We start from the raw sequence: 72089 nt of genomic DNA, 5'->3' as shown, positions 1-72089 counted from the left end.
TGATTTTTTACATGAGTATTTTTCCCAACGAGTCTAAAAAATGAACGATTTAGATCACTAAAATCAATCCCAAAATATGCCTACCAAGTTCAAATGTTCTCTCAAGCTAAGATGACAACTTCAAAGAAGCCAAACTCAAAAAGATAACCACTCTGTTTGGTTTCCATTTCCAGAATTCACTTTTCAAAAAATTCTATTTTTTCGTTTTTCATATTTTTTTGTTTTCACTAAATTTTTTTAGTATTTTAAATATATATATATATATATATTAATTTTTAGGCATACCAAACATAAATACACTTAAAAATTATAATATTTGTGAAAAAATCTTTTAAAAATTCACTAAATATCAAAATACAAAAAAAAAAATTTAAAATTCAATACATTTTTCATATTTTTGTGTTTTTATTATTTTTTAAAAATATTTTTTCACAAATATTTTACTAGTTAGATACATCTAAGTAATGTGCATGTTAAAAAAGTAAAAAAATTACTTAAAATTTTAAAAATATTTACTAAAAACAAAAAAAAATACGAAAAACAAAAAACTCAATTTTCAAAAAATTAAAACAAAACACATTGAATTGTATTCATAATTTTGTCACTATATAAATGATAATTTTATCACAAAATTTGTAACTTTCATTACAAAAATCGTAACTTTTTTTTTTTTTTTTTTTTTTTGTTGTTGTTGATGTGGAAGTGCACATTGTAGCATCTTCCTTTACCTAGGACTGCAAACGAGTATAGTCGAGTCGAACATTTGAGTGTACAGCTTGTTTATTAAGAATTAGTTGAGAGCTCAATCTCAAGTTGAGCTCAAGTCAACCTAAAATAATTGAGTTCGAGTTCGGTTTGAGCCAACTCGATTACATAATGAGCTTAGTTTGAGTTTCAAGTTCAAGCTCGAGTTTGAAAAAAAATTAAAAAAAAAATACTCAAATTAATTTATTTATTAAGATAAAAAATAAAAATTTGTGAGCAAAATATACGAGAATGTTTATGTTAATAATAAATTTAAACAAACACCAAACACAAATAAAAAAATAAAATAAATTAATAAAAATTTATTTAATATATTATTAAATATATATATATATATATATATATTTTTTCATAAACTTTATCGAGCCGAGCTTAAAACTACTCAAACTTAGCTCAATTAATAAACAAACCTAAAAATCAAGTTGGAGCTCATTTGTTTAGTAAGCCGAGCTCAAGCAAACAGATAGATTTATTTGCACCTCTACTTTCATGTATAGATTCCACTACTTATTTATATAAGGTAAACTTCCTATTAGTTCTAATAGCTAATTCTCATTGAGTCTATTAAAAATAAGTCCTAATAAAATTATTGTTAAAAATAATTTTTTGCGACGATTTTTTACACACGTCACTAAAAATTGACAATTAGTGACTTTTTTTTGTCACGGTTTTTATAAATTGTCGCTAAAACTTATAATTAGTGACACTTTTTCTGTGATGAATTTTTTAACCTATTGAGGAAAGTTAAAAATTAGTAACTTTTTTTGGTAACGATTTTATTAAACTGTCGCAAAAACTTATGATTAGTGACATTTTTGTGACAATTTTTAAACTGTCACTGAAAATTAATAATTAGTGACATTTCTTAATAGTGTTTGATAAATAATATAATTAATTATCATAGGACCTATTTGACAATAAGTTCACTTATTAGGACTTGCACGTAAGTCTACCTTATTTATGTTTAAGATAATACTAACAATACATATTAAATAATAAGACATGATAATTGTATATTATTACTTATTAGAACATAAATCATAAAATAGTGCGTATTCAAAACAAAGACCGATCTCCTAATAAGTCTTTTGTTATTATTTTACAAATCGAAGGCACAAACAAAGTTTCTATATAAAATAATGATGAAGACTTATTATTTTTGTACCCCTAGGCCATGTTTGTTTGGGCGGACTGGATTAGCATTCCCATGACTAATAGTCTAGGACTACCAATTCGTTGGATTATGTATCCTATCTTAACTAATAGTCAAGTTTAAAATAATTAATCCATACTTCAATTGTTTAACCAAATATCGGATTAATAATTTTATTGGACTATTAGTCCAATCCCAATCTCATGTCCATCCAAACAAACATGACCCTAATTTCTAAATTAGCGACTTATTTGGAGGTCTATCTTTGTAATTATTTACGACCACTCCATATATTTAATAATTTTATTAAATTAAAAATATTGGCCCACTGACTCATAACATAAATCTTACATTATTGATGTTGTGGACCCATTGATTGACATAGCAAATATTTCAATATTGTTTTCCCCTTTGTTCGGTTTTGATACTTATTGAGGAGAAAAAAGAAAACAGAAGGAAGGACAAAATGAAGTGAGTCAAGTTAAAATTTTCTTTATTTTATTTGATTGGACTAGCAAAATAATAACAAAATGAATATGCATTTTTCTAAAATTATAGTTTTGAAAATTATATGTCATTTTTTTAAATTTTGAATTGCATAACAAATGAATTCTTTTATTAATAACTCATATTAAGTCAATTAACAATTTTTAATAATATTATAAAAATATTTTAATTATTAATTTTATTATTGTATAGGAGAGTGACTATATTTATAATTTATCTAAAATAAATACACATACAAGTGAAGGGAACGATTTCAAGGGAAAAAAGGCAATGGAAAGTTCAGAAAGCCTAGCAGACAGGACTAAATCAATTGATCGGTCTCTTTTGTTTGGGCTGGTAGCTAAAAGCCTCTTAAACAAGGGAACATCAACATACCATTAGCTTCAAACGTTTATGATAAAAATAAAAATAAAAAGATATTAAGCTCTTGTTTGGCATGTTGGGTTGGAAGGATTTTTTGGTTAAAATAGTCACAAAAATACAAAATAGGTTAAAAAGTCAGTAAAATAAAATGTCTCATCCAAACTATCACCATTTCACTTTTTTTTGCATAAAAGTCAAAAAGTCTTACCCAAATGAGGTTTTTAGCCCCAGATTAAAATAGTTAAAAAGTCAACTCACTTCCCAAATGAAAACTAAATTGTATAGGTAGTTAACCGGTAGTACCCAACCAATAATATTCTAGAAGAAAATAAACTTAAGATAAAAAATTTTGGCCTTTCGTGAAAAATTCAGATTTTCTTTTTGATGGTTACTACTGTTATGGTTTTTAATAGTGTGGTATTACAAGAATGAGTTCTCTCCAATTATTTTTTTTTATTCATCCAGTGATAAAAAATAATTATATCTTTTTATTTTATTGTAACCAAATATCACCATTTCTATCCAATCATGATCAAACATTAATTTTTAAATTTTTGTAAAAAAATCTAAAATAAAATTTTGAAAACAAACCAAACCTGACTTGCCAAATTCGGGTCTACTATGAACTCACCACAGATTGATTTGTAATAAAACAATAATAAATGACTTTGTATGGCCCATGTGTTCACACCATCAAATCAATAATGAAAGACTTATGTATGGTATGGAAAGAGAAAACAAATTAGGTAAATTATCAATATATAGATCTTATTTTTTAGACTTATTATTTATTAAGTCTTATTAATAAATTTATCAATCCTTCTTGTTTTTATGAATTGATAAATTTATCAATCCCTCTTGTTTTTATGAATTAATAAATTTATCAATCCCTCTTGTTTTTATGAATTAATTTATAGTGATAAATTTATCAGTTAAGACTTGTAAATAAATAAGTCTAATTAATAGGATTGATTGATAAAATAAAAGGCTTAGCACACTAATCTCATTTCATTGTTTAATACAATATTTGTGTGTAAAGGAAAAGTTATTTTGTGTAACTAAAAAGCATGTATATGATATGTATGAATAAAGTACATTTTTAAGAACGCACAGCTAAAAAGTCCAATTTTGAACTTCTTCAGTTTAACAGTCCACGCGCTAAATTACTTTATCCATAAGGACATGTTTCTGCCAAAAGACCAAACTATCCATTCTTCATTAATACACATGCCTCCAAATCTCTCTCTATATATTCAACATACTAACTGTTCTCCAATAATTCACGTGCCTCCAAATCTCTCTCTACATATTCAACATACTATCTCTCAACAATCTGACTATAAATTAGTATCTATATTTATAAAATTTGTCATTCATCATTTAAATTCTTCAGTTGAGTATACATTCATTTCTTACTTAGTTGTATTTTAGATACAGATCAATTTACTCATACAAGCCTCCATATTTTATATAGATATCACATATCAATTTAAGAGACATGTATAATTACAGTACTAACAATTGATACAAAAATCACGTGCCCAACCACTAGTTAAATTAAAAGTGAGAAGAACTTGTTATGTTTTTTACTTTTTTTAAATCTCAATTTTATCCTATCAAATCTACTATGTGTTTTAAAAGCCATGAAGTGTCTTATATAAACCAACTATCACTTTATTTTTGGAGTTGAACACTCAAAAATGATGTATCTACTGTCAAGAGTTTTATATAAATATAAACAAACCGTGTCCCTATTTTTTACATTGATGATGATCACTACAAGAAAACTGGGTATATGAGACGGAACTATTTGCGACGGCACACTTGCCGTCTCAAAAAGTCACTTTTTGAGACGGCAGAAAATGCCGTCTCAAAAAAGCAGAGTATTTGCGACGGCACCATTTGCCGTCTCAAAAAAGCAGAGTATTTGCGACGGCACTATTTGCCGTCTCAAAAAATGAGAGTATTAGCGACGGTATTTTCTGCCGTCGCAAATACTCTCATTTTTTGAGACGGCAAGTAGTGCCGTCGCAAATGCTCTGCTTTTTTGAGACGGCAAATGGTGCCGTCGCAAATATTCTGCTTTTTTGAGACGGCATTTTCTGCCGTCACAAAAAGTGGCTTTTGTGTTTTTTTTTTTAGTGAATATTTTTAAAATTTTAAATATTTTTTTTAGATGTACCTTACTTAGATGTATCTAAAAAATAAAAAATTTATGAAATAATATTTTTAAAAATTAATAAATACATAAAAATACAAAAAAAAAATGTATTGAATTATGGTATTTTTTTTTGTATTTTTGGTATTTAGTGAATTTTTAAATGATTTTGGTGATTGTGGTTTTGAGATAGCTTCATATATATACAGTCACAAAATGATTTGAATAAATTCAACGGTATTTTTCTGTCGCAAAAAAAATTAAAAAAAACAATGTCGTCTTACTCTTTTGATATAACATTTCTCTTTTCATTCATTTTTTCATTTTCCTATCTCTCTGTCTCTATCTCTCTCTCTCTTCTCTTTATCTTTTTTCATTCATTTCTCTCTATCTCTATCTCTCTCTCTTTCTATGTCTGCCTGTTTCTCTCTCTCTCATTTTCTCTCTGTGTCTCTCGCCTATCTCTCTTCTCTCTATCTCTCTCATCTGTTTTCTCTCTCTGTCTCTCTCGCTCATCTCTCTTATCTCTATCTCTCTCATTTCTTTTTTTTCTCTCTCTTTCTCTCTCTCTCCTATCTTTCTCTCTCTCTCTCTAGCTCTCTCGCTCATTTCTCTTCTCCTTCTGTCTCTCTCTTTTTCTGTGTCTCTCTCTCCCTCATCTCTTTTCGCTCTATTTCTCTCTTTTTTCGTTTATCTCTCGCTCATCTCTTGTTTCTCTCTCTTTTTCTATCTTTCCGTCTCTCTCTTTCTTTCTCTCTCTATTTCTTTTTTTGTCTATCTCTCTCTCCATGTCTCTCTCTCACTCATCACTCTTTTCTCTCTCTGTGTCTACTTGTCTATTTGTCTATTTCTCCCTCACTATGTTCGACTTGCTCACTCTCTTACTCCTATCTTCTCTATTTATCGAGCTCCTTCTCGATTTATCGATCCACTATAAGAAAATACACTTTTGGCAACCACTTTGTCTATCTCTCTCTCGCTCATCACTCTATCTCTGTGTCTCTCTCTCTCTTCTTTATCTGTCTCTCACAAAATTAAAATATTTTTAAAATATTTAAATATTTAAAATATTTAAAAAATTGATTTGAATTAAGTTTTGAACAGAGTTTTGAATTATCTGTCTTCTTTATTTATTGAGCTCCCTATCGATTTATCGATCCACTACAAGAAAATGCACTTTTAGCGACCACTTTGTCTCTTTCTCGCTCATCACTCTGCCTCTCTATCTCTTTTCTCTATTCGTCTCTCACTCATCTTTCTCTCTCACTACCCATCTTCTCTACCACATTTACCACTACTGCAAATGCCATTCAACTACCACCACTCTTCTCTTTCTCTCTTTCACTCATCACTCTTATTTCTCTGTCTGTTTGTCTATCTATCTGTTTGTCTGTTTGTCTGTGTGTCTTTCGTTCATCTTTCTTCTCTCTATCTCTCTCATTTGTCTTCTCTCTATGTCTCCTTCGCTCATCTCTCATCTCTCTATCTCTCTCATCTCTTTTCTCTCTCTGTCTCTCTCGCTCATCTCTTTTCTCTCTATCTCTCTATTTTTCTATTTTCTTTATCGTTCATCTCTTTTCGCTCTCTTTCTATATGTCTCTCTCATCTCTTGTTTATCTCTATTTTTCTATATGTCTCTCTCTGTCGATTTCTCTCTCTGCCTCTCTATCTCTCTCTATATCTCTTTCTCTCTTTATCTCTCTCTCGCTCATCACTCTGTCTTTCTCTCTCTTCTCTATCTGACTCTCACTCATTTCTCTCTCTCACCACCCATCTCCTCTATCACCTTCACCACTACTGCAAACACCATTCCACCACCACCATTACTTCTACTGTAGCCACTTCACCTCTACGACTACCATTACTACTACTATCGCCACCACTCCACTACCACCACTACCACCACTACTACCATTACCTCTCTTTCACCCCTGCCACTCCATTTACACTACCACTACCACAACTTCACCACTAATCTGTTTCGCCATCACCATCACCGCCGCCACCACCATCATCTCTTATCCACCACCTTCACCACTGCTGCCGCTCCTTTTCCTCTACTACAAAAAATTAGTTCATGATTTTTAGTAATAAAAAAAAAAATAGACCGCAGAAAAATATTTTTCATTGACTACAAAAAATTAACTTTTATTTTTCATTGCCGCTCCTCTCTCTTTTCTCTTTCTCTCTCTAACTCATCACTATTCTCTGTCTGTCTGTCTGTCTCTGTCTCTCTCTCTTTCTCTCATTGTCTCTCGCTCATATCTCTTCTCTCTATCTCTATCATCTGTCTTCTCTCTCTACCTCTCTCACTCATCTCTCTTCTCTTTATCTCTCTCGCTTATCTCTCGTCTCTCTATCTTTCTCATCTCTTTTCTCTCTATGTGTCTCTCGCTCATTTCTACATATCTCTCTCTTCTCTTTATCTCTCTCTCGCTCATTTCTACATGTCTCTCGCTCATTGAGTTTTTTGGTTTTCGTATTTTTTTGTTTTTAGTGAATATTTTAAAAATTTTAAGTATTTTTTTTACTTTTTTAAATGCACCTTATTTAGATGTATCTAAAAAATAAAAAAATTTTGAAAAAATATTTATAAAAATTAATAAATACATAAAAATACAAAAAAAATACTGAATTCTTGTATTTTTTTTATATTTTTGATATTTAGTGAATTTAAATTTTTTTTTTTACAATTTTTTTTACTTTTTAAGTGTATTTATGTTAGGTGTGCCTAAAAAATAAAAAAATTATTTAAAATATTAAAAAAATTTAATAAAAACAAAAAAACACAAAAAATAAGAAAATAGAATTAATTTTTTTTCATTAAAACAAAAATTACCCCTGCTTCTGCCAAATCCCCCTCTTCTTTTTCTTTTTCGTTTTCCCGCTCTTTCTAATTCCCCCCTTTCTTTTCCCCCCTTCTGCCAAAATATCTTAATGCTGTGTTTGACCTCTTTTTTTCATTCATTTCGTCTCGAAACAATACTTTCTCTGAGATCATTTCTCTTCTTTCGTGTTCTAGTTTGTATAATTGTTGGGATTTGGTTTTATTTTTCTGGTTTTCTAGGGTTTTAATGGTGTGAAATTTGAGTTCAAATCGAGGGATTTTGGGGGAATCTGGAGAGAAAAAGAGAAGAGAAGAGAAGAGCATGGCGTCCGGAGAGAGAGAGTTCGAGGAGCAGCTGGAGGAAGCTGGGAATAGGCTCCTTCAACCTCCGTCTTCGGTCGATGAACTCCTTCCTCTGCTTGACGTAAGCCCTAGTTTATCTAGGTTTTGTTTCGTTGAACTGCTTTCTGCCCTTGATTTCTAGGGTTTTTAGTTTTCTATAAATTTTCAGCACTTCATGCTTCTATCTGGGTTTTGATTTTTCCCCCCCTGCTGTATCGCATGTTTTTTTTAATGGCATTTGGGTCTTGTTTGGAAAATTTATTCCTTAATTAGGGCTCTTTATTTTATTTATTTGTACCACTTGTTCTTTTCCAATTAGTTCATCGAACCGGTTTCAGGAGGATGGTCTACCATAGATCAAAATTTTATCTCTGTGTATAGGATGCAATGTGGAAATTTTGTAGATTGACTAGTTTTTCAATTAATGTATTGTACTTAAGCAGTGTGTTTATTTGTTGCATGTTTCACTCCTTGCCCTGAATCTTGTGAAATCAGTGTATTCTATAAATGCATGGTTTCATCATTTTATAAGGTCATAATTAGAAGTCTGCAATAAAACTGAGTTCCTGTTGGCATAAGACAAATTGGTATTGCAAATGAATTGCTAACTGATTGTGTATCCAAATGTGATTAACCAGCCACACTTCTTGTTGCAATCTTATGTATAGACCCTTGTATATGCTCTGTGTTTAAAATAACTCTCCTATTTTCCGAATGTTTGAAAAAGTCCGTAATGATGTGCCTGCAGTTTGTTGACCTGTCTTACATTATATATACAAAGATGTCCTTGGACTGTCCTTAGTCTTTACCCCTTGCAAATTGCTTTTTCCTTGGAGGCTCCAACCTCCATTTGGTAATTTTTGCAGTGAGAAGTTGCTTGATGGTTGTGACATGTGTTTTTGTCTCAAATCATAGAATTCATTTTATTGCCTTTCCAGGGCCCTAAAATATGCTAGTATTTAATTGATTAATATCCTGGTATTTAGGACATTCTCTTCTAATACAGAATAATCACCCCTGCCTGCTACTAGGAAAGAAAAAAATGACATGCTCCCAATGTTGTCAATTGGGTTGAACATTATTGTTCACTCTTCTCTTCCCCAATGCTGGAAGATAATTATGTGCTGGAACATTATTGGAATCACACATTATTGTCCTCTTTTTTAGTAAGTTTAGATTGATGTAAAGCATGGTGCATTGTTGCAGGTGTGTAGCACTTGGGAAATGAGATATGTATAATATTAAATCATCAATCATAAGAGAATTTCTGAGGATATAGAAGGAGAAAATATGGTTCATTTACTTCTGTTCATGCTTGCAGAGGGGAGAGGATATAGAAGGAGAAAATATGGATCCATCAGTAAGGTTTTATGAATCCATTCTAACTAAACAATTTATTTGAAGATTGGAGGTAATCAGATATTTGTTCCCTCAAGCAACTCGTCAATGTGGTGATTCATGGGTAATAATACTTATTTTTTTCTCAAATATTGCCTTTTGAAGTTTGTAAGTGATTTTGTTTCTTCAATTTAAATTTTCGTTTAAACTTGATCTGGACTCATTGATTGATGTTTAAGGTCATTTAAATTTGAAATTATCCTCAAAATGTTGTATTTGATGTTGTTGGGAGTTAGAGCTAGATTTCAGATATAATTTTTATGTTTTTTTGTATTTGATGTTATAGTAGTTAAATTTTATTTTTGTATTTGATTGAGATGTTTAATTATCCATGTGGGATTTGATGACTAATAAAAAAATATTGTATTTGATGCTATAGTAGTTAAATTTTTATGTTTTTTTGTAATTAACATTAACACATAATTATATTGTCATTAATTATTTTTATTTTTATTTTTCAGATATTTCTCATGTAGGAGTGTGCTCGTGGAATGCATGCCTGTGAAGAATGTGGCTAATTTTTGTTTTTGTTATTTACGAAGAATGACGAGAAAAACATTTAATTTTGGTTTATGTTATTTTGAATTATGAACAAAATCATGTATTTAAACATTATATATGTATTATGGAACATTATGTAGTGGGATAATTTTGTTGATGTGTAATTATGAATGGAATAATATTTTATTATGGAGAAATTGTTATTTTGATACAGAAATTTTTATATTATTATGCAATTATTGTGGAGAAATTTTAATATTTTTAATAATTTTATCGTAGGATGTTTTTTTCTTTTTTGTGACGGCACTACACTGTCGCAAAAAATAAAAAATTTTAATATTTTTATTGATTTTGTTACAGGTTTTATTTTTTACGACGACACTAAACTGTCGCAAAAAATAGAAATTTTATTATTTTTTTAATAATTTTTGCGACGGTAGTATACTGTCGCAAAAAATGGAATTTTTCATATTTTTAATATTTATTTTTTGCGACGGCACCACACCGTCGCAAAAACAGTGTTCTTGTGGTTGCAAAAAAAAGACTATTAGCGACGGTATTATTTGCCGTCTCAAATAACATTTTTAGCGACGGTAAAATATTGCCGTCGCAAAAAGTCAAGAAATTCCAAACATTATTAGCGACGGCAAAATGCCGTCGCTAAAGGTAAAAATGCCGTCGCAAAACATTAGCGACGGCACTATGTCGTCGCAAAAACTCTTTTGCAACCCCCTTTGTTGCGACCCCCCACTTGCCGTCGCAAAAAGCCACCTACCGTCGCAAAAAACCTTTTGAGACGGCGTTTGAGGTATTTGCGACGGCGTTTTACCGTCGCAAAAAATCAAATTTTTTGTAGTGGATTGAAGAACAAAAAATAATTACTCTTTCTTATTTCATGTGTCTACTTCTATACTGATATACATGATAGTTACAATTGTCCATCATGGATCAAATCGCTGCGAATAATTTTGGTTGAATCTCAAAGTTGTATGGATCTGTTCAAATCTAAATAAAGAAAAACACATACGTTTTTAAAATAGAGATTTGTGATACATCTCAAAAATTCGTAAGCTGTCTTCATACACTTTGTTTTTGTTTAGATTAGATTTTCCGAACTGTAATTTTTACATGGTACTTTAATAACCAATATGTGATATCAAAATTCTAAATAAGAACCATTTTGGTTGGTTTCATTTTTTAAATCTGTTTTTTAGTTTTTAGTTTTTAATTTTTCATATTTTTATTGTTCATTTTTTAATATATTTATCAATTTGGTGATTAAAGATACTAGAATTTTTTCATATTTATATTTAAATTATACTTTTAGATGAATATCTAATATCTAATAATCTAAATAGAATTAAAAAATAAAATATTGGTAAAAATATTTATAAATTCAAACATATATTGGTTTTTTATTGTTGTTATATTATTATTATTTAATATTATTTTTTTTTTCAAAAAGAATACATAACAAATTATTTTTTAAGTGTATTTAGATTAAGCGAATCTAAATTTAAAAGTAAAATTGAAAAATAAAAAAGTATTAATAAATTAAATGAATCTAAAAAATAAAAATAAAAGGGTTATTAAAAAACAAAACAATGTCAAAAACAAAAACAAAAAATATGAAATCAAAAAATTCAAAACAAAAGTTTGAAAAAACAAACCAAACCAAACACTATAAACTTTTTTTTTTTTAATTTTTTAAATCTTTCTTCACTAATATCTAATTTTACACAAATTATTCACAAATTCCTTTCAATTTTTATGTGAATTTAATAATTTAATTAAAAAATAGTGCATACACAAAAAAAATAAAAATAAAAATGTAACACTAAACATCTACATTATGACTAACTATTTAATTATGAATAATTATCTTTTCATTGTTACCTATATTATATTGTTGCAAAATGTTTCACATATTATTTTTGTGATCTCTTATATATGTCAGTGTCTATATATATAAATATATTGAAAAAAACATATAAATATAGATTTATATATATTACTATATTCATACATTGCCAATCCGTAAAGCTATATTACCATCAGATACTTTAATTTTCTAACATGTATCGCTTTAGTAACATAATTATATTTGCTAGGAAAAATCTACGAAATTGTGTTGTTCTCCTATCAACTTATGTTCAATACATATATACATACATGTAATACAAACAAGTATCCGCAACGAATACTTTCAATAACAAATTGAGACTTTACAAAACACCTCCATCACGAAAATAATTGTACTTTTTTTTCCCCTTCAAAAAAAATTACATTATTGAGGGTAAATGGATTTTAAAATTCATAACAATATGATATCACCTTAAACTCTTGTTCATCCAAACATTTTTATGACAATGAGTTATAATGGTGAGCAAGAAGAAAAATAAGATGATGGTGAAATAAAAATTGCAGAAGATCTATTGCAACATATGCTCTTGAAGCAAAGTTAGACGAGCTGAAGTTTAAATTGTCCTATCTGTTTTGAAGTTCAAGAAAACAATATACCTCACGCACACATTTTAGTCAAATTACAAGGAAAAAAATTAAATGATGCCCAAACATTATCGTAGCAACTCAATGATGCAGAAAATAAATACATCAAATAAAAAGTTTCGATCAATTTTTGTCATATATTGATTACTAACCGATGACATAATAAAGTATGTAACTTGACAATTTCATGAAAGTGACCCTGCAAACACTTATAATTATGGATATATAAACATCGTGAAAACAATTATGAAATTCTTATATCGATCGAACATTAATGTATAATATCATTCTATTTTCTAAAAAAATTATTCCACATTTTCTACAGAAATGAAAATATACTAATGGCTAATATTATATTTTTCATCATACAAGATATTCGTGGCATAGGAAACGAGATTCAACAAAAAATATATTACATATTGATATTAATTCATTCTTATACCAATAACATGCAGTAGTGGATTCAATGAATTTGTATTATGAGATTAAATATTAAATAAAATTGTGTAATTATGCAATTAATTTTATACCTTCAACTTTCCACGGCATGTCATATAACGGCATTTGTGTGTATGTCGTGAAAGAGTTTTTAAAGCATGCATTGCAAGTCGTAAAAATTCAATTTTGTTGCAGTGAGATTATGGAAAATTGAAGTGGGAAGCTGATAGTTGTGTAACACTATATATTTAAAGGACTTGTTTATTGTTTATTATTTAAGATTAGATTGTGATCTCAACAATTTAGATATAAATTAATGTTTATGGTTATAAAATTTATCATTTATCATTAAAATTCTTCAACTGAGTATGTATTCATTTCTTACTAGTTGTATTTTTAGTACAGATCAATTTACACATACAAGTGTCCATACTTTGTATACATATCATATACCAATTTAAGAAACACATATAATTATAATGCTAACGATTGATGAAAAACCATTTGTCATGTGCAACGCATGTGCCCAACCACTAATTTATGAAAATATATAATTAAATTATACACCCACAATAAAATAAAATATAAAAATCTACTCCCACAATAAAATAAAATAAAATATAAAAGTCTGCTTTGAGATTGTTATTGAAAGTACTTTGCATATATGTGCTTGAACATAATTGTATGACCAAGATAATAACTAGAAATACAAAATTAAACTTCACAGAATTTTGTATGGAAAAAAAAAATCAGTAAATAAACGGCTATAGCTCAATGGCAAGTAATTTAGAAACAGAGTTTGATAGTCGAGACTTGTGTTGGAAACAATTTTCTTAAAGTAGATTTCGCTCTCACTTTTGTGCTACGAATTTGACCACCGTTTGCTTCCCATGATGCAACGATTTACACTTGTAGTGTAGCACTACATCTCCAAGTCTAGCAAACCTCAGAAATCCTAAGCACTAACTCTATGCAGAATATGCAGAAGCAGAAAGCAAAAGGAAGAGAAGAAATGAATGAATGAATTGAATAAATTTGCTGGAATGAATGGGCTATTTACAACCTTTCTTGTGACTATTTGGAACTGGTTGAAAAGACCTGACCAAAAAAATAACCGGTCAGAATAGAGACGATAGGAAGAAGAGATGCTTTTTTCAAATGTTGTTTTCGTGCAAAACAATTGAAAAAATTAAAATGAATTTTGTCCAAAAAACATAGGTATGGATCCAACCCACAATCTCGCACATGCACCTGAGCTTGGTGTAGGCCGGTGGTAATTTAGGTCTAAGCTCACACTGTCCATAACTCCTCTTCTTACAAAATATGGGTGTCTTAAGGGCCCAAGCCAAAATGCCACAACCTTGATCTTATATACACATATGAGTTGCTCTTTCGTTCTTATGTGGAACAAGCTCAATAAACTGTTGTGTAGGAAACCCAACAAATATCATTTTCATGAAATTTATTGTAGCGTCGATTTTTCATTCACGTGTAAATGGTTTTGTCTAACCAATGGCATAAAACACGACACCACTTGGACCCACCTCAAATAGAAAATGAGTCCACCTTAAATTTAGCTCCAAATTGGTTAAAACTATGGTTTTCGTGAAAGTCTTGTCTTTGAATATTAGAGGTTGGGGGAGGGAATTGAAGAGAAGAAGAATCAAAAAATTAATCAAGGAGGAAAAAGCTGATGTTGTGTTTTTTCAAGAATCAAAAAAATCATCTTTGGACAAAAGATTTGTTCAATCATTATGGCCCAATGATAATTTCCAATTTATGGAAGTAGATGCAATTGGTATTGTAGGGGAATTAGTTTGTATATGGAACCCTAATGTTTTTCAACTTAAGTAGTGCTGTTGTAGTAGAAACTTCATTCTTCTAAGTGGGTTAGTCATTCCAGATTTTGAGTGTGTATTGGTTAATGTGTATGCTCCCAATGAGGACCATTTACGTAGACTTCTTTGGGAGAGACTATTTAACCTTAAACAACAATTCTATAAGCCTTGGTGTATGGTTGGTGACTTTCAGTGCTTTCATTGACCAAATTGAAGGGGTAGAGCATTCATTAAGGAGAATGGCAGGGATTGGGGTCCAAAACCTTTCAAGTTTCTTAACTGTTGGCTGCTGCATTATGGATTTCTCCCTTTTGCTGAAAAGTGATGGTTGGATGATCAGATTGAGGGCTAGGCTGATTATAAACTCTTCAACAAGCTCTGCCATCTGAAAAAATCCTTGAAGATCTGGAATGTGGAGGTGTTTGGCAACCTTGCAAGCAAATTGAAAGAAGCTGAAGAGGAGTTGCATACTTTGGATCTTGGAAAATGCTGGAAGATCAGAACTTAAAAGGGGAAATTTGGAGACTAAGTAAAAGGTTGGAATGGTTATGGCTTCAAAAATCTAGACAGGAGTGGACTCTTAGAGAGGATAGAAACACTGGGGTAGCATTTGGATTAAAAAATTTCAAAATTCTTTTTAAAATTTATAACCAAACAAAGTTTTAAAAACTCAATTCAAAAATTCTTTTTAAAATTCTTTTTTTTTAATTCAAAAAAATTATTTTTTTATTTTGTTCTTTAAAATTATCTTTTATTTTTTATTATTTCGAAAAATTATTTTTTTCAAAAAATATATATTTTTTTATTTTTGAAGAAAAATATTTTTTATTTTTTAATTTTTTCAAAAAAAATATTTTGTTATTTTTCTAAGTATTGGCCAAATAATTTGTTATGATTTACATATATATGGGCGATCCAAAAATTTTTAAAATTAAAAATAAATTAAATATTTAAAATAAAAATAAAAAAATATTCTGAAAAATTTTAAAAAATTTTAAAAAATAAATAATTTTTGAAAAAATAAAAAATATTTAAAATAAAAATTATATATTTTAAAAAAATTAATAATTGTTTTTTAGATTTTTAAATATTTAAAAAATATTTAAAAATACAATGCACAAATGTAGTAAATACAACTCACATTCAAAAAAATATTTACAATAAAAAATATTTACCCTAAAAAAATAAAAATAAGAAATTTTTAAAATATTTTTAAAAAATAAACCCAAAACAATTTCAGAATACAATTCAAAACCCAAAACTTTTTTCAAGACTCAAAACCAAATAAGTTTTCTCTTTTCAAATTTCATTTCAAAAACTAATCTTTCAAAACTCAATCTCATTTCAAAAACTAAACCAAATGTTTTTCCACCTAATGGCAAAGTGTAGACAGAATTAAATTTACTCCATTCTATTTCAATTGGGAATGTTACACATTTGGATCCAGCCACCATTAGGCTTGAGGTTTGGAGCCATTTCAAGAAAACTTTTTCAGAAGAGTGGAAATTCAGACCAAAACTATCAGGGGAATTCCCATCAATTTCATCCTCTCAATTTGCATCTGATTTGGAAAAGGAGTTTTCTGAAGCTGAAATCTGGGGAGTTGTTAAGGAATGTGATGGAAACAAGGCTCCAGGTCCTGATGGGTTCAATATGATGGCCATAAAGAAGTGTTGGAAGTTCATGAAGGTAGATATTCTTAACTTCTTTCAAGATTTTTTCACACATGGGAAGATGGTAAGATGGTAAGAGCACTCAACTCATCATTTATTGCCATAAAGAAGTGTTGATTTCAAAAGTAGATAATCCATGTAATCTATCTGACTATAGGCCTGTAAGTCTGATTGCATCCATTTACAAAATCCTTGCCAAAGTGCTATCCTCTAGACTGAAAAAGGTGATGCCCTCAATCATCAATATTTCACAATCTGCTTTCATTTGGGGCAGAAACATACTAGATGGTATCCTTGAAGAATGAAGTCTTGGATTGGTGGAAAAAAAGGAAAAGGAGTGGGGTTATCATAAAGCTTTATTTTGATAAGGCTTTCGACAGTGTAAATTGGGGATTTCCGTTCAGCATGTTCGAGAACTTTGGATTTGGTCAAGAATGGTTAAGCTGGATCAAATGCTGTGTCTCAATAGCTAGGATATCAGTTTTTGTCAATGGCAATCCTACCTCAGAATTTCCAGCTGAAAAGGCCCAAGGCAGGGTAACCCACTCTTTCCATTCTTGTTTAATATGGGGGTGGAAGGTCTGAACATCCTCATCTCAAGGGCTAAAGACTAGGGCTTTCTAAAGGAGCAGTCATTGGCAAAGATTAGTTATGTGTTTCTCACTTACAATTTGCAGATGATACAATCTTATTATGTGAAGCCAATGGGAAAGAAATATTGTGGGTTAAAAGGATCTTAAGGTGTTTTGAAGTTATTTCCGGTGTTAAGATCAATTACTCTAAAAGCATGGTAATTGGGGTGGGCATTGATGGGGAGGAGGCCAGTAATTTTGCAGATGCTCTGAACTGTACTACTCATCAGTTACCTCTCAAATTTTTGGGCTTGCCTCTTGGATCAAGTCGTAGACTCAAATCTACTTGGCAGCCAGTTGTAAGGAAATTCAAGCTAAAATTCGCTAGTTGGAAAAGGAGATCCCTTTCCTTTGGAGAAAGTGTGGCAAAGGAATTCAATAAAAATCCAAGCCTCTTTCCTCTGGGGTGACATTGATCAGGAGAGGAAAAATTCACATGGTTAAATGGAAATACTCTACGGAAAGATGTTCTGTGTAGCAAATATAGTTCCAGTGGCAATAAGTAGCTCCCAATGTTGACTGATAATCCCAGGGGCTCTAGACTATGGCTGGATATCCTATCTGTGGTTTCAACTGACCCAGATCTGCTGTAATTTATGTATGATAGCACAAGTATCAAATTGGTAATTGTAAAAGTTGCATGTTCTGGTCTGACAAGTGGTTGGGTGAGGCTTGTATCAAAGATCTATTCCCAAGGCTATTTCAGTTGTTTATGAACAAAAATGGAACTGTGTATGACTTCTACAACAGAAGAAGTGCAGATGGAAGCTAGGATTTGGCTCTCAGAAGTAATTTGCTTTCTTGGGAACAGGAGCTCATTACAACGTTTAATCATCTACTGGATTCTGCACCATTGCTGAGGTCTGATTCAAATGATCAACTATTGTGGAAGGCTCATCATTCGGTTCCCCACCAAGGCACAATTCCTTGGTTGGTTGGCTTGGAGAGGTCGACTGAAGACATCTTCTTTTTTGCAAAGTGTTGGTGCTCTTGATGCTCATACTCAATGATGGATCCAGGGGGGAGGGGGGGCCGCCGCACCCCCAAAAATTTGAAAAATATCATATATTATATTAAAAATTTTAAAATAATTTAAAATTATAGGAGTTCGCACTCCCAAAAGACATTATCCTGGATCCGTCCCTGCTCATACTAGTTCTCTTTGTCTATTATGTGAGGTTCATGAAGAAACTGTGTTACATGTAATGCTTCATTGTCAGTTTGTGTGGAAAATTTGAGCTAATTTTCTATCATGGGGTGGAGTGCAATGGGTTGTTCCAGGTTCCATTGAGGGGCTGCTGCAGTGATGGTAAGGATTGAAGTTCAAAAAGGTGGAAGACAAGCTTTGGAAGGCATTGCCATGTGCCATAATGTGGTTATTGTGGAAGGCATGGGATGAATGCAAGTTTCGAGGCTCTACTGTTTCTAGGGAGAATTTTCAAGAGCTAATTAAAGTGAGGCTGGCTCTTTAGGCAAAATATAAAGTCCTGAAATTCAATTACTCTGTTACTGATTTGGTTTTCAAATTTAGTCCATTAGAGGTGGCTAGTGCCTTCTATCTGTTTGGGCTTTCTTCATTTGTACCAGACCTGTTTTGAGTATGTTGGGGGTGTTTGATTTGGTTGTTTTGGTTGAATACTCTTTAACCATTTCTGTTGGATAGTGTTGTAAATAATTGGGCTTAGTCTTTGGTGCTAACCTAATTGGGATTAAAGTTCTTTGCTATGATGTTTATAGCATGATTCCTTTTCTTTTGTCTTTGCTTTATTGATGCTCAATATAAGTTTTATCCTTAATTCTATATCAATAAAGGCTTGTCTTTGCTGATTAAAAAAAAAAAAAAATTACATCCAGGGTCTGATTTGACGAGGGGTTTTGATGATGAAACATCCAGGGTCCTTTGTTGGCCTATTAAAGATTATCGTGGCCCGAGCCCACCCATCCATTAGACTTTTATGTGACAAAACTTGGGTGATTATATTTGCACTTAAACAATAACTTAATACGCCCAATTAAAATTTTGAAATTTTAGTTTCTATTATACCTTAATGTAAATTTATTAATAAGGACAATACATATTAAATCTTAAAATAAAATATTAATTTTTTGTCATAGTACATCCAAATCACTTATACATATTTTTTATATTATCTCTCTTCATCTTCTTCTCCAAGTTTTAATTATTTTCTTTTCATATTTTTTCACACTTCAAAACTCCAATCCACCTTACCAAAATTCACCATTATCATCAACATCCACTTAAATAGCCGAGATTACAAATTTATGAATTTTTGGAGGAACTTCGTCTACCCAAGCATGGAAATTATTCACCCGAGTGCTTTGTGAGCCAAACCATGAGCAACCATATTGCCAGTACTCAACACATGGGTGCATTTTGCTGCCGAAAAACTAGGCAAATTTTCACGCACAGCAGCCAATAGCCCAACATAAGAGAGGTCAAGATTAGTTGATTGAATTGCTTTAATCACATTGAGAGTCACCTTCTAAAATAATATAAATAAGCCTCAAGATTTTTGAAAAGGTAAAATGTCTCGTAACTCAAATTTTGTGGTTCAAAAGTGGCTCAAATGGCCAAAACGACATCGTTTTGGTCATTTTTATGTTGTTCTGTACTCAAAACGATATCGTTTTGGCCATTTGAGTCACTTTTGAGCCACAAAATTTGAGTTACGTAGCATTGTCGTTTTTTAAAATGGTGTAATTTGAGATTTTTAATTTGTTTATTATTTGAATGTATCTTGAAGGTAATTTAGAAAAAAATATATATATAAGGTGTATTGAGAATCTAAAAGGAAATTATAATCTTAAATAATTTAATAAAATGTATTGAAAAATTGAACATACTTAATAATTTTTTAGGTGCAAATAGAATCCCCACAAAACTCATATTTGTACCTAAATGAGGCTTGGGTTGGACCTGGACATAAAGTTTGAAGTCTGGCCTGATTCTCGAGCCGCCTACACAGCCCATGAAAGGTCGTCTGTTGGCCTACTCGCAAACCACAATTCACCACGATTGAGAAAGAGAGATTTTCTGGCATTTTGTTTTTTGTTCTCTGCTATCTATCATCTATTATTAGGAATGGTTTGAATTATGCTCAATGATTCCAGAATTGTCTTTTATTTTTCAGGTAGGAGACGAATTTTCTTTAGGAATAATTTGACAAGAAATAAAACAAGCTAAGGTTTTATGCCATTTTCTTTTGTGTGATTCTCTACTGAAGCAGCAGTGCTCTAAACCAAGTGTAAATTCCATGAGATTTTGGTTATTAAATTAGAAGAAATAATTTGCAATATGTTATAGGTAATAATAATGGAGTGCATTGCAAGCGAGCAGGCCCCTTAATCTAGCAGAATTAGAAAATTTGAGTAAAAATTTAAATAAATTCAAAAAATATGAAAATAAAAAAACATATATATATAGGGTTTTAATCTTGGCCATTTGTCAACCAGCCCATGATCCCATCTGGGCCAAGCTGCTGGACAGGGCCTAGGCCTAAAGTTTTAGTTTGCGGCCCCAGCCCGTAAAGAAAAGCTGATCGAATTAAACTTAAAAAAAGTTAGAAGACAAATATAATTTTAAAAATAATTATCCATTTTTTATAATAGAAATATGATTCAAACATATAATTACTGATATTTAATTATTTTAATTTTTTGCATAAATATTTTACTTAATAAATTTTAAAAAGTGAACGGTTAAATTTCCAAAATTGGCCTACCAATCCCAAATTGTTATATAACTTGAGAGAATTCAAACTCAATTTATAAAAGGGCATTTATTCATAAATCCCTCTTCACTTACTTATGTTTCACTTAATCTAAATTTTTTTAATATGTTTCACAAAGTCTTATGGGGTGACATAGTTACTAAAATACTCATAATAATAATATTCACATTGACAGTGCAAATGTTCTATAATGTTCACATCACAAAGTTACTAAGCGTTCAAAAAATCTTTGTAAAGGTAAAATTATCCATAAAATACATTATTTATAAGAATTAGGATTTGATAGATTAAAATATCTAAATAATAAGATTTATTAAAATATAAAAATATGTTATGAACTAATTAAAATAGAGGTACTTAAAAAAAAATCCTAATAAATCCCTCATTTATAAACCTAAATAAGTAAGGATTAATAGGTATACATTTTAATTTCTTTTTTTTTTTTTTAAATTTTATCATTATTAGATCCTAAATTATTTTCGTTAAAGTTGCAACCAAAAGACTAGGCTTCAAAAAATTATCAGGAAGCATCTTGAAAATAATCTAGTGTGGTAAGGGCATAACACATTCATAGATAGCAAAGTAGCCCAAGTTACTGATTTCATAGTTAAAATTAAGATTTTTATAAGATTTTGTGAGATGCTCAAACTTGATATAACTAAAATGACTAAGAAAAAACTTGACAACAAATATTTGAAGATGAGATTAGCAGTGAAAATAACACTATAACTGATAGTGAATATGAAAGTTATCATGTTCCTATTATTCTTAATCAAAAAGAATTTATCATGGAACAAATAATTCAATTTCCATTTTTGGATGGTGATTTTTTAGTTAGAAATGTATTTTTGAAATAAGAAGAAAATAGACATTTTCTTCAAAATCAATCATATATTGTTTTTAAAATGCATGAAATTCCATTACTCAAATATGCATCTCAAAACTGTAAATTTGGTTTTAATCCTGTTAAAATTATGAAACCAAATTTCTTGACACCTATTGAACCTTTCAACGTAGCCTAGCGTGATGAGTTTAAGACAACAGACAACCAGAATGACAAAGAAAATACTTGGCAACAACTATTTGAAGATGAGATTAGAAGCGACAATGACACTATAACTGATAGTGAAGAAGAAGATGAACAATGGATCACTAATATCACAAATCACTATCAAGGAAAATAAGGAAAAAAATATTCCAAGTTTAGATAGTATTAAGAAAATGTTAGAAAATAATTTTAGTGATAACCCATTAAAACTATGGGCAAAAGACAAGCTTTGGGCAAGAACAGTGCTTGAGGGTCCAAACTACGTAATCAATATAAAATCCATTAGATATAGAATTGAAATGATTAAGGAATTCAGAAAACAAATTCTTGATTTATTAAGACAAGGGTTAATACGACCTAATAAAAGTCCTCATTCTAGCCATGCATTAATGACAATGAACCAAGTAGAAAAATTAAGAGGAAAAACTCATATGATAATAGATTATAGAGTTTTAAACAAGAAAATCATAAAAGATGATTATAAATTGTCTAACAAAGATGTTTTGATAAATAAAATTCAATTAATCAATTTTTTTTCCCTAAATTTGATTTAAAAAATGGTTATTGACAAATTCAAATGAAAGAAAACTCTATTCCTTTAACTACTTTTAGTGCTCTACAAGGACATTATGAGTGGTTAGTTTTATCATTTGGCTTAAAATAGGCTCTACCTATATTTCAAAGAAGAATGGATAATATTTTTTTGTAAACATGGAGAATATTGTATAGTGTATGCAAATGATATTTTAGTCTTTTCTAAAACTAGAGAAGAACATCGAAATCATTTCCAAAAAATAACTCAAGAATTCATAGAACATGGATTAGTACTACCTGAAAAGAAAATTGAATGGAAAAATAATTCCATAAAATTTTTTAGATTAATAATTGATGACAACAAAAAAGTAGTATTTTAAAATCATGAATTTCCTAAAGAGATAGGAGATATCAAACAATTTCAATGATTTTTTGGGATAATTAACTATGCTAGAAAATTTATTCCAAACTTATCTAAATTAGTAAACCGATTAAGCAAAAAGCTTAGGAAAGGAAATTGGAGTTGGAATTAAGAAGATACTAAAAATGTATCATGAGTGGTTGGTTTTATCATTTGGCTTAAAATATGTAACGCCCCAACTTCCGAGCAGTTAAATACGTACAATAATACAACACAAGTAGGATAGATTACCAAATATCTTAATACACATATATAACCAGAGTTAATATCACAGATAATTTGTTTATGTTCCATTACAAGATTACCAAAACATTGCCAAATCCAAAGTCAAAAGGGAAAAAAAAAAAAAAACTAGTCTAAGTCTTCAATTGAACCACAACTCCAACACTTCATCTTATTTGCCTTCGAAATAACCTTCACCATTGTAAACTGCTTCATCACCTGGCATGACATGCCGTGAGCTTGGAATGCCCAGTAAAAACACACACCCCCATATCTTTTATCAACCAATCAACCATACACAGAACAAATTGGGTAACATAACATACAATAGTTCTATGAATTAGTAGTTAGACTAGATATCTAGAATCCCCCAAAGAGATTCTTCTACCCACCTATAAGGATTGAACACCGGACTATTCAGAACTCCCCCTTTTGCTGCTTTGTAAACCTTACCACCTATGCCCACCTCCCGGTTATTTACCGGTCAGTGACATTGATGGACCTCAAAAGGGACGATCAAACAAGTGGGCTCGCTTACACCCAAATCGTGCCTAGGACTCGCTTACACCCTGCACATACCATACCAAATCATGCGTAGGGCTCGCTTACACCTTGTACATACCATACCAAAGGGCTCGCTTACACCCTGAAACCACCGCATAGAGTCTGAATACATCCGTGTCAACCTAGGGGCTCGCTTAGACCACTTGCGCATGACTTAACTCATTTGGTTTTAATCCCATCATAATTCATGTCATTCATATGTATAAATTATTCCACAACACTAATGTGAACGTCACCCATTGCCAACCCCTTATCATTTCCCGTTTATTAGATCTTTTGCCAAGCAAGTTAGTCACATTCGGTAATTCAATAATATAAAAGAGCATGAGACAAACATAAGAGAGGAAATATAGTCCATGATAATCATACATAAGTATGGTAAGGCAAGCAAACAACATTAGGCATGCTTTGAAATACTTAGAGACAAATAACACAATAATACACCATTTTCAGCACCGTTCAGTTCTGCAGGGCTAACAAGAATGCTTTGGTAAAAATACTTCCAGGTCAAATTAGGGGCTAAAATTGCACAGAAACAATAATCAACCTGTCTAGTTTCAGTTCCAATTCTCAGAATATGCACAGCACCTCCCGAAATTCATTTACAAGCTATATTCGAAAACCTATCCAGATTTGTCACCCTTTGGGAAAACTAGCTTTCCTCTCAATCTACCCAATGATTTTCACTCAAATAAATTCCGTTGGAAAGAGGACTTAGAAGTCTAAATTTTGACCGAAGAACCAACATGAGGTGATTTTTCTGGAATTTTATAAAATTAAAAGAAGTGGACTATTTTTCAAAGACTCAGGACCAGATTTTTAAACACAATATCCAAGCCCTAAAATCACACAAAGAGGGGCTAATAAAATTATCAAAAGCTCTAAACACACCAAATATCCTACATTAAATTCAGATTTGAGAAATAAATAGGTTTGATATTTCTTTTAAATTAGAGAAGTTGCGGCAGTGCATAATTTGACAAAGTCGTAAGGCAAAGTCATAAACCCACACTTTTCATACACATCAAAAACCCTATATACCATTAATATGCAACACAAGAGGACATCTAGAAAATAGGATGAGATGGGTGGAAGAATTGGAGAAGACACAGAAGGGGTGTGTCCTTACCTTGACTCAAGAAGGCACCCTTTCTTCCTATTCTCCTTTTTTTTCCCCTTCTTCTTCTTCTCTATTTCCCCCTAATCAAACTCTCTTTCTCTAACCCTCTCCTTGGCTGATGAAATATGGGTGTGGAATTGAGGCAAGACTCTCAATTTATAGGCCATGAATTTGGGTTAAAAAGACCATTCTACCCTCTTGTTTAAAGACTAAGGAAAATCATAAATATCTGAATATTTTGTGTTCGACTAATTTGCTCAAATAAAGAATAAAATAAATAATAAAATTATTTATTTAAAGATACTTATTTGCTCAAATAAATAATAAAGATTCAAATAACTAATATTCAAATAGGCTAAAAAAAATAAAATGTATGAATTAATTTCGAAACTAGGAGGTAATAAATAAAAACCAAGTTTTAGGATATTTCCAATTATAAAGTGGTGCTCTAGGATTTAATTATAATACAAAATAAAATACGAAAAAATTATTCTTTATTGGACCATTTTATAAAATTTTATGAAATTTGGGACTAAAATGCAATTAACCTAAGGCTTAGTGTTTTAAGTGTAATTACCAAAAATTAGTGTCTCTACAAAATAGGCTTGTGTGGGTGAAAATCTGACCACACTGCCCGTTTAGTGATCAACTGGAGAGCACAGGCAGAATAGATGGCTTCAATAACCTGTAACAGACAGAAAAAGTTCCGGCGGTGGTTCTTCCACCCGAGGGCACTCCGACGATCAAGTCAGTATATCTCTCAAAGATAATCAAGTGCAAAACTTAATACTCAAAACATAAATTGCATACCTTAGACCCATGGGGGTGCCTTTCTTTTATAATACATTCAATCCAAGTCCTATTAGAAGTATGACTTCTACGAACTCCAATTCAGTGCTTACTTTGGACTCTTTAAGAGATAAAGATAAACTCCCTAAGAGCTTTATCCTTATCTTGGTTACGTCCCCTCTTCGTCTTAGGACTCTTGTCCCTTATCTGCTTATCTCGGATTCCGATATCTTCGGAGATAACCTCGGCAAATCCGAGATCATCTCAGCTTAACTATCACGACACGTGGCACCTCGGCTCACACGTCGGTGTCACCATGCCACGTGTTGGTATTCAGAAAATATATCCCCACAACTGCCCCCTAGGTTCTATTACCTCGGCATTCTGAGGTGATGGAACCTATATCGATATTTCAACATTTCTTTTCTGAGTAATGGCTATAAAACTGTTTAGCCGAGATAATCCACTTTCAGCCGATGTGTTCTCTTCGGAGAACAAGGTTTCAAACGTACTCTTCCCACGCGCATGAGCTGTCATGCAGTTCTAACCGTTTCCTCCAAATGCTTTATTTTTATTGGCCCATTCCTGCGACGCGCCTTAAGGCTGTCTTTTCATCCGTCTGCGCCGTCTGACGTATACGGTGCTCCAGGCGCAATAAATGCCCTATTTTTGCCGCCGTTTCAAGTTTTTGACAAAACTTTCCTTTGCCTCTTTCTTTCTTCACTTTTTCATTCTGATTTCCTACTCTTTCTCTCTCTGAAAGCCCTCTTTTCTTCGAATCTTCCATTGCTTCAATCTCTCTTCCGGAACTGTCCTTAATCCTCCATTCTTGCGAAGCTTTCTTTGCTGTCATAACCGATTTCTGAGCTCGGCGAATATTGCCCCGGCTTCATTTGTTCTGGTAAGATTCTATTCTTTTTACTCTTAGTTCTCTTTATGTGCTTTCGTCTGCATGTTGTCTTTTGTTCAAAGCTTTGGATTTGTTTGTATCTTGAATCGTGGTTACATCTTGAACACTTGCATTATTTCACCACTTTTCTTGCCACTGTTCTTGATTTTTTTTATTTCTGTATTTCTTTTGTTTCTGAGAACCTACCTCTGTTCTTGAATCTGAAACTTCGTCTTTGTTTTCTGTTTTTCGTATCTGCTCCAGATCTGTGCCTTCGATCTTTATCTTCATAGTTCATAGATTTGGGATTTGTCTGTAGAACCTTTAATTTTTAGGGAAAACTGAAACAAACCGAAACAACACTTTCCTGGGTTATAGCCAAGGTTCCAACAACTCTTTAATTGTACCTTCTTTCTGTATTCCACACTTTAAACCTTAAGCCGACGTAATGGGTATGTGGAGACATAGGGTAAATACCCCAACAAAACTCGAGTACTTTAGGCAGGAATTCTCTATCCCAGCCGATGTTCACCTTAAGCTAGCTGGGGATGATGATACCATCATGCCCACAGACCACACGATGCCCTTTCTCATAGTAGCCTTTACAGAATGTGGACTTCGGCTTCCACTTGATCCCTTGTTTCGCGAAGTTCTTCATTTCTACAGACTGAACCCCATGCAACTTACTATCAACTCCTACAGGGTGATTAACGGTATTATAGCTTTAGCTAGGCAGGAGAATCTTAGGATCACCCTGGTCGACCTTCAATACTGTTATACAATGTGCCCCCTCAATCTTACGGAAAGGGGCTTTGTTTATTACCTTAAGCCGAGGTCTACCGAGTACAAAATTGTAGCCGACCTCCCAGACTCCAACAAGGGGGCTGGGGATGACTTTCTTATTGCTTCGAGAAATTGGGAATTTGGCCCAGATGAAGATGTTCACCTCTACCCTCTTCCTCGAACAATTACAGAGGGCAAGGGTAAGAGCCTAGTGCCAATGCTTAGTTGTTTTTATTTAGGTCTTTAAAATTTTCTGTTTCTGACGTCTGTTTCTTTGTCTTGCAGATCTTCATCAGCCACCGAAAAATTTTCGCCAATCCTTTTTCCCAGGAAGAGATCTAAAAAAACTCCTTGATCTTCCCATCCACAAACGGAAAGCTCCACTGTTGCTAAATTTCATCCCGACATATAAATCTACATTGCCCGACGTTCCAAAGACAAAGAAGAAAAGCCTCTCCCCGCCTACTGCCACAACTCAAACCGCTTCAACATCCCGAACAAATCAAGGATCCACCTCTGACCCAGCCGATCTTCCATCCACTTCGGCCCCCTACTTAATACTAATTCCAGAACGTAAACGTTGACGAAGACTTGTAAAGACTGCCGAGATGGTTCGTCCAAGGCCTGTCGTTCAAGATCTTCTTGCCGACCTTCCAACCGACGCCGAAGATGCACCAACACAATCAATGCCCCCACCAAAGTCGAAAAGAGTTAAAAAGGCTCAGCCCAAGGCCAAGGCTACAGATGCCGAGGCTGAGGATGCTTTGCCTATTTCTAAATTGGCAGAAAGCAAAAAATCAACCTCTGCTTCCACCAAGAGGTCTGCTGAGGGCCAACCCTTAGGTTCTACACAATCAAAAAAGGCGAGGTCATCGTCTGCGACAACCTCGGCTTCAAAGAAGCACGACGTCCCCTGGGCCCCTCAACTAACTCTGGAGGATAGGCCCATCATGGCCAGTGAAAGTGCCGACGATATTAACGTTGGTGTCGCCCTTAGCACTGCTCTCCTCCTCCCAAACGATCTGGAGCGAAATGCGGGGCTTAGTGAGTATGAGAATTATGCTCTCATGCTCCAACACTCTGTTCAGGTAAGTGTTCCTGTTTGCATTTGTGATTTTTCCTTCTGTTTCTTACTGAGAAAATTTTCTGACACTTCTGTTTTGTTTCAGGCTATCCAACATGCCCATTCATTTTCAATGCAATCCTTTGAAAATCGTCAAAGATTGGTTGATATGAAGAGGGAGGCGTCCTCTCTGAAGAGGGAGATAAAGTCCCTTGAATCAAAAATGAAAAAACTGGAGGATCAGGCCGAGGCTGCAACTAAAGCCCAAACTTTAGCTCTTGAGAAGGCCGAATCTGCTGAGGCCGTTAAAAAAGTTGCTGAGGCTGAGAAAAGAGAGGCCGAGGCTAAGAAGGCCCAAGCGGAGAAAGAACTCCAGCAAGCTCTGGCCACCAAAGAGGCCGAAGTCAAAGAGGCCGATGAAAAGGCCTATGCCCAGGGTATGGCCGATGTCGCAGAGGATTACAAGCTTTAAGTCAGGCAGGCATGCAACAGGGGATTTCCCTAGGTTGGATGTCCCTGATAAAAAAGCTTGATCTCCCTGTTGACTCGCCCTTTCGTAATGCTGATGCCATCCCCTTACCATTTCCTCCTCCAAGTCAGGTTGAAAATGAATCAGAGACTGAGGCTGATGCCGAGGATGAGAATGGAGAGAAAAATGATGATGAAGCCTTGGTGAGGAGACCCAAGGATGCTGTTGAAGCCAAGTCCCCTCCTCCTGCTGAGCAAGTTATGGATCTAACCTTGGATGAGGAGGGTGATGAGGTTGGGGAAGCACCTAAGGAGATTGCCATCGGGCAACTATCGTCCGACCTTCTTTTGGTAGAAAGAAGTGTTGAAAAAACATTAGCAGAGATTGATGCCGAGATACAAGCGGAAAAAGTGGCCGACGAGGTTCCACCAGAATCGTCCGAGGTCCCAGTCCCTGCAGTTGCGAATACTGAAGAGTCTTGATTTAAAATGCCTTTTGTACTTTTTTCTTCTTTTTCTGCACTTTGCAATTTGTAATCTCTTTTAATTTCTGGATAATGAAAAACGCCTTCTTATGGCCGACGTAGCCTTTTCTCTATGTAACTGCAACTGTTTCTTCTATGAATGTTTTTGATCTTCTGATGTTCTGCTGATTGCTTCTGCATAGTTCTATACTTAGAAAATTTTGCATGCTTTTTCATGTTGCTTCCTTTGTGCAATCTTCTCGGGGTTACATACCTTGGGTACAACTACAAAACTTTTACTTCGGCAAGATACTGATCTGCAAACTTATAAATTTTAACAAGTATAAAGCATATACTACTCAATGTAAACTTTGCAAGCTTCTTCTCAAGTTTCAATAAGTATTTAAACAGTGATCTCGGTCTATCCTATTTGTAAATTGCTACAAATTTCAACAAGTAGTAAACAATATACTTAGCCTTTATTTCACCCTGTAAATTTCTGTATACCTCAGTGGGTGATCATATGTCGGCTTAACATGAACTTGTAAATTGCTACAAATTTCAACAAGTGTTAAGCATCTTCCTTAGGGTTAAGCAACCCACATATTGCTATGAGAATTTAAGCAATAACCTCGGCTTAACTTCAACTTGTAAATCGCTGCAAATTTCAACAAGTGAAGATAAGGAATCAGCTTAATTGCAACTTGTAAATTGCTACAAATTTCAACAAGTGAATTAAGGAATAATCTCGGCTTAACTTCAACTTGTAAATTGCTACAAATTTCAACAAGTGAAGATAAGGAATCAGCTTAATTCCAACTTGTAAATTGCTACAAATTTCAACAAGTGAATTAAGGAATAATCTCGGCTTAACTTCAACTTGTAAATTGCTACAAATTTCAACAAGTGAAGATAAGGAATCAGCTTAATTTCAACTTGTAAATTGCTACAAATTTCAACAAGTGAATTAAGGAATAATCTCGGCTTAACTTCAACTTGTAAATTGCTACAAATTTCAACAAGTGAAGATAAGGAATCAGCTTAATTCCAACTTGTAAATTGCTACAAATTTCAACAAGTGAATTAAGGAATAATCTCGGCTTAACTTCAACTTGTAAATTGCTGCAAATTTCAACAAGTGAAGATAAGGAATCAGCTTAATTCCAACTTGTAAATTGCTACAAATTTCAACAAGTGAATTAAGGAATAATCTCGGCTTATCTTCAACTTGTAAATTGCTACAAATTTCAACAAGTGAATTAAGGAATAATCTCTACCTTTTCTTTGCCCCCAATGTGAACCTGAGTTTGACTTGGGTTCACATTAATTATGTCTTCAATAAACATCAATGCATAACTTTATCAATCATATGTGTTGAAAGAATTCTGAAAAGACTTTATTGATGATATCGGCCAAAAAATGATGTATATCTAATGATAGAAAAATTTCAAATTACAAGTATTCCAAGGTCTGGGCAGTGCTTTGCCCTCATTGTCCTCAAGCCGATAAGCTCCATTGCCTAATACTGAAGTAATTCTGCAAGGTCCTTCTCAGTTTGGGCCAAGCTTGCCTTCCCTGGGATCCTTCTTGTTCCCGACGACTTTTCTCAGGACTAGGTCGCCGACTTGAAAATCTCTTGGATTGACCTTCTTGTTGTAAGCTCTGGCAAGCTGTTGCTGGTATACTGCAAGCTGAATTGCAGCTTTCTCTCTTCGTTCTTCCAACAAATCCAGATCTCGGGCTAAGAGTATGTCATTGGTGCCATTCTCTACTCCCTGGGTTCTGATCCCTGGGATGCCGATCTCCAATGGGATGACTGCTTCTGTGCCATAAGCCATGGCAAAGGGGGATTCTCCTGTTGATCTTCTCGGCGTAGTTCGATATGCCCAAAGTACGTTGGGCAACTCGTCTACCCACTTTCCTTTTGCTGCCTGCAGCCTCTTCTTTATTCCATCCAGAATTACTTTGTTGGATGCCTCTGCTTGCCCATTGCTTTGAGGAAAACTTGGTGTTGAGAAATAATTCTTGATCTTGAATTTTGCACAAAAGTTCTTGATGAGTTTGCTGTCAAACTGTGTTCCGTTGTCGGCAACTATTACTCTTGGAATCCCAAATCTGGTGATAATGTTTCTCCATATAAAATTCTTGACGTCCACATCTCGGATTTTGGCAAGAGGTTCTGCCTCTATCCATTTCGTAAAGTAGTCTGTTGCTACCAGCAAGTATTTTCTCTGCCCAATTGCCTGGGGAAGTTGTCCAACCAGATCCATGCCCCATTGGGCAAACGGCCAAGGGCTGGATACTGGGTTTAGGTCAGCAGCTGGCTGATGTATCAAAGGTGCAAACCTTTGGCATTGTTCACACTTCTTTACATAGGCTTCGGCATCCTTTTGCATGTAGGGCCACCAATACCCCTGGGTAATGGCCCTGTGGGCTAATGATCTGCCCCCAGCATGGCTTCCACAAATTCCTTCATGAATTTCGTAAAGAAAATCTTCAACCTGTAAAGGGTGTACGCACCTTAAAAGCGGCCCAGTGAAGGACCTTCTGTAGAGATGGCCTTCTGCTGTTAGACTGAATCTGGCCGACTTCAGTCTGATTTTATGTGCTTCCTTATGGTTTTCTGGCAGCTTCCCCTCTTTTAGGAATGCAATGATTGCATCCATCCAGCTTGGTCCCAAGTCCATGCACATTGCTTCTTGTTCGGTGCTTTATTTATCTATGCTCGGGGCCGACATGTAGTCGATCATAATTGTCCTTGTTTTTCCAGTTTGAATTGAACTGGCCAGGTTAGCCAACGCGTCGGCGTGGGTGTTGTCATCTCGGCTAACTTGGAGTAATCTGCAGTTCTGAAACAGGGCTGCCAATTTGATAACTTCCTTTGCATATGCCGACATTCTTTCGTCTCTGGCTGCAAATTCTCCTGTTGATTGGTTAACAATGAGTTGTGAATCACAAAAAACAATTACCTCATCTGCCTCTGCTGCTGCTGCCAGCTTTAGCCCTGCAATTAATGCTTCATATTCTGCTTCATTGTTGGAGGCTTTGAACCCCAAATGGATGGACTGTTCAACTATTTCTCCATCTGGAGATATCAGCAGTACTCCTGCCCCTGCTCCCTGGCGGTTTGAACTTCCATCGACGAATAGTCTGAATGAATCGCCGATGTAGATGCTGCAGGGTCTGAGCTTCTCCTTCTATTGCTTTTTTATCTTTAGCTGGGATTCTTTTTGCTTGTTGGGACAATGCTCATCTTGGCTCGACGGAGCCCGATGTGCGATGGCTTCAGGTGTGAGTTCTACGACGAAGTCGGCCAAAACTTGGCCCTTTATTGCTGTTCTCGGCCTAAACTCCAGGTCAAACTGGCCCAGGGTTACTGCCCATTTTGCTATCCTTCCTGTTAAGTCTCCTTGTTGCAACAAGGACTTTAGTGGGTGCTCTGTTAGGACCACAATCTTGTGTGCCTGAAAGTAATGGCTCAATTTCTTTGAAGCCATTACTAAGGCCAGCATTAATTTTTCCAGTGGTAGGTATCTTGTTTCTGCGTCGGCCAAAGTTTTACTTACATAATAAACAGCCTTTTGTTCTCTTTTTTCCTCCCGGATTAGTACTGCACTGACTGTGTGTTCTGAGACTGCCAAGTATAAAAACAGTTCCTCCCCTGGTACTGGGTTGGAAAGAACCGGAGTTGTGGTCAAGTACTTTTTTAGGTCGGTTAAGGCGGCTTCACATTCTTCTGTCCAAAGGAAGTCCATGGCTTTTTTCACCAGGTTGAAGAAGGGTCTGCACTTATCTGAGCTTCTACTGATGAATCTGTTTAGGGCTGCGGCCCTTCCAGTAAGCACTTGAACTTGCTTCGCCGATGTCGGGTTCTGTAAGTCCAGGATGGCCTTGATTTGGTCTGGGCTGGCCTCAATGCCCTTTCTTGTTACCAGATATCCTAAAAATTTACCTGATCCAACTCCAAAGGCGCACTTTGAGGCGTTGAGTCGGAGCCGATATCTTTTGAGTATGTCAAAGACCTCTTTTAGGTCGGCAAGATGACCCTTTGATTCCTTGGTCTTCACGACCATGTCGTCGATGTAGACTTCTACTGTTTTGCCAATCAGGTGCTTAAACATCTTTGTTACTAACCTCTGATAGGTTGCTCCTGCGTTTTTCAACCCAAAAGGCATTACCTTGTAACAATACAAGCCTTTAGGGGTGATGAACGCGGTCTTCTCTTCGTCTTGAGGGTACATGGCAATCTGGTGGTACCCTCTGTATGCATCCAAAAAACTCATCCTTTCATGTCCTGAAGTGGCGTCTACCAGTTGGTCGACTTTGGGCAGAGGAAAGCTGTCTTTGGGGCAAGCTTTGTTGAGGCTGGTAAAGTCTACACAAACCCTCCATTTGCCATTCTTCTTTTTTACTACTACTGTGTTGGACAGCCATGTTGGGTACTGAACTTCTCGGATGGCCCTGGCCTCCAGGAGTCTGTCTACCTCTTCTTCTACTGCTTGGACGTGCATCAACGTCGGTCTTCTGGCTCGTTGAATCACAGGTTTTGCCGACCTGTCGACATTCAGTCTGTGGCAAGTGACTTCGGGGTCAATGCCAGGCATCTCATAAGGTGTCCAAGTGAACACCTCTATGTTTGTTCTCAAAAAATCTTCCAGTTCTCTTTCCTCTTCTCCAGCTAAGCCTGAGCCGAGAAGAAAGAAACGTTCTTCGTCGCCCTCCTGGACGAGGATTTTCTTTAGCGCCTCTTCGCTTTTCTCGGCTGGTTCTTTGACGACATCTTCCAGGACTTCTATGGCTTCATCTTCAATTTCGGCTTTCCTTGGTTCTCGTACGCTGCAAGTGAACTTCATTGCTACCATGGAGCAATTTTTTGCCTGCAGTTGATCTCCTCTGATTTCTTCAATCCCATGCTCTGTTGGGAACCGTAGTAGTTGATGCAACGTTGAGGGAACTGCCCCCATTGCATGCAACCACGACCTTCCCAAGATGATGTTGTATGGTGAGGGTGTGTCAATTACCAGGAATTCTGTCTTGATCTTCTTAGTGCCGGCTTGTACTTCCAAGCTTGTTGTGCCCAGTGGCCATGTCGGCGTTCCATTAAAGCCGACCATCGGGCCGCTGGATTGTTCTAAGTCATCAGGGTGAAGGCCCAGCTCCTTGTAACATCTGACATACATGATGTCACAAGAGCTGCCTTGATCTATTAGGATGCGTTTCACCTGGCATTCCCCAACCTGGAGGGATACTACCAAGGCATCATTATGCGGATGTTGGACCAATTCCAGGTCGGCTTCAGTAAAGGCTATTATCGGTCCTTGGTATTCCTCTGGCCGATGTCTCTTCTCCCCGACTTGGTAGACATGCTGTAAATGTCTTACTCTCTGGGTCTCCCCTCTGACTTCGTTTTCGTTGACCCTTGACTGGATCACATTAACCACCCTCGGTCCTCCTGCTTGTGGTAGCTGTGCTAGGGGAGGGGGTGTTGCTGGTGCTTGAGGCAGCCTTGCCTGTTCTTCTCTCGTTTTGGCTTCATCGACCAGGTCCCTCAGAAGGCCTTGTCTCACCAGGTCCTCCAAGTGTGCTTTCAGGGCTCTGCAACCTTGAGTTGGGTGCCCTTCTTCATTGTGGTAGGCACAACGTCTACCAACGTTCCTTCCCATGAATTCCCCTGGTGCTCTTGCCGGAGCCCTGAAATATGGCTGGTTTCGAATTTGATCTAGGACTTTATGGATTGGGATTCGGAATACCGTTGTTACTGCTTGTTTATTTCTCAACTCTGTTTCTTGTTTGGTCGGCCCATTGTTGCCTCGGCTTCGCTTCGGTGAGCCGTTTCCCTTTTCTTACTTTATCTCTTTGTTTCCCGATATATCTTCTTCGGCTCTAGCATACTTCTCAATTCTTGCCATGAGTTCTTCCATGCTTTTTGGCAAAGTTTTTGCCAAAGACTTCCGTAGCGGGCAGTCATCTTTCAGGCCGTTCTTGAAAGACACGACCGCTACCTCTTGGTTGCATTCGGTATTCGGTTGAACACCTCGTAGTACCTTTTCGCATAGGCCCTAAGTCCTTCTTCCTTGGTGATTTTTAGAGCCATCAAAGCATCAACCCTCAGGGGTTGCAGCTTGTTGGTCACGAACCTGGCCACAAACATCTCGGCCAGGCCTTCCCATGTCTTTATGCTTCCTTTTGGTAATTTATGGAACCAATCAGATGCAATTTCCCCAAAGGATGAGGGGAATACTTTGCAGAGCAACGGCTCGTTCCCGCTATATAACGCCATAGAATTCAGGTATAGTCTAACATGAAAGTTTGGATCTGACTTACCATCATAAATTTGAAACCTCGGCATACTGAATCTCTTCGGTGGTTCGAATTTGTCCAGCTCCACCGAGAAGGCTGTCTTCGGTTTTACTGGAGAGTTTACCTCGGCTTCAACATTCTGCTGCCTCCTTTTTAGGTAGTCCCTTAGGTCTTCTTTACTCCTCCCTGGAGTTCGGCTGTCTATGGATTTTAGTCTTTTTGGTACGCTGCTTTCGGCCTCGTGGTGGGCCCGTTTGGATCTTTCTCCATGGGTTGTGTCAAAGCAGAGTGCTTGCCTTTGAACATGCCGATGTTCTTTGGGTTCTGGATTCTTCATGTGGTGCGTCCTTCGGGACTCCTCTTGCCTCGGCTCTTCTTGTCCGACTTCCCTGGAAGGCCGGTGAGAATGCCTTCCGCTCTTGGTATGCTGAGGGACGTCGGGGATTGTTTTTCTTCCACCCTTCTGGGTGTTGGTTGCTGGCATCGGCGTATCTTGCAGTGGGTATGGTGGCTGCATAACATTATTCTGCATCATGAAGTTGACGACTGACTGAAAGTCTGCCAACTTGTTCGCCAATTCTTTTACTTCCTCATCCCTCCGTAGGCATCTGTCCCTCCATACCTGGAGGTTATCTTCATTGTAGTACTTTTCTTGGTCTGTCCTTTTTGACGTGTCGCCCTCCTGGATGACGTCTTTTTCTCTGTGACCCTGGTCACGGGCTTCTGTATTGTGGTTGTCTCCTTCAATGTCAAGATCAATTGGTCTACCACTCCCAGCGGGAGCGTTATCCCCAATATTTTCCTGCTGTCCGTTACTGGCCATCTATTCTTTCTTCGTTCCCACAGACGGCGCCAAATTGTGTGGGTGAAAATCTGACCACACTGCCCGTTTAGTGATCAACTGGAGAGCACAGGCAGAATAGATGGCTTCAATAACCTGTAACAGACAGAAAAAGTTCCGGCGGTGGTTCTTCCACCCGGGGGCACTCCGACGATCAAGTCAGTATATCTCTCAAAGATAATCAAGTGCAAAACTTAATACTCAAAACATAAATTGCATACCTTAGACCCACGGGGGTGCCTTTCTTTTATAATACATTCAATCCAAGTCCTATTAGAAATATGACTTCTACGAAATCCAATTCAGTGCTTACTTTGGACTCTTTAAGAGATAAAGATAAACTCCCTAAGAGTTTTATCCTTATCTTGGTTAAGTCTCCTCTTTGTCTTAGGACTCTTGTCCCTTATCTGCTTATCTCGGATTCCGATATCTTCGGAGATAACCTCGGCAAATCCGAGATCATCTCAGCTTAACTATCACGACACGTGGCACCTCGGCTGACACGTCGGCGTCACCATGCCACGTGTTGGTATTCAGAAAATATATCCCCACAAGGCTCTACCTATATTTCAAAGAAGAATGGATAATATTTTTTGTAAACATGGAGAATATTGTATAGTATATGCAAATGATATTTTAGTCTTTTCTAAAACTAGAGAACATTGAAATTATCTCCAAAAAAATAACTCAAGAATTCATAGAACATGGATTAGTACTACCTGAAAAGAAAATTGAATGGAAAAAGAATTTCATAAAATTTTTTAGATTAATAATTGATGACAACAAAAGAGTTTTATTTTAAGATCATATCTTTGAAAAAGTCATGGAATTTCCTGAAGAGATAGGAGATATCAAACAATTTCAATGATTTTTTGGAATAATTAACTATGCTAGAAAGTTTATTCCAAACTTATCTAAATTAGTAAATTGATTAAGCAAAAAGTTTAGGAAAGGAAATTGGCACTACAAAAAATTAGGGTTTTAAAGACCAAAATTTAGGAACAAAATTATTTTTTAGAGACCAAATAATTTTGTTGCAAAAACTGTCGTCATTATATTTTTAGCAACAAAAATTGGACATTAGTGATGAAATATTATCTTTTTGGGACCAAATTTTTTATCTCAAAAAATAAACCATTTTGAGACCAAATTATTTTGTCCCTAAAAGTCTATTTATTAGTGACATTTACAAAATTTTGTCGCTAAATGCCTTATTTTTACTTTTCGGGACGATGTTTTAGGACTATCCTCATGACGATGAAAATTAGTCTCTAAATGTCTTTTGTAACAAAATTTTCACTTTTAAAGACTAAAACATTTGGTCTCTAAAACTCTTATTTGTTGTAGTGTGGAGTTGGAATTAAGAAGATACTAAAAATGTATCTAATATAAAAAAGATAATAAAAAAAATATTTGTAAATTAAGTTTACCTAATTAAGGAGATAAATTAATCTTAGAAGTAGATGCATCTGAGAATAATTAGGGAGCAGTATTAAAATCAATACCTCCTAATAAATCTAAAGAACATATATGTAGATATTAGAGTGGTAGTTTTAAAGAAGCTAAAACAAGATATCACTTAAATGAAAAAGAATTTCTTACAATAAAAAATGATATAAAATTTTTTATATTTTTTTTAGTTTCTGAACATTTCATTATCAGAACAGATAATAAGTGTTTCAAGACTTTTTTTGAAAAAAGATTTAAGAGATGTAAGTCAAGGAAGACTACACAGATGGCCGCAATGGTTTCATTATTTTAGTTTTGATGTTAAATATATTTCTTCTGAGAAAAATTCCATTGCAGATTCTCTAACAAGGGGATTAAGTTTTATGGTGCAAGAAATCGCAAATGCAGCTAACAAAGGGAAGAAACCCATGTTAATTTGTTGGAACTAGAACAAACTAGGCCATAAACCTGAAAACAATCGGTGGAAGGATTCAAAAAAAATTTCAACTAACAAACGGTGTACGCTTGAAACCGCGACAGTAAAGAGGAAAAAAATCCTAATTTTAACCAAAAAAAATTCAAAGGGATTCTTAACAGGAGAACCATCAAAAAAGCGAATATATGAGTTAACTTTCAAACTCAAAGACATAGATATAGCAGAAATCTCGGCTATAATCGAAAAACAATGTTATAACCTGGGACTAACATCAGAAAGTAGCAAACTTTTTAAAAAATTTTGGTTTGGTCTACACAATAACAAATGAAAAGATGTGCGCAGAATTATCTGTTCTTTTGCTGATTATTGGGTTTCTAGAAAAGGAGCTTAACATCATCTGCAATGATGAAAAAATGATGGAGGAAAGAGAAAAGGGAATTTATGTTTTGAAAGAAATAGAAACGTTTTTTTTTTTTTTTTTTTTTTTTCCAAAAAAGCTGGCTGAAAAAATTAAATAAATTGCCAAACAACAAGATGAACACGAAGAAATCCTTCGTATGCCATCCTTAGTAGAATCCTTAAGTTGGGATTATGGTTGGCCAAGTCTTAAGTTATCAATGGATAAAATTAATGTGCAATGGATTGAGCTGAGAATTGTTGATTTTGTGAAAATTGATAGAGGATTTTCAGCTTTTAAATAAATTTCCAGTAATAGTTAAATATGCTATTACAGTTATGGGAGTAAACCCAAAACTTATCACGACGCATATCATATCGTGTCTACTTTGGCTGAAAGAACTAAAATTAAGTGTTATTAATCATATTAGATTTGGTATCTTTACCCAGTAACTAGTCAAAATCCTTTTTACTGTGATAAAAAAGAAAAATCACGAAGGGGGTATGATCTTATCATCGACAAAATTGATAGACTCTTATTTTTCATAATACATTAGAAACTATTTTCCACCATTTAGAACCAACAATCTACTATGATGGGACAAGAGTTATGGTTATAAGAAGCGAGAGAGTCTGCATTGAACCCTCCAAGCTAGAAAAAGACAAAGCAAAGGAAATACTTAAGATGCTTCAAAAATGGATAATGTTTGGGAACACTACAAAATCAAGAGAATAGCCTAAATTTACTATAAATCAATACAAGACGTGAACCTCTGTATTTCAATAAGCAAAAGTTCATATGACAAATCAAGCCAAAAAAGACAAAATCTTTCAGACAACTCACATGGAGAACAAAGCCAAGAAAATCTCACATGACTGAATAAGCCAAGACAGAAGAAACTAAACGAGAGCTCACATGACGATACAGCCAAGGAGGGACAACAAAGTGGATCACATATTGAATAATACCAAAGTGGTGGAGATACACTACTAGCTTTGTTATTTTAAATAAATTAAATATAAAAGGTTATTCATATCTTTTAATTTTATACATTTCAATTCCAAAGTTGAAGTTCACTCATTGCCTATGAAAGGGTGTGGTTGTGTCTTGTAAGAGTAGAGTCAAGAGATAGTCTTATAAGTGAGTAAGAGTATTTCTCTCTATCTTTCTTGCAATAAAAAGTTTCTCTCTAGGGTTTCTCTCTATTCAATAAAAAGTTTCCATTTTTATAATCTGTCTACTATTTTTAATTTTATAGAGGATTGAGAGTAGTGATACAAGCAATGTAATATTCACCGAGTATGAGAAATTACACTTACGGTCTACTCGTTGAAAGGTTTGAAAAACATTCGCAGCAAATGAAATAAGGTAGACATGAAAAATGCAAATAAGAACCTCAATGTAAGTATGTTTTAAATTTCAAGTCCTACTTTGCAAATAATATAAAGTTAATTTTGCTTTATAGTGTTTAATAATTTGTAGGTTGTAACCTACTACCTGCGAGTGCATCACACACGATAAAACATCAAATATTGAGCTTGTGGCTAGGATTGCTCATGAAGGATTTCCTGAACATCTTTCGTGAACGTAGCATTCTTCAAGTTGCAAATTGTAATGCATTCATGTCCATTTTAAAATTTATAGTTACTTTCACATTAAGTTTTATCAATTCGTCGCTAAAAGTTGATTCTATCAAAATCATCTCTAAAAAAGACTTATTTGACGATTGTCTGAACATATCGTTAAAAACTTATGATTGTTAACGCTTTTCTGTGAACATTTCAATAAATTGTTAGTTTTGTATGAATTATTTATTTTCGCACCGTTCATATTTTTTTCATACAAAATTGATCTGAACCTGTGATTTCCGTTATCTAATTGACTTGATTTTTTACAGGGATGATGTACTCGATGAATCATAAATTATGAATAATTCAAATTATCGAAATGAGACCTAAAAGTAGGCCCAATGGGCCGAACAACACTTCTCCAATCCTTAGAGAAGCCCCGTCCTTGAATTTATGTTGTTTATTTCTTCTGTCAATTTGATTATTATAATTTGAATTGCATCAATTTTATTTTTAAATATTTTTAATTGTGTCAATTTAATCTACTTGATAATGTCTTTTTAAAAATTAGATTGAAATTAAGGGTAAAATAATCGAGAAGAAAATTTTCATTTTGCCTTCCAAACTATTACTCAAAAAATCAATTTAACTCATATTCTATATTGTCTTGAAATTACAAAGGTAACACATTCACCATGTCCTTTTAAACAAATTACACCCCTGTTCTTTCTAATTTGAAATAGCCTACTGCTTCTTAAATGAATCATTTTATCCTTAATATTAATTCAATTTTTTAACGGATTATTTATTAGACTAAATTAACTTAGTGTGAAAACTAAAATGAAAAAAATGATACAATTGAAACTACAAAGAACCAAATTGACATAATAGGCAAATTAGATTGCTATAAAATTTCTTAATATGTGTAATCAATCAGACTAAATTGACATAGTGTGAAAAATTAAAAGAAAATTTTGGAACAATTAAAACTGTAATGATCAAATTAACATAAGAAGCAAATTTTTAGTACTACATGTATAATTTATCCTTAAAAAAATTTGACAAATTATGATTCTCTAAAATGATTTTTAGTGCGATAATCTTACAATGTTGGTTTAAGGGTCGGTACATAATTGAGATGCACAAATAATGTAACCATAAACAAAAACAAAAACAACAAAATTAAAAACAATTAAATCTGTACATGGGAATTCAATCCCCCAGCTTGGCTGCATTTTGCACTTTGTCAAGGTTGGTGGCCCCTCTCTCCGTTATGCGATCTCATTTTATTTTAATAAAATCTTCACCTTTTGAAAAGAAAATATAATAAATAAATAAATAAATTTAATTATGTCAACAATATATTTCAATGAATAGTTTTAGTAATTTTATTATTGTATAAAATAATAATTATGAATCTTTTTTATTTATATTTATTTATTTTTTATTTTTTTGTGTCAAGTACTCCTTTCATTCCAAAATATTAGTCACTCATTTTTCATTGTCCTAAAATATTAGTCTCTTTTCAAAAATAAGAACTAAAATAATATGAATTTCCTATTTTGTCTTTCTTTTAAATTCATTAATAACACAAAAAAATACAATTATAACAATTGACATTCTCAACAAAATGTATTATCAAAGAGTAATTTTGAAAAAATTAATATTTTTAAAGTACAATAATTGTACTACTAAAAAAAGTTAAATTCCTTAAAATTGACTATTATTTGGGACGGAGGGGATATGTAAAATGACAAATTTTGATAAGGGGATATTTGTATTTTCAAGAACTATATCAAACAATTTGTATCTTAAGAGGGTGAATTTGTAATTTATCTTAAATCTGCTGTTGAAACAAAATCAACAATACAGAAGTAAAGAAGACAACCACCACAACAACAAATACATATACATGCATATTGAAGAGATGTTCATCAAAATGTCTAAAGAAATCTTCATCTCACAATGCTGAAATTACAAAGATAAAACATTCACAATGTCTTGTCCTGGATAGAACTTATTTAATAGCACAACACATTGAGCGCACACGCACACAAACAAGAAAACTGAATTACTCTTAATAATATCACTCCAAAGACAAAAAGAGCGAACTGGGGGGAGCTTCTCTTTTTGGTAACCAAGTAAACTGGTCACAATGTTTATTTCTTCATAATCTTAGCAAGCTGGAGACCTGGAAAGTAACATTGCAAAGCAGCAAAAATTTGAACACTATTTTGATTAAAAATAATAATAATAACATAACACCAAAAAGCTAGTAGATTTGGGAAACCAAGCTTATGGAAATTGGAATGCAACCAAAGATGGAATTTGAAGTTTAAAAGTATTTAAGATATGGAAAGAGCAGTTTTACCTTCATGCTAGGGAACCAGGAGGATTGTCTTTGTCAATCCACTGGTAAGAAACCAAATGAGACAAATAAGAGACAATGAAATGAAGCCAACTGTTTTGCGATATATATATATATATATAATCTAATCAAAGTCAAATGACACACCTTTAGAATTAAACAATCTTTCAAATTTGATCCCTTCTGGTGACTGCCAGATAATGTTGATGCATGGTATGTGTCGAACCTGTGGGTGGTCCTCGCTCTCTTCTCCATGTATTTGTTCTACGAGTTCATTTGTAACAAAATTCAAAGTCAATATTTGGAGATCTTCGAGATACTCGATACCATGAGGCAACATCTTCAACTGCATGCATTTCCAAATTGAAAATTTCTGGAGACCTGGCATCACCCCTTTTTTTATAATAATCTCATTTAACTGGGGGAAGTTCCCCAAATGCAAATCCCTAAGTTTAGGGAACCCACTACTAAAGCATAGGTGTTGTCTTCCTTCACATGCATTAATAAGAGTCAATTCCCCCAAACTGGGAAGTTCTTGGATGTAAGGAAGAAGGTCTTCTTCCAATCTGGACCAATGCAAATACAAATTCGTGAGATTTTGAAGTGAGTGGAACCAACGGGGAACTTTCTCCAATTTTCCAACTAAAATGAGCATCTTGAGATAGGGAGGAGCCGAGGAGAGTTTATCCATTCGGAGGCATGCATTCTCATCACTCACCATCACAAATAAGTAATGAAGGAGATTCATTTTTTGGATTGCAATACACAAATCCACCTCATCTGCTTCTCTCAGCTTTGTAATGCCAATCCTCTTGAGCTGCGTCATGTTCCTTAGTCGCTTCATCAAGTCTGATTCTGCTTCTACACATGCCAAAACTTGCAAGTTTGAAAGCTTGCAAATATTAGCTGGTGCTGCTGTACCATAAACATATTCAAACTGACTGCCATCTCCAGCCTTGTTGTAGCGGTACATAATTAGATGCCGCAATTTCTTCAACTTTGTGATTCCAGTTGGGAGAACTTGTATTTTGGAATCCCTAATGTCTAAAGTTTCAAGGTTGCAAAGTCTTCCAATGGATTTTGGAAGTTCCTTCACCATTGTTCTTTTCAAGTTCAAGTACCTTAAATTGAAAAGATACACAAGCTCATTTGGTAATTTTTCGATCGGTACATCTTGCAGATCCAATACTTTTAACAATCGTAAGCCTTGTGGCAATGATATGTCGTCATCACAAAATACAAGAAGAGACCGAAGCTGCTGCAACATGCCATTCCATGATTGCAAATCTCTATTACCAATTGTTTGAATCGATAAGCGACGTGCTCTGGTTCCATTCTCCTCATTAGCTTCTTGGCCATCATATACAACACAAAACTTCTCAGTTTCTGATGTGGAAAGGGCAATTTCTCGCACAAGATCGTGCATCTTACATTCTTTCGGCCTACCCGATGGGTTCCTCATTATGACTTGAAGCATGCTTCGGCAAACTAGATCCATAAGGCAGCTATCTGCTACTTCCTCTACTGTTAACCCCTTTCTCTTTTCTACGAATCCTTCTGCCATCCAAAGTCTAATAAGCCTCTTCCGTCGAATCGGATAATCTTCTGGGAAAAGGCAACAATATAAGAAGCAATGCTTTAGTTGGTATGGCAAATCATTGAAGCTATACAACAAGATAGTTTTCACTGCTTCTAGCCCAGGATTATTGCTCAACTCCCAGCTCAAGCTATTGTAAGCTTTTCTCCAATCCGATTCCATATGTTTGGTGGACATGACACCACCCAAAGCTGCAATTGCAAGAGGTAGTCCTTCACATTTTGCAACAAGGTCATGAGCCAAGGATTCGAGCTCTTTAGGACAACGTCTACTATGGTTGCTCGAAAAAGCTTTCATACAAAAGAGATCCCATGCGTCATCCATACTCAAAGGGTTCATACGATGAACATGAGGTTTAAACCCAAAGTTAAAGGAAGCTACGTCTTCCTTTCGGGTTGTAAGGATGACCCGACTTCCTTTTCCTTCATCTGGAAGTGATGCTCTTATTTCCTCCCAGAGTTTTTGACTCCATACATCATCCAAGACAACTACATACCTTTTTGATTTTAAATAGTTGGAAATCATATCGAGCAACTCTTTGTGGCTCTTACTACTTAAATCCAATGGAACTGCTTCCTTGGTGGCAGGGTAAAATTCCTTAATCATACTTCTAAGTAAGTCATCAACTACATAAGTTTGAGACACGATTATCCATGCATAGCAGTGGAAATGTTGCTTGACAGTTTGGTTGTTATAGGCCTTGGCAGCTAGAGTGGTCTTGCCTGAACCACCCATGCCGACAACAGAAATAACAGTGCGCTGTAGTTCTTTGCCCATCAACCAGTCCAATAGTTGTTGCTCTCCATCTTCGATCCCCACTAGATCTTCTTCTTTAAAATATAAAGGGTCCTCAGCGTTGTTTGGCTTCTGTCCCTGATGATCATGTTGGTTTCTTTCTGGGATTGCTCCTCCTACACGATCGACCCCATAACGTTGGTTTCTTTCTGGGATGGCTTTGATCGTTTTGTTGATCTCCTGTAACTGTGTGGCTATTCGATGTCTTACCCACAGATTCTTTGGTGCATAGACTATCTGACGCAGGAACCTTCTGAATTTACCTTGAACTTCTTGTTTGTTCATGTGATACATGAACTCGTCTATGATATTTTCAGCCTTGTAGGTCAAGTCTCTAACATTGTCCACCCAGGTCTTCTCTCCTTCTGTCTGGGCCGTCGTTCTATCGGCATCCTTTAGAAAAGATGTCATGCTTGATAACTCGAGCTTGAGTTGGTTGAGTTCATCACGAACTCCTCCAATCAACGACGCTTCGCTTTCAAGTGCGGAAACTATCCTCCCAATCAAAAGGTCCACCGCCGCTGAGGCCATTCTTGCAATCTATTACTTACCACCTTCTCAACTCTTTTACTACTTCTTAACACCCTGCACATTTAAGTCTGAGTTACTTCTTTTAGCCAAAAAAAATTATAAAGTTTTTTTAGTAAAAAAAAATTATTATAAGTTATTATATTATTATTTTTTTATTTTTTATAAAAATTAAAAAAATTATTAAATTAATATATTCTTAAACGAATTCACGAATTCGTCATCGAGGACTCTTCCTTCCGTTGACAGTGGGTTCCTGTGTCATGTTCATGTAATGGACCTGCACAGCATTATTGACGAGGGATTGTAATTATTTAGGCTTCCTTTGCCACCTAACTGTAACTTTTTGGGTAAATTACAGGTATACTTAAAATATAAATTTTTTCCTATAATTTGAAAAATAATAAGTATCTTGAAAGAATTTTTTATTTAATAAATTAATTATAAAAATAAAATTTTTAACTACTCTCTTATACAATACTAAATTTTTTGAATTATTAATTTAAATATATTTTTGACATCATTAAAAACTGTTAATAGGCTTAATGATTTGTTGATAAAATGAGTTATTTGTTATGAAATTAAAAAACTTTAGAAGTCGGGATGCAATTTCTAGAACTATAAAAGCAATTTGTATTTTAAGTAAATTTCAAAGGTGTAATTGCAATTTGTCTTAACTTTTTTTATTAGGATGAAATACAATTATATCTCTTACTATTTGCTTAAAATATGTATTGCTTTTTATGATTTTATAAATTACAAATATCCATTTATCCTAATCTTTTATTTTATAGAATTAATAGAAAAAAATAAAATTTTTAACCACTCTTCTATACAATAATAAAAATATCTAAATTATTAATTAAAATATATTTCTGATATCATTAAAAACTGTGAATCAACATAATTATTTATTAATAAAATAGGTTATTTGTTATGCAATTAAAAACTTCAAGAGGTAGAATATAATTTTCAAAATCATAAAAGACAATCCGTATTTTAAGTGAACTTCAAAAAATATATTTGTAATTTATACTTTTTGTTATTAGTATTTTTTAAAATTTGTATTAAAATTGTTTACTTTTTCAGTCTATCTAAGATAGAAGGAAAAAATATTTAAAAAATCCAAAATAAGTTCACTAAAGACACATACACACACACACAAAAAAAAAAAAAAAAAAGGATAAAAAAAAACTTCTATCTTTATTTTTTTTCTTCTGTCTTTACTGGACATTTTCACAAATATATATATATATATATATATTTTATATATACTTTACTTTCATCATTCGTCTAGTCGAGTGGATTATATAAGTTTAACCCCCTTTGAAAAGAAATTAGGATAAATTACCTCAAAAATTTAAAAAAATAAATAAAAGTTTTAGCCTTATAACAAAATAAAGGTTGAGTTGTACTTTTATCAATTTAAATTATAATCTTTTAATTTGTTTAATATAAACCATTGACTTATTTTCATTAAGTGAGCCGACGAAAAAAAATTATTTTTGTTATTATACTCAACATATGTGTTCAAAAAATATCTAAAATATATATTTTTTCATTTAGTTTAGTAACTAAAATATCATATATATTTTTGTCAATTTTACTTAACTAAACTAGATTAACGATTTAAATTGAAAATAAATTTTAAAAAAATTAAGGGGTTTGTTTATTTAAATAAATAAAATTAAAAACTGATGGCCTTTTTTGTTACCAAAGTCAAATCTTAGGGGTTTGTTTATTTATTGTAATTTTCCTAAAATTTTTAAAAAATAAGTTTACCAAAGACAAAAAAATAAATAAATAAATAAAAAGAAGAAGTTAATAACAAAATCACTAAAAAAATCACAAACGACAAATTAGTGTTATCAGAATACTATCTAATAGGAAAATAATATATAAGTCCACTTTTTAGATTTATTTTCTAAACTCAATGATATGTAAATGATATGATTGATTAATGATTAAAGAAAATATGAAAGAGAGTGTTAACTTAAATTTTAATATTGATTGTCACATCATTAAATTTAAAAAATAGGTCTAATTTTTTAGACTTAAATAACAATGATGTATCTAATATTGTTTACGTGGAATTCTAAATCATATGTAGTGGGAAATTTTTTAAGTTGGACTGATTGACTCAAGCTTGGTTTGGCTATCCAGTTGGGGCTAAAAAATCACAAAAGATAAAATAAATGAAATAAGTTAATAAGATAAAATGTCATTTCTAAATTATAATCATTTCATTTTTTCTCTTAAAAAAAAAAAACAATCCAAACAAATTTTTTAATCCCAAACTAAAAAAGTTACAACTCAAAAAAACCAACCAAAAAGATTTTTGCCCAACGACAACTCAATTTTATTAGATAGTTATAAAATAAAGAATGAATCATTGGGTGTGTTGTACTTTTTTATTGGCAGAGAGTATTCATTGATACAACAAATAATATTTTGAGACTAATAATTTTTCATTGAAAGACATGCGTAACGTTATTTTTTATCAGAAATGTTAGATATTCACAATTTAAACTCAAGCATTCACTCACAATGATGTGATAAGAGAGTTAGGTTCTACATACGTGTATACTAAATTAAAAGCTCACACCTCTCTTGCCACATCATTATGGATGAAATTGTGCTAATTTTTTTTAAAGATGTTAGGCATTTTTCATTTTTAGCAATAATAATAGGGATTCCAAATATTCTGTCCAATGTCACTTATATGTATGTAACTAATATGGTGTGAGTGTCAACCGGCAATACAAAATAAGATCAATATTTACAAAAATAAGCATGTCAACAGGCAATAAAGATACACAATATGCAAGCACACACACATATATAGTTGAGAATGAAACATAAACTGACTTCTTGGCAGATTTGCAGATGGCTTTGGTGGCGATGGAGTTGTGGACTTTCTGATCCTTTGATGGAGTCGGTAGTTAATCTGACATGTCAAAATCTGGAAGAAATAAAAGGAGAACAAAGTTTAAGATGTATGATAACAGAATGTATCTTATAGAATTTCTACATGAACGGTCTACAACTATATGGGATTAATTTCAACATTTTTAACAATGTGCACTTTTGCATATTTATTGCACTGTTATAGAGTGAATAAATGTAACACCCGCCTCCTTAATTATCTGTTCAATTATGTGATTTGCTTTAATTATATGTTTATATGCACAATTATATATCGCAAGCCTTTGGTAATATCGGATTACTGACCGGTTACGTCTCTAATCCCGTGGGGGTGGGGGTTGCGTTGTGACAATAAAGCACATAAATACATTACCTTGAGAAGAATTTTTTTAAAATGGATTAGTCAAGCTCGATAAACTCAATTTGAATTTTGCCAAAATAATTTCAAATGTTAGCATGTATATAGCCTTACAAATTAAAAATTCAGTGAAAACTTTAAATTCATATGAATGTTTGTCAACGAATAGGACAAAACAAAGATATAATACTTCCACAAACTTAAATAAACTACTGTAAATGGCCTTAGCCAAAAAAAAAAAAAAAAAAAACATAATCATATATCTCAAATCCTAGTACAGAACTCCTTGAAAGAAAAATAGCCTCGGTACAGAGCCCGAAAACCGGAGCTCGAATTTGGCTCGAATCTGAGAAGGAAGAAAGAGGAAGAAGAAGAAGAAGAGACGGAGGAAGAAGAAGAAGCAGAAATAGAACTGGAGGGGGTCATAAAAATGGGGCTGGAGGCGGAGGCAGATGCGGAGGTGGGGCTGCGATGTGACGAGCGACGATCTGCGACGATCGGGCGACGAGCTGCAACGACGACGACGACTCTCTCTCGCCTCTTGCCTGTGTTCAAACAAAGAAGAAGAAGAAGAAGAAGAAGAAAAGAAAGAAAGAAAAAGAAGAAAAAGAAAAAAAAAAAAAAAAATTCGAAACGCAAAACGACATCGTTCGAGCCAAATTCGAGCTTTTGATTTCGGCCCCCAAACATTTTTCAAAGAAAAAACACAAGTGCAAAAGGCAAAAGAATGAGTTGTCCTGCACTGCTTCCACCTAACTGAGCTTTAGCAAAATAGAGTAACGAAAACACCAACACAAGCTACCTTGAGGCTTTTTTAAAGTACCAAAAAAAAAAAAAAAAAACAGCCAGATGAACAAGCTATAAGGGTGGCTTCAATCTACTCAAGGTCCACTGCCTCTTGATTTGTATACCATAATGATATATATTATTGTTGTATATCAACCCAGGTGGGTCAAAGTTATCTTCCTTTAAGCCAGTCAAAATTCTCCATCCTCTTTAACGTTCAGCGTCTATCTATCTCTAAATTTTAACATTCATTGTTTAAGCGGTGATTTTTTTTTTTTTTTTTTTTTTTTTTTCAGAAAAATTAGAGAAAACAAAAATTATATAGTGTTTGGTCACTTGCTAAGCACCTTGATGTTTGGATTTGCCATTTTTTATAAAGCAAAAATCAAAGAAAGTTTATTACAAACACTAGATTCAAATATTTCACGCATTTTTTTTATTTTGTTTTTCTCTATTGAAATCCATACCCAAATACATGATCCAAACAATTCAAATTCCTAGTTAAATTCATGATCCAAACACATTCTAAAATACAAAAGAAAGAAAATTTTATCTTCGTCTCTTGCATAAAGTAAAAATACAACAAAGTTCTGGTAACATCATCACTCACCTGAACCGCAAACAAAGTCAACGGACCTTTCAAACCCAACTATCTAAGTAGTGATTGAGAGCAACTGAAGAACACCGAGAGCTGATATTGATGATCGTGACTCAGTTTCAACGCCAGCAATCTGAATAGAGCCGAAGTGGAGCTGGGTTAAGCTTCTCACATTGCAATCCTAACTAAAACAACATTGCATGCACCAACGAAGAGAATTACCTGGTACAAAATAGGATGAAATCTAGAACAAGCTTCAATGGAGGACCAAGGGCTTCAGTAGAAGATCAACGGTTTCGAAGCAGAGGTCACCGATCAAGTATTTGACGCCATCGATCTGGTTGGACCTATTTCTGGTAGGCTTGGAGAGTACGGATACAAACTGCAAACCCATATCTGGTAGGGTTTCGACATCATTGTCGTGAAGCTCTCGTTTCACCGTCATTCAGATCGTCATTTCAGTATCGCAGAGAAAAAAAAAAAAAAAAACAGAGACGCAAGCGAAAGAGAAGCTGGGAGTCAGAAAGTGAAAAAGATCTGACAGTTCTTGCTAATCCAACGATCTAAGATGCTAATCCAACGGTCACCATTAGCTGAGAAAGACGGAATTTACCGAATACTCCGAAGGCCTATTCAAAACATTGTGCAAACTTGACAAAACATGTTGGCTAATTTCGCATGGCATGTTGGCTAATTTCTCCCTCTTATAGAGAGAGTAGTACAGATACAGATAAAACAATAATGACAGCCCTCTTCGGCATGGCACGTTGGCTAATTTCGCTTTTTGATTAAGGCTAAATTTGGTATTCATAAAATAATTTACGACCCCGTTACGTAGCTCGAATCCGTGGCTCGAATCTGTGGCTCGACACCAAAACGACGTCGTTTTAGTGTCTTTGTTTTTTGTTTTTGCTTTTTTTTTTTCTTTTTCTTGTGTTTTTGTTGCAGAAGGAAGACAAAGAAGAAGGGTGGAGAAGAAGAGAAGGAGAAGAGAAGGGAAGAGGAGGAGGAAGGAGGAGGACTGGAGGGGGCATATTCACAGGGGGAGGAGGAGGAGGAGGCGGAGGCGGGGCCGGAGGCGACGGCGGTGGTGCTGCGACGATCGCTGGTGCTGCGACGACCGGCGGCGGTGAGGCGACGACCGGCGGCGGCGAGGCGACGGCGGTGGTGATCTCCTCTCCTCCTGTCTCTTTCTCCCTCTCTCCTCCTCTTTCTCTTCTCCTCTCTTCTTCCTCTCTTCTCTCCCTCTTCCCTCTTCCTCTTTTGTCCTTTCTCTCTGTCTCTGTCTTCGAATTCGAGCCATTTTTCGAGCCACAGATTCGAGCTACCAATCTTTTTCCAATAATTTATCTTTTAATTTTTTTTTTCATCACATCATCTCTTTATTTTTTTGTACATTTTTTCGTAAAAAGATAAAAAGTGCACTTATTTAGGTCATCTCAAACAACCCCTAAATTAGTCAAAAATGAAAGGGAAAATTATTTCTAAGTTCTATTAGGGAGACTTATGCTATATATGGTCCTTCTAAAATACTTATGTTCCCATAAGTTCTGTAGGAAGTTTGTTGATACATTTACCTTCAATATTAGTTGTTAATATCATAAATAATAGTAAAACCATATATAAGAAATTGAATGTTACCATAGATCATATCTATATAAACGTAACGTAACGTGACACCTATATAAACGTAACGTGACACCTATACGTAACGTGACATCTACATAAACGTAACGTGACACTTATGATCTATGGTAACATGCATGTTACCATAAATCATATCTACATAAACGTAATGTAATGTGATACCTACATAAACGTAACGTGACACCTATGATATATGGCAACATTCAATTTCTTATATAAGAAATTGAATGTTGCCATAGATCATATCTACATAAACGTAACGTAACGTAACGTGACACCTACATAAACGTAACGTGACACGTATGATCTATGACAACATTTAATTTCTTATATAGGAAATTGAATGTTACCATAGATTATATTTATATGAAACGTAACGTGACACCAACATAAACCAGCAACATTTTCACATTCAATTTTAAAAAATAAAAACTCATTAAGTTTGCGAAACGTAATGTGACACGTTACGTTACGTTTATGTAGGTGTCACGTTACGTTTATGTAGGTGTCACGTTACGTTACGTTTATGTAAGTGTCACGTCACGTTACGTTTCGTTTATGTAGGACCTTATGGAATACATTCCTATCTAAATAGGACTTGAGACTCTATAAGAAATTATACAGGACTTAGCCTATCATAAGTGTCTGAAAATGGACTTATAAATAAGTCTCCCAAAATAAAATAAAATAAAATAAGTTAAAATATTAATAAAATAAAAAATTATATTTAAATCATAATAATTATTTTTTTTCGATAAAAATTAAAAAAATAACCTAAATAAATTTCTTAATCCTAAACTAAAAATAATTAAAAAATCAAAAAGTCAAGCCATCCTAAATGAAACCATATTGTATTTAGGCCCTAATTTTTAAACCATTCATTTTTTATGATGTCCATCTTTTGTATTTTTGTTGACTACCATTTTTTTTTGAATATTATACTTAAGATAATAATGACAGGCTTAGGTAGTATTTGGTTTATTTTTCAAAACTCAATTATATTTTTAAATCATAATTTGAATGAAACATGTTAATTAAACATATTTTTAAAACACAACTTAAAATTACTTTTAAAAATCCCCTCTTCTTTTTTTCATTTTTAACAGTAATTGATAACTCTAAACGTAGAGCTCTGAATATAGCTCTATTGAGCTGACAACTCAAAAAAAACTAAAGCCAAAATATCACATCACAGTGGGGTCATTCTCATTAGAACTATTAGAGCTCACAAATTAGAGTTCCAAAACATTTTTGTTTTATTTTATTATTATTATTCAATCAATCAATCTCTTTTTTCTCTTTCATCTCTCCTCTCACATTCTATACATCAATCAATCAAAAACAAAATTACAAATCATCTCAAAACTATTTTCAAAATTCATAACCAAACAAATTTTCTTTTTTCAAATCATGATTAAAAAACTCAAAACTCAAAATACAACTCCACACTCAAATCGTAATTCTAAAACTAAACCAAACGGATTTGTATTCCTGATTTCTAAATCAACAATTTAGAAATATTATATATATAACAATATTGAACGACTTTATTGTATTTGTATCCCTATTTCTAAATCAACTACTTATTACCATGTCCATCTTTTGTGTTTTATTGACAACTACACTCTTTTGAATATTATCCATAAAACAATACTGAAAGACTTATTCGTTTGGTTTGTATTTGTGAAAAAATTTTGGGAAATTTTCTCCACAAATAAGTTTTTAAAAGTAATCAAACCAAATAAATTTTTCCAAAAAGATTTCTCAAAACTTGTAAACCAAACAAGTTTTCCAAACAAATCTCTCTCTCACACACATCAAATCAATCACTTTTTCCAAAATTCTCTCTCAAAATAATTTTCCAAAACATCTTTTGAAAAAAACCAAACCAAAACTCTCTCCTTAATTTCTAAATCAACCATTTATTACATATATATCTTTTGTACTTTATTTACAATCACCCTTTTTTTAATACTATATATAAAACAATATTGAAAGGCTTATTATATTTGTGCCGTAATTTCTAAATCAACCATTTATTACAGTGTCTAGCTTTTATACTTTATTTACAGTCACTCACTTTTGAAAATTATACTAAAACAATATTGAAAGACTTAAGATATTTGTGTCATTCACTTCTAAATCAACCATTTATTACTAGATCCATCTTTATATTTTATTTAAAACTACTCTCTTTTTAATAAGCAATTTAATAATTTTAATTTTTTTAAACACATTAGCCCATTGTCTCATACAGTGTAAAGCTTTCATTATCGATGTCCTGGACCTATTGGTTCATACAGTAAATATATTATTATTATTTATCCTCTGTTTGGTTTTAAGATTTATTGATAAAAAAAGAAAGGGAAAATAAAAACCAAAATGACGTGAGCGCAACCAAAATTTTCTTTATTTTGTTTCATTGCTCTAGGAAAATGAGAACAAAATGAATAAGCATTTTTTGAAAGATCCATTTTCATGCTGGTAACCCATAAAAATAAAATAAAATAAAATAAAGAAGAAGAAGAAGAATAGAAACAAGTGATTTATTTTTTCTTTCATTTTTGTTTTCTCATCAATTTTAAATCAAACACAGTAACATTGTTTATGGAAAATGTTTGAGGTAAACTAAGGCCTTATTTGAAAATATCACTTTTTAGTTTAAAAGTTAAAAAATTATTAAAAACGTCAAAAAATCAATAAATTATGCCCCCCAAAAAAAGGGTCAAAGATTCTCTTTTATCTCTATTTTTCATATATATTTTTTGTAAATAATCAAAAAATCATCCCTAATATATTAATTTTTTTATCTCATCTTTTAGCCAAAAAAACAAAAAGGGTAAATTATAATTTAACCCCCTGTGGTTTGCCTCAAAAACACGGAGCCCCCCTATAGTTTCATTTGTAACACTTAAACCCCCTATACTTCATACCAGAGTGCAAAATCCAACGGAACTGTTTGTTTAAACAGTGCGTGTGTTGCACGACCAGAACTGGTGAGTGGAACACGTTTTTCCACCCAAAAACATATGACAAATGACCAAAACATCCTTATTGCCATATATATACACAAATCAAGACCCAAATAAGATAGAACCCTAAACTAAAATGTTCTCAGATTGTTCGAAAGTTGCCCAGATTTTCCCAAAGTTGAAGATTATTGTTGGATGGCTTCTTTATTTGCTTCCGAAAGTGGACAGTCAAGGACAAATGATCCAAGACTATGTTAGAGAGATCCCCTGTGAAGACTTCAATGACATCTGGAAATATGGGTAGAAGGTTTTATGGTTGTGCAAGATATGGGGTAAGCAAAACTTAATTTTTTTTTTTTTTTGGAAAAAAAGATTGAATTTTTTTTGAAAAGGAATTTGTGGACTCATATTTTTTTATTATAGGTTGATGTAACTTGTGGCTACTTTGAATGGGTTGATCCACCCATGTGCCAACGTGGGAGGGAGGTGTTGCCAAAGATGATTGCAAAGATGAACAGATTGGAGAAGGAACTAACAAGAAGTCGTAGAAGAGAGAAAATGTTTTGCAAAGCTCTGTTTGGGACATGGGTTTTTTTCTTTATCATGACAATGTTCTGGGTAAAGTTTGTTGGAGTAAAGAAAAATGAGTTGTTATTGGGCCATAGAGTTTGAGAGATGAAAAATATAGTCAAGGTAGAAAATGAAGGTATACAATGGTCTGTGAAGCAATTGTAATGAAAAATGAAGGTGTAAAATGAAAGAATGTTTTGGTCAAGAAATGTATGCATCTGATGAATTGTAATTAAAGAATGGTTTTGTTCATTACATCTACCAAGAACATTAAAGAATAGAAACATATTGGTTCCTATTCTTCTCTTGTAAAACATGATTCATTTGTAATGAAAGAATGTTTTGGTGAAGAAAGTTAACCTACTTGATTTGGATCCTGCGAAACATGCTTCATTTGCTTCAACCCAAAAACATGCTTCATTTCCTTGATTTGAAACATAATTTAAAAACATGTTTCAACCTAAAAACATAGTAAACTAAGATACATGTATTAATAAAGGTACACAAAAACATGGTTGATTTGGATCCTGTAAAACATGCATCATTTACTTCAGTTCACATTACTTTAATACAAGCGATAATTCAACCCACTGGGCTTCTCAAAACATAGTAAACTAAGATACTAGCTAGTTTCAAATTCAAAAACAAATTGGTACAAGCCACTTAATGGTTTAACAAGTTGAAAACTACTCAAAACACAACAAAAGTTGAGTTGTAGCTTTCTCTGCCATCATGTTTTCCCTTTGCCTTTGTCAGTTTGCCTCTGAGTTGTAACTTTTACAGACCCACCTCCTCCTCTACCTCTTGTAATGAAGCTACCTCCCAATGCAGATCTGGACATAACCCTGCCACCTCCAACTGGTTCACCCCTTCCTCTGCCATAACTAGTAGGCTGTAAAATAACACACACAAGTATCCAATTACATTTTGTCAAATACTATAAAGCAAATGAACTTGCAAATGAAATCTGACTATACCTGAGATGAGGAGTAATCAAATTCTGGAGAACTATATTGAACTCTATTGGGCTGCAATGATAATGGTCCAAGTAAGCAATTATATGTTGTCAACTATGTCAAAAACCAAATGACACCCATAGGAGAGAGAGCTTACCTAAGATGCTGATGTCTTGCCTGTCATACTTGGAAATTCTTCAAATGTGTGGCCAATTCTAGTGCGCTGCAATGATGTAACAAGTATGCAAATTAACAATAGAACTGGGCTGCAATGATGTAACAAGTATGCAAAGTGGACAGATCTTACTTGAGATGAGGATGTGTTGGCCCTCTTACTAGGGAGCTTCCTTCTGGGCTGCAATGATTTATATCTGTATTAAGTCATTGTTGTGGAATGTATTGCAAAATGAAATGAAATTGGAGGTTCAAGTTACTTGATATGCTGTTGCTGTTGCTGTAGCTGTTGCTGGTGTTAATGAAGCAGTTGCTGTTGCAGTTACTGTTGTTGTTGCTGCTGAAGATGGTTGTTGTTGGTTACTTCTTGTTGGCTTAAAAAGCTTGGACTTGGGATCGACAAGACCCTTACAAGACCTCTGGTTGTGACCTTTCTGAAGGCATCTAGCACAAACAATGAACCTATGTTGCCTTGAACCTCTGACAAGGTTTATTGGCTCATCTATACCATTCTTTCTCATTTTTGGTGGTCTTCCAGGCTGCTTTCTGTACAATGGATGAGCCACTGCTGGCAGTCCTGTTTCAACCCAATCATGCTGGTCTGGAACAAGGTGCATTATTGAGTTGTAGGCTACAAGATAATGTTGTTTACTATAATAAAGGTGCACATAGTCCTCTAGCTTCTCTCTTTAAACAAATATGGAACTTACTGCATGTTTACAAGGTATTCCAGTCAATTCCCACATCCTACAACCACATTTCCTTTCCTCTAAATCAACAATGTGTGTGGTATCACCACAATCTACTTCAAATTTTCTGTCACCACAATAGGTTACAAAACAATTCCTAGCTTGCACTTTCAGTGCTTCTAAATCTTTGACAATGTTGGGACAAATTTCACCAATGTATTTTTCCATCCCTTCCTTCTTGATTTGGATCCTGTGCATTACCCTCCTTTTAATCCATTCAAGCATGATGATTATGGGTTTGTCCCTAGCTTCCAAGAAGTTGTTATTGAATGACTCACACATGTTGTTGACCAATGTATCACACCTACTTCTTGGGATAAATGGAACCTAGTCCATAAAGTAGGATCTATCTTCCTTAGCCACTTGTATGCTTTCTCTTCTAGATCCATCTCCTTCAACTTGTTCATGTGAAATTCAAATTCCCTCACAGTCCCAGCTGCAGCTGCCTTTCACAATAGGTCCCTCAATTTAATCCCTTTGAACTTTGCTCTGAAATTGGAGTAAATATGTTTCATACAGAATCTATGTTCCACATTTGGCATTACCTCCTCAAATGCAGGTATTAACCCATTCTGTTTGTCAGAAATGAAGACTCATCCCATGTCATCAGCACTACCAATATCATCCATGAGTTGCCTTAAAAACCACACCTAAGAATCTTTACTTTCTGCCTCAACAGCTTCCCATGAAATTGGAAAATAGTTGTTGTTCCCATCCCTTCCAAGTGCACATAATAATTGTCCACCATAGATTCCTTTCAAATGACACCCATCCAATCCTATAATGGACCTGCATCCTCCAACAAATCCTGTTCTAAGGGCTGCAAACCCAACATATAACCTCTGGAAAACTGGGGGCAATTCTAAGTTAGGCCTAAGCATGTCTTCATTGGGCCTATCCACCACTACTTGCATTACACTGTTTGGATTATGCAGCCTCACTGTTTCACAGTTATCATACACTTTTGCATATTGGACCCTTTGATCTCCTTGAATAACTTCTCTTGCTTTTTTTTTTTTTTTTTAGCCCTATACAATTGAGGCCTACTAACATCAACCATTAACTCCCTCCAAACTGTCTTCTCCATAGGCCCAACTTTGATGTTAGGGTCATCCCTTAACTTGTCCATATACTTGTGTGCCAAGTAAGTTGAGTTCACCAAGTGATTATTATATGACCTTCCACATGCATGCTTTGGCTGGAATGATTTTATTTGAAAAGCTCTCTCACCTTGCATGGGTGAAGCATGCAATCTCCATCCACATCCATGCTTGCACACTACAGTAATCCTAGAGTTGTCATTTCTTATGTACTTGATGTTATAACCATGTTGGATATTCCACTCTTTCATTGCCTTTCTAAAAATTTGAGGGGTGGCAAACTTCATTCCAAGTTTAAGTTATGGCTTCTTCATGTCTACTTCTTCAATGAACTCAGTATATTTATCTTCACATTCCTCATCTGATGAGTTATGAACACTATGTAAATCTTCATCTTCAGGATCAGAATACCACACTTCATCTGCCTCTTGATCACATGAAGGAGGTTGCCTCTTTCTTTTCTTTACAGCCTCCCTTGGTGAGAAAATATCATCATCTTCTGGCCCCCTCTAAACCCTCATTCAACCAGCCAGGTTCATCACTTTCATAGTCTTCATCTTCTGAACAACTATCAACATTCCTATCATCCATGTAATCAGGATCATCACTATCTTCTTCATCCTAAGCTCTGTTATCCATTTCCTCATCTCTGGCATCTTCATGTGCTGCTCCTTTATCCCCATCTCCATTATGCATATGCTCATCACCTACATCTTGCATTCCATCTCTACAATCCATCTCTTCTTCACTTATATTTTCCATGTCATTCCAAGTCAGTGCCTGCTGAGCACTAACTGGTACTCTTGGGAGTACGAAATGTTTCCCTTTTGGACTTACCACTTGTAATGGGTCCTGACCCTTCTCCACATATAAATGAATCACATCTAAACCTTCATACTCACTTATCATGGTATATACATCAACATCTTCTTCAATTATTGTCAATCCATCATCCAAACTTCTTCCAGATTTCCTATACCACAAAACAAAAGTACTATAGACATCTATTTTCATCTCCCTCAAGATGGTATGAATCTCAATAAAAGATAGTTTGTCAGGATCAACATCATATATATATATATATATATTCCACTTTCCCTTGTTTATAAACAATATTAGAAGGCTTACTGAAGTACCCATTATAGTTGATCTCAAAAATCTTTTTTTTTTTTACCTCACTGCAGAAAACAACAAAACTTCACAATATTACATTACAAAACTCAAACTCATTGGAACCACATAACAACAATCATAAAAAAAATCCAAAGTTAACAACATAAAAAAATACCTATTGTTTATGAACCTCTATACCCCACCCCACTTTAACCAACATCCCAAAAAAATAAAGTAATAAAAGGCATGAATACTAAAGTATACAAAAACAAATCTGTGAATAAAAAATACTCAAAGTTAACATCATGAAAAATATTCCCCATTACTTATGAAGCTCTATACCCCACCCCACTCCACTTTAACCACAATCCCCAAAAATTAAAGCAATACAAGCATACCATGCCTAAAACATTACAAATTTTGTGAATCGAAGTCTACACACACTTAGTTATGAATCAAAATTAGGGAAAATCAACATCTAAGGATCAAAATAAATTAGGGTAAACAATACATACCTAATCTAGTAATGGCATTCGCGATATGATGGTGAAATTGATGATGAAACCCTAGTTCAATCCAACCAACCACGGCGAGAGAGAAAATATATATATATAGAGAGAGAGAGAGTATATAGAGATGCAAATACTGGTGTTAGTCAAACGAAACGAAACGAAACGACTGAGAGATGTAAAATATCTAAGGGCATTCTTGACTTTTTACAACTTCTGTTACGTCCGTTGGATTTTGCACTCCGGTATGAAGTATAGGGGGTTTAAGTGTTACAAATGAAACTATGGGGGGGCTCCGTGTTTTTGAGGCAAACCACAGGGGGTTAAATTATAATTTACCCAAACAAAAAATTACTAAAATAGTATATTCCCAACTGAGACCTAAATGTATAATTTTCATTTAAAATGCCTTTGGCAATGTTAGGTCTAGGGCGTTTAATTTCCATGTGTATTGAATTATATTAGTATTCAAAGTATTTTGTATATATGTGTGAAAAAAAAAAGTATTTTCTTTCCCAAATCTCTACCCACGATTTTGACAGGCAACATTTTTTGTTTTGATGCCTCTGTCTCCCAAAACTCCTTTCTAGTAGAAATCTTTTCAATAATGCTTGAGACCACTAAAAGTGGTGCTCTAAAAGCACCACTAGTGATGTGGCAGTGGACGAGACGCACTGCTTGTGTCTTGTGTTTTTTTTTTTTTTTTTTGGGTTAAAGTGCTTGCCAACTCATTAGTGGTGTTTTAGAGCACCATTTTTAGTGGGATGTATCATTACCCAAATCTTTTTCCATACACACAAACTTTCTCTGCATCTTCTTGAGATCCTTGCCAACTTTTAACATGGATAAATAGCAAACTGGTAGGTTTGAGAGAATGGCTTTAATCAAAGTTAACTTACTAGCGATGTGGATATGTATTTTCTGTTGGCATTTTTTAAATAATAATACAAGAAAAATATATAAAATAAATTAAATAGAAATGATAAAATAATTTTTTTATTAGGTAAATTACAAATATACCCCCTGAGGTTTGATTAAATCACGCATTGCCCCCTATGGTTTTGTAAATTACATTCCACCTCCCGAGGTTTCTACTTTTATAATAAATCGCCTATTTTATTAATAAATCATCAAGTCAATTAACAGTTTTTAATAATGTTAGAAATATGTTTCAATTAATAATTAGGGTAATTTGATTATTATATAGGAAAACAATTATGAAATTTTTTTTTCTAATTAATTCTGTTAAATAAAATGTATTAACAAGGAGGTATTTGTAATTTTTCAAACCACAGGGGGCAATCTATATTTTAAGTAAACCTCAGGAGTGTATTTATAATTTATTATTTTTTATTAAAAGGATGAAATAAAAAATAAACAACACAACTAAAAATACATAAATGAATTAGATTACATTACTAATAGAACAAATTATTAATATGGATAACTAAATATTGCAGCTTATCTTTGTAAACTAAACATTTAAAAATTTAAGAACAATTGATAAGAAAAGAAGAAAACCGAAACCTACACGAGACAGTTTCCTTAAAACATATTCACCACCTCTCCACTACAAAAAAATCGCTTTTTTGCGACGGTAAAATACCGTCGCCAATACCAAGGAAGCCGTCTCAAAAGCTTTTTTGCGACGGTAAATAGCTTTTAGCGACGGTAATAGGGGGGTCGCAAAAAAATGGGTTGCTAAAGGTCTTTAGCGACGGTAAACGCCGTCGCAAAATATTGGCGACGGCAATAAAATCCTTTAGCGACGGAAAAATACTGTCGCAATTAATGTGTAAAAATCTGCACACTTTGAGACGGTACGAAAACACCGTCGCTAAAAATGGTAATTGCGACGGGAAAATACCGTCGCAAAAGGGTTTATCTGAGACGGTAAAAATACCGTCGCTAAAAAAGGTTAGTTGCGACGGGATTTAATACTGTCGTTAATGCTGTTATTTGCGACAGAAAATTGTGCCGTCTCTAAAAATATTATTTGCGACGGTGAAAGTACCGTCGCTCAAGGTTTTTTTTCATATTACCAATATCATTGGCGACGGCTACGCTACCGTCGCAAAAACCTGGTTCCAACGAAAAAATGCAGCTATGAATTTATTAAAAATATGCAAATTACCTGTATTAAATAAAAATAGCAAAACCTGGTTCCAACAAAAAATGCAGCAATAAATTTATTAAAAATATGCAAATTACCTGTATTAAATAAAAATAGCTAAAAAAAATTCGATAACTATATAATAATATAAAAATTCCTGTATATAAATAAAATTTCATCCATAATTAAAGTACTCTTCCATTCATAACAACACATCATCAAAATTATCCAACCACATAATTTTGCATAATACATACATAATCTTGTTCACAAATCTAAATAACATAAATCAAAAATAAAAGTTTTCTTCATAAACAAAAGTTTGTCGCAATCTTCACACGGCTGCATTCCACAAGAAGCAAACTGCTACTCAGGAAATATCTGAAAATAAAAAATAAAAATAATTAATGACAATATAATTATGTATTAATATTTTAATTACAAAAAAACATAAAAAATTAATTACTATATAATTACAAAGATAGTTAAGTAAATAATTTTGACTAGATAGAAATCCGACCCTAACTCCCAAACCGGAAACCCGATTCGAGTCCCGTCTTCTCCCACAAGTCTCTCGTGCCTAGGCGGTCGTGTGTGCCCAAGTTTCGTGCCAATCTGACCCCATTTGGTGATTTTGGGGTGTTAACACCTCAAATTTAAGTTTCTTAAGGAACTAGTTTGCCTAAACCGAAATACGGCTCTAACTCCCAAACCGGGAAACCGATTAGAGTCCCATCTTCTCCCACAAGTCTCTCGTGCCTAGGCGGTCGTGTGTGCCAAGTTTCATGCCAATCCGACCCCATTTGGTGATTTTGGGGTGTCAACACCTCGAATTTAAGTTTCTTAAGGAACTAGCTTGCCTAAACCGAAATACGGCTCTAACTCCCAAACCGGGAAACCGATTGGAGTCCCGTCTTCTCCCACAAGTCTCTCGTGCCTAGGTGGTCGTGTGTGCCAAGTTTCGTGCCAATCCGATACCATTTGGTGATTTTGGGTTGTTAACACCTCGAATTTAAGTTTGTTAAGGAACTAGTTTGCCTAAACCGAAATATGGCTCTAACTCCCAAACCGGGAAACCGATTGGAGTCCCGTCTTCTCCCACAAGTCTCTCGTGCCTAGGTGGTCGTGTGTGCCAAGTTTCATGCCAATCCGACCCCATTTGGTGATTTTGGAGTGTTAACACCTCGAATTTAAATTTCTTAAGGAACTAGTTTGCCTAAACCGAAACACGGCTCTAACTCCCAAACCGGGAAACCGATTGGAGTCTCGTCTTCTCCCACAAGTCTCTCGTGCCTAGGCGGTCGTGTGTACCAAGTTTCGTGCCAATCCGACCCCATTTGGTGATTTTGGGGTGTCAACACCTCGAATTTAAGTTTCTTAAGGAACTAGTTTGCCTAAACCGAAATATGGCTCTAACGCCCAAACCGGGAAACCGACTGGAGTCCCGTCTTCTCCCACAAGTCTCTCGTGCCTAGGCGGTCGTGTGTGCCAAGTTTCGTGCAAATCCGACCCCATTTGGTGATTTTGGGGTGTCAACACCTCGAATTTAAGTTTCTTAAGGAACTAGTTTGCCTAAACCGAAATATGGCTCTAACTCCCAAACCGGGAAACCGATTGGAGTCCTGTCTTCTCCCACAAGTCTCTCGTGCCTAGGTGGTCGTGTGTGCCAAGTTTCATGCCAATCCGACCCCATTTGGTGATTTTGGGGTGTTAACACCTCGAATTTAAGTTTCTTAAGGAACTAGTTTGCCTAAACCGAAATACGGCTCTAACTCCCAAACCGGGAAACCGATTGGAGTCCCGTCTTCTCCCACAAGTCTCTCGTGCCTAGGTGGTCGTGTGTGCCAAGTTTCGTGCCAATCCGATACCATTTGGTGATTTTGGGATGTTAACACCTCGAATTTAAGTTTCTTAAGGAACTAGTTTGCCTAAACCGAAATATGGCTCTAACTCCCAAACCGGGAAATCGATTGGAGTCCCGTCTTCTCCCACAAGTCTCTCGTGCCTAGGTGGTCGTGTGTGCCCAAGTTTCGTGCCAATCCGACCCCATTTGGTGATTTTGGGGTATTAACACCTCGAATTTAAGTTTCTTAAGGAACTAGTTTGCCTAAACCGAAATATGGCTCTAACGCCCAAACCGGGAAACCGATTGGAGTTCTGTCTTCTCCCACAAGTCTCTCGTGCCTAGGTGGTCGTGTGTGCCAAGTTTCGTGCCAATCTGATACCATTTGGTGATTTTGGGGTGTTAACACCTCGAATTTTAGTTTCTTAAGGAACTAGTTTGCCTAAACCGAAATACGGCTCTAACGCCCAAACCGGGAAACCGATTGGAGTCCCGTCTTCTCCCACAAGTCTCTCGTGCCTAGGCGGTCGTGTGTGCCAAGTTTCGTGCCAATCCGACCCCATTTGGTGATTTTGGGGTGTCAACACCTCGAATTTAAGTTTCTTAAGGAACTAGTTTGCCTAAACCGAAATACGGCTCTAACTCCCAAACTGGGAAACCGATTGGAGTCCCGTCTTCTCCCACAAGTCTCTCGTGCCTAGGTGGTCGTGTGTGCCAAGTTTCGTGCCAATCTGATACCATTTGGTGATTTTGGGGTGTTAACACCTCGAATTTAAATTTCTTAAGGAACTAGTTTGCCTAAACCGAAACACGGCTCTAACTCCCAAACCGGGAAACCGATTGGAGTCCCATCTTCTCCCACAAGTCTCTCGTGCCTAGGTGGTCGTGTGTGCCAAGTTTCGTGCCAATCCGATACCATTTGGTGATTTTGGGATGTTAACACCTCGAATTTAAATTTCTTAAGGAACTAGTTTGCCTAAACCGAAACACGGCTCTAACTCCCAAACCGGGAAACCGATTGGAGTCCCGTCTTCTCCCACAAGTCTCTCGTGCCTAGGTAGTCGTGTGTGCCAAGTTTCGTGCCAATCCGATACCATTTGGTGATTTTGGGGTGTTAACACCTCGAATTTAAGTTTCTTAAGGAACTAGTTTGCCTAAACCGAAATATGGCTCTAACGCCCAAACCGGGAAACCGATTGGAGTCCCGTCTTCTCCCACAAGTCTCTTGTGCCTAGGTGGTCGTGTGTGCCAAGTTTCGTGCCAATCCGATACCATTTGGTGATTTTGGGGTGTTAACACCTCAAATTTAAGTTTCTTAAGGAACTAGTTTGCCTAAACCGAAATATGGCTCTAACGCCCAAACCGGGAAACCGATTGGAGTACCGTCTTCTCCCACAAGTCTCTCGTGCCTAGGTGGTCGTGTGTGCCCAAGTTTCGTACCAATCCGACCCCATTTGGTGATTTTGGGGTGTTAACACCTCAAATTTAAGTTTCTTAAGGAACTAGTTTGCCTAAACCGAAATACGGCTCTAACGCCCAAACTGGGAAACCGATTGGAGTCCCGTCTTCTCCCACAAGTCTCTCGTGCCTGGGTGGTCATGTGTGCCTAAGTTTCATGCCAATCCGACCCCGTTTGGTGATTTTGGGGTGTTAACACCTCGAATTTAAGTTTGTTAAGGAACTAGTTTGCCTAAACCGAAATATGGCTCTAACTCCCAAACCGGGAAACCGATTGGAGTCCCGTCTTCTCCCACAAGTCCCTCGTGCCTAGGGTGAAATCCATCTCTAACTCCTAATCTGGGAACCCAATTTGAGTCCCGTCTTCTCTCACAACTCTATTAGCTTAGAATGCAAAGAATGCAAATATACATTTTAGCTTAGAATGCAAAGTTACTTTTTATACCTGATCTTCTGGTGGTGGTGTATATGGATTCTCGTCTTCTGCAGATTCCCTAAATGCCCGATGGCCACTCGATGCATCAGGAGCCTATGATAGTCAACGCATAATGTGTTAATCATATTCGAATTTTATACATAATGTTGTGTGACAATTTAACTATCAAACAATTTAATTTATATCGAACCTGTCTGTTAGGATCCACACTTGCCCCCTGTGACACAAAGGCCATCATCTCAGCTCTCAACTGCTGTAAATGTGTAGAGAACTCTGCTCTCATCTCCTCCCTCAGCTCCTCCCTCAACTCATCCCTTAGCTCCGCACGAACCTGCTGGGTGATCTGAACAATAGTCGATGGCTGGGGTGCTGACTGTGATGGCCCTGCACCATCTTTATACACTGCTCTCCGAGGCACAGTTCTCCCGTATGTGCGACAATATCCATGATTGTCATGACCTATCAACTCATGGAAAATGACATTCCTAGCCTCCAAAGTCCGACAATCCTCAGGTAGCATAGAGAGTTGGCCATTAAACTCATCCTGTATTGAATAAGAAATACAAGTATATGCCAAATTAAGATAGTTAACACAAAAAATAAAAAATAAACTTTAAATACAATCAAAGGTCTTTGGAAACTACCAAGGTCTGGATAACCTCTGGGTCATCTGCTCTACGTGTCATAAGCCAAACATTCATCTTATCAGTAGACTCCCCCTTATTGGTCATCTACATTTTTTTAGAAATATGAAAATTAGATTCCAAATAATTTGTAAATATACAATGTTTATTTATATACAAAAATAAAACAGTAAAATATAAACCTCATGCCGTATCTGAACGAAAGTAGTACGCCCTGTGGTATGAGCTATGCCGTGAGCTCGCCGATTTTTAGCGTTCCTAGTTGCAATTTTCTATAATAGGTTCAACAACTGTAAGTATATAAATATGATTTGTATGTTTACATATCATACATATAACTTATTTGTATACCTCAGCATCGGAAGTACGCCAATACTCCACAAGTTCTTCCCACTGGCTTGGCACAATGTGCAAAGGAACATCATCCTTCAGATTAGGGTCTTCACTTCTAGGCTTGAAATACTTACACTTAATCTTATTCTTGTGATCCTTCCATATGCTGTTACAGTTTTTCATGCAGATTGGCTTGTACTCCTCTGGACATATATTCAAATTGTCCTATAAAACACAATTTCAAGGTTTAAATAATAATAACACAATTTTTGAATTTAAATTTTTGGACAAAAATATACTTTTACCTTCACATCCTTCCAGATAGCATCAAGAATATCATCAGGCACAGTGTTCCAGTCAAGAAAAGTAAGAGGAACAATGTTACTATTTCGCACAATAATGCCAAGTTGAGTAGTTAACTTAGACACGTTATCCCCTATTGGACAGTAATTTTCATCAAATTGTATGTCCAATTTGGTACCGGTACCCCACTCCCTAATGCCCTTGGCACATCCTCTACCACGCCTACTCGAGGTTGATGAAGAATTAACATGACCTGTGAGATACAATAAGAATAAACAATTGTCAATCATAATAAACAAATGCAAATTTAAATAATGTCAATACAAATCAATTTCTTATACCTGAGTGAGGCTGTGAAGAAGTCGAAGGATCTGAAAAATACAATGAAAATAAACAAGTTATATGTAATGAGAACAAATAAATATATATTTAAATAATTTTCATACAAATCAAAGCAAATTTATATACCTGCGGATGGCTCATAAGCCAATGACTCTAGTCGGGATGATAGCTGCTGCGGTGCCACTGATGGTGGACACACCGATGGTAGGCCTAGAGGCTGAGTAGCTGATAGCTGGTGTGGTGCCACTGATGGGGGTCGATGCGGTGGCACTAATGGCCCCTCTGATGGTGCTCGCTGTGATGCCTTCTCTAATGGTAGTGCCACTGATGGTGGACGCAGCAATGGTGGGCATGGTGGCTGAGTAGATGATAGCTGCTGTGGTGCCACTAATGGTGGTCGATGCGGTGGCACTAATGGTGCTCGCTGTGATGCCTCCTCTGATGGTGGTGCCGCTGATGTCGTCTTACGTACCACGTCGGACATCATGCGCCGGGGATGATCAGGTTTCCTCTTCCTTCCCATAATAATCTGCAAGCAATATAACATTAATTAGAAACATAGATAATGGTTTGTCATCAACTATAATATGACATTAATTGAACTAATACAATTACAAAGACAAAGTAAATTAAGAAACTGATGATTAACTACAACCTTGGCCTTAAGTGAATTATTGATGTTGATTAAATATCAACCTCTTTGAACATGAACTGTTTCCCCTTCTGCGGCTTCCCTCACCCAACCAACTTCTTCATCACGAAGCATTATATTTTCTTCCAATTGTTGGCTCATATATGGCTCAATTTGTGGATCAGTCGAACTCATATCAAATAAACCTCTTTGAGACATCTTCACCGCCACTTGCCAGTCTGGTTGTAACGGGTCTGCAACATACCAAACTTGCTCTGCTTGGGATGCCAAGATGAAAGGTTCATTAGCAATTCTATCATCTCGATACAACAAATGATTGAAGTTGACTAACGTGAAATTGAAGACATCTTGTATCTTCCCGTGAATGTTGTCAATCCAATCACACTTAAACAACACATGCTTCTTCTCATTGGAATATCGAATCTCAACAATATCTGTCAATTGTCCATAATAGTACACAGACCCCACACGAGGATTCTTGTCTTTCCGACTAGCATAACTTATAGTATCTGCCTTCAAAGCTACACCACAATTTTGTGTGGCTCGACGGTCATTCATGGCCTTTACTCGATACCGAAACCCATTCATTATATACCCGTTGAACCTCCTTGCCAGGTTATGAGGACCATTTGCCAATACAGTAATCTCTTCAGAAAATGTGACATCACTAGTCCTTCGCAACGTTTGAACCTATTTTAAATAATAAAAATTTAAAAATTTAAAATATAGTTCGACTTAGGTAATTAGAATCTGTACATTTAAATACATACATGTTCCTTGAACCAAATGTGAAAAGTTTCAAAATGTTCACGCCGAAGCTGATGATCGTCAACACGAGGCATTTTGACCTTAAGTTCTTCAAGGTGTTTGCTGTGTAAATTGAAATTTTATCAAAAAACAAAATTTGGTTCAAAATTCAACGAAACATAATAAAATATTGAATGAGTGACATAACTTACTTTATGAATGGTTGAACCGCGACTGTATTGAATAAGACATACTGATGAGTTTGTACCCAAGAAATGTTATCAAGATAAAAGCTTGTGATTTCACCAACAGCACGACCCAGATTATCATCACCACTGTAATTCCTCGTGGGTCGATTAGATTTAGTTTCCACATCATTGAGATATTGTGCACAAAAATTCATGCATTCTTCCATAAGATATCCTTTAGCAATTGAACCTTCTGGACGAGCTCTATTACGCACATATTGCTTCAAAGTAAGAAGATACCTCTCAATTGGATACATCCATCGAAACTGAATCGCTCCACCCAATAATGCTTCGTCAACTAGATGTATAGGCAAGTGCTCCATTATATCAAAAAAAGTAGGAGGAAATATTTTCTCTAGATGACAAAGTGTTACGGCGATACGATCTTGAATATATTGCAAATCTGTCGCACGATTGACTTTGGAACACAATTGTCTAAAGAAATTGCTCAATTCAATCAAAGGTTCAATTACATTCTTCGGTAACGATCTTCGAATGGCCAATGGAATTAGTTGTTGCATCAGAATATGACTAGCGTGGCTCTTAAGACCCCCAATACTTCTATCATGTAAGCGCACACGACGCGATATATTGGATGAATACCCGTCGGGAACTCTAACTTCCTTCAATACTTTCAAGAACAAATCTTTCTCATCCTTGGTCATCGTGAATTGTGCCGGTGGTAAATAAGCTTTATTCGACCCTCTTAATTGCAAATGTAGGGGTTTTCTAATATTCATTTCTTGTAAATCACGCCGAGCATTAACACCATCCTTCGATTTTCCTGCAACCCCTAATATTGTCCACAACACATTATCACAAACATTCTTCTCTATATGCATCACATCAAGGTTGTGTCTAATTAGATTGTGCTCCCAATATGGCAGTTCATAGAAGATACTCTTTTTCTTCCAGCTATGGGTGCGATGTCCAACTTTCTCCTTCTCTACTTGTCTCCTATGCCTCTCCTTAAGGTCATCCCTCTTGTATTGGGTTAAAATACCCTCAGATTCTAATTGTAGCAGCATCTCAGTTCCAGACAACAATTTTGGTTTGAATCTGACTTCCCGACTACCATCAAATGATACTTTATCCTTTCGGAATTTATGGCCATTAGGTAAAAATCTGCGATGACCCAAGTATGATTGTTTCCTACTATACTTCAACCAACACGATGTAGTTTCTCTATTGCAACAAGGACATGCATATTCGCCTTTAGTACTCCATCCTGACAAGTTTGCATATGCAGGAAAATCACTAATTGTCCACAGTAAAGCTGCATGCATTTGAAACATTTGATTTGTTGATGCATCAAATGTGGAGACACCGTCATTCCATAGTTCTTTCAACTCCTCAATCAACGGTTGCATATACACATCAATCTTGTCACCAGGTCCTTTCAGGCCGTCAATAAGCACAGATAAAATTAGAAATGGTTGTTTCATGCACATCCATGGCGGCAAGTTGTATGGAATGAGTACAACAGGCCAAGTGCTATGCACTATGTTCATTGTCCTGAATGGGTTAAAACCATCAGATGCTAAGCCAAGCCTTACACTTCGGCAATCATTACTAAAGTCAATATTCCGACAATCAAAATCTTTCCATGCAAGGGAGTCTGCAGGATGCCTAAAGACACCGTCATTAGTTCGTTCCTCTGCATGCCATCTCATTAACTTAGCCGTCTTGGATGACATAAACAGCCTCTGCAACCTTGGCTTTAAAGGAAAATACCTCATTTGTTTTGCAGCTACTTGTTTACCACCGTTGTGAGGACCATTTGAACCACCATCACCATTTGATTTCCATCTTGAACTGTTGCATATGACACATTTATCAAGATTGGCGTCCTCGTTTCGAAACAACATGCAACTGTTGGGACATGCATCCCATGTCTCATATGTGAAGCCCAAATCTGTTGTGACCTTTTGAGCTTTATAATATGAGTCCGGGAGTTTCATACCCAACGGAAACGCCTCATTCAATAACTCAAGCAACATGTCAACAGACTTGTCTGTCCACTGATTAAGCACCTTCAAATGTAGAAGCCGAACAATGAATGACAAAGATGTGAACTTCTGACAACCCGGATACAATTCACTTTGTGCATCTTGAAGAAGTTTGAAATAGTTTGCAGTCTCTGCATTTGGACCGAGCTGGGGTTCAGATGCATGGGGATCAGTGCTCTGTGCTTCATTACCGTCAACACTTGTACCAGCATCTGGATTTCCCACAGCCCCTTGTATCATTCCAACCATATCGTCGCCAATGTCTAAATTAGCCAATGTTTCATTCCCTCGATTAGCATGCAGAGATACGTAAGATTCCCCATGATTAATCCAATGTTTGTACTTTTTAAAAAAACCATTCAAAATCAGATGCTTCCGTACACCCTCTCGCACAAGATGGTATCGATTCTCACATTTTCTACACGGACAACTAATCATCAAACCTTCAGCCCTATTGGTGTAGGCAAACACAAGGAATTGATCAATCCCATTAATGTATTCCGTCGACATCTTATTTGGCAAATCAATCCAACTCTTATCCATCATCTGTACTTCTCTTATATGTGTTTCCCACTATTAATTTGCTTCAGGCAAACTTACTGGGAGATATACATCTCACATACAAAACAAATATGCCCTAGAAAAAAATATAATTACAACAAATGTAAGAGTCATAATGAGATGAAAGAGTAAAAATATAATTACAAGACATAATATCAAGATAAGACAAGATGCAAACAGATAAAATACAAAACAATGCCACTGCTAAAATCATAACTTTTAGGCTTTACCCACATTGTTCCCTCTCACATAGGTGGACCCGACATGAGAAAGGAGGCTGTGGAATCTGGATGCAGCCATAACGGTTGTGGATTTAGCAATCTCGTAAACACTACTAAAGAAGTGCATCATTCTCATGGCACCTTTACTGGCCAGACAAAGACTAATACATAACAAATATGATGGAAACAAATATGACTGGCACTTCGTCTTCAGATATGTTTA

The 72089-nt window shown here is 34.9% G+C and overlaps 1 protein-coding gene and 1 long non-coding RNA gene across 2 annotated transcripts; one reads left to right on the top strand and one right to left on the bottom strand.

Moving 5' to 3' along the window:
• The first annotated feature begins 7819 nt into the window (after nucleotides 1-7819).
• Nucleotides 7820-10184, top strand: LOC145820172 (uncharacterized). The gene is made up of 3 exons (XR_014361269.1): nucleotides 7820-8197; nucleotides 9437-9577; nucleotides 9975-10184. It is a non-coding gene; the product is annotated as an uncharacterized LOC145820172 (long non-coding RNA).
• A 31902-nt stretch (nucleotides 10185-42086) lies between these two features.
• Nucleotides 42087-50837, bottom strand: LOC145820171 (disease resistance protein RPM1-like). The gene is made up of 6 exons (XM_082915031.1): nucleotides 50389-50837; nucleotides 50179-50299; nucleotides 48368-48461; nucleotides 42727-45556; nucleotides 42583-42623; nucleotides 42087-42402 (listed from the first exon to the last, which is right to left on the bottom strand). The coding sequence occupies exons 4-5, from the start codon at nucleotides 45500-45502 to the stop codon at nucleotides 42616-42618; spliced, it is 2784 nt and encodes a 927-aa protein (XP_082771157.1). The 5' UTR covers nucleotides 45503-45556; nucleotides 48368-48461; nucleotides 50179-50299; nucleotides 50389-50837; the 3' UTR covers nucleotides 42087-42402; nucleotides 42583-42615.
• Nucleotides 50838-72089: the final 21252 nt, after the last annotated feature.

This window comes from Camellia sinensis, chromosome 2 (assembly GCF_055761805.1).
Source record: "Camellia sinensis isolate YWXY chromosome 2, ASM5576180v1, whole genome shotgun sequence".
NCBI classification, from domain to species: domain Eukaryota; kingdom Viridiplantae; phylum Streptophyta; class Magnoliopsida; order Ericales; family Theaceae; genus Camellia; species Camellia sinensis.
This window is presented reverse-complemented; position numbering and strand designations above follow the sequence as displayed.

Excerpts from the sequence above, each read along its gene's own strand:
- LOC145820171 (XM_082915031.1), bottom strand. The coding sequence starts at position 45,502 with ATGGCCTCAGCGGCGGTGGACCTTTTGATTGGGAGGATAGTTTCCGCA.